At 37.7% G+C, this 61,990-nt stretch overlaps 2 protein-coding genes and 1 long non-coding RNA gene across 4 annotated transcripts; 1 reads left to right on the plus strand and 2 right to left on the minus strand.

Moving 5' to 3' along the window:
- Positions 1–31,634: 31,634 nt before the first annotated feature.
- LOC128541639 (uncharacterized) lies at positions 31,635–37,844 on the minus strand. Its single transcript, XR_008365641.1, has 3 exons — positions 37,768–37,844; positions 32,913–32,961; positions 31,635–31,842 (listed from the first exon to the last, which is right to left on the minus strand). It is a non-coding gene; the product is annotated as an uncharacterized LOC128541639 (long non-coding RNA).
- col1a1b (collagen, type I, alpha 1b) lies at positions 36,358–54,450 on the plus strand. 2 transcript variants are annotated; one of them, XM_053512151.1, is made up of 51 exons: positions 36,358–36,574; positions 37,795–37,983; positions 38,430–38,461; positions 38,679–38,711; positions 39,366–39,458; positions 40,057–40,122; positions 40,324–40,368; positions 40,516–40,569; positions 40,832–40,885; positions 41,136–41,189; positions 41,296–41,349; positions 41,444–41,497; positions 41,617–41,661; positions 41,756–41,809; positions 42,215–42,259; positions 42,495–42,548; positions 43,042–43,140; positions 43,230–43,274; positions 43,687–43,785; positions 43,998–44,051; positions 44,157–44,264; positions 44,776–44,829; positions 45,037–45,135; positions 45,226–45,279; positions 45,472–45,570; positions 45,731–45,784; positions 45,903–45,956; positions 46,034–46,087; positions 46,227–46,280; positions 46,444–46,488; positions 46,610–46,708; positions 46,799–46,906; positions 47,390–47,497; positions 47,660–47,713; positions 48,955–49,008; positions 49,116–49,223; positions 49,312–49,365; positions 49,480–49,533; positions 49,709–49,870; positions 50,111–50,218; positions 50,371–50,478; positions 50,600–50,653; positions 50,824–50,931; positions 51,078–51,131; positions 51,238–51,345; positions 51,514–51,567; positions 51,693–51,800; positions 51,897–52,167; positions 52,339–52,529; positions 52,749–52,991; positions 53,109–54,450. In XM_053512151.1, the coding sequence occupies exons 1-51, from the start codon at positions 36,493–36,495 to the stop codon at positions 53,253–53,255; spliced, it is 4,335 nt and encodes a 1,444-aa protein (XP_053368126.1). In that variant the 5' UTR covers positions 36,358–36,492; the 3' UTR covers positions 53,256–54,450. The 2 variants fall into 2 exon arrangements, with proteins under 2 accessions (XP_053368126.1, XP_053368127.1); XM_053512152.1 differs by having other exon boundaries at positions 43,998–44,049; positions 44,236–44,264.
- Positions 54,451–55,014: 564 nt separating this feature from the next.
- Positions 55,015–60,739, minus strand: sgca (sarcoglycan, alpha; the record flags this gene model as incomplete). The annotated part of the gene is made up of 9 exons (XM_053511614.1): positions 55,015–55,045; positions 56,439–56,624; positions 56,804–56,830; positions 56,944–57,152; positions 58,128–58,290; positions 58,645–58,843; positions 59,866–59,935; positions 60,024–60,178; positions 60,586–60,739. Coding segments are annotated over 9 exons (1,194 nt in total), but the record flags the coding sequence as incomplete, so codon positions are not given.
- Positions 60,740–61,990: the final 1,251 nt, after the last annotated feature.

Here is a 61,990-nt window from a genome sequence, read left to right on the forward strand (position 1 = left end):
TTAATGCACTCTGGTTTTCTCCACAGCCCAAAGACATGTTGTAGGATGGTTTGTGTCCCAAATGCCTTTAGTGTATGGTTTGGGTGTATGAGGGTACAGTATGTAAGTTAACTCTCACAGTACCCTCCCTTGGAGGTAATCTTCAATAAGCTGACACCTCCTTCATCGCGTCCTACACCCCGCACCCTGGCTCCAGGCCACCTCTGACCCCACATTATTAGGGAATTATCATGTAGACTAGAATGGGATGAAAAACGATTTGTTGAATTAAAACAGTTTGAGTCAGAAAAGGAAATAGGATGTAATAACTTTGTGTCAGCTGTACAAATACATTTCATTTTATTGAACCTTATTGAACTAAAACGTTTGAGTGCCAGCTGTTTCCGAAAGACTTTTAAGCAGAGTGGGCAAATTTACTGAGTTAATCAGTCAACAGACGTGATTATGGGTCAAATAAAATTGAATAAAACACAACAAAGCCAATAATACTGATCAAAACAAATGTTCATATTGGCAGCTGCTTCTACACTCACTAAGTATTTATAATACTATGATAGAATTAGTATTAATTATATTAATTTCACTGCATATCATACTGTGTATGGTTGTGTACGTGACAAATAAAATGAAATATAATACAATAAAATTGGAATTAGAATTTAATATTTACTAAATTGCACACTTCACAGTATTACATGATTTTAACACCACTGACAGACATTAAACATACCATTTTTAAATGTTTAACGTTTCATTTACTACTTAGGTGTATGTTATGCTTTATTAGGATATTTATGCATAAATTAATGTCATTATTATATCAATTACAATGCTATACATTAATAAAAAAAAACATCAAAAAGACATCAAACTGATTTTGTTTTGTTTTTTATTTTGTTTTGAAAACCCGCACAAAACTTATAATTAATTAAAGTATTGCTCTAAAATAATTAAGATGGTCTATGCAGACAGCAGAACATTTTATTCCTCTGTACAGTTTGCATTTAAGTGGTTGTGTACACTACAACCAAGTATGAAAATGCAATCTTTATGTATAATAATATTACTTGTGATCACAATCCTCTGTCCTAAATCTGCCCTTGCTTTATGTTTGTGCTCTGTAGACTTTATGCAGCGTTTCATCACCAGAAATCTGCCAGGCAGGATGGAAGCGAGCGCTGCGAACACAGCCAGTCGACTCATAACACTGGAATCCCTCTTGGCAGCTGCTCCACTTTTTTTCGCTTTGAGATGTCAGTAGTGCACAGAGTGTTGGGTTAGAACTGATGTTACATGCACTCCAGAGAAGAAAAAAAAAAAGAAAAGAAAGGGGAGGCCATTTTAGGAGCTTTGTACATGCAGAACAAAGACAGATAGAGGGAAGGAGTAAGATGGAGCAAATCTATCAGAGAGTGAAACCGAAGAAGAGGACATTAAGGAAGAGGAAGACTTCGGTTTATCATGTAGATAAGCTCCGTAGAGTACAATGTACAGTACGCTGGCCAGAATAACATATTTCCCAGACATTTAGTTAAATAGGTCTTTAGTCTGATTAGGAAAGTGATTTAGCTCAGGTCAGAGCAGGTTCAGTTTATACAAGAGTAAATCAGGAAAGTAAGCAGCACAATACGGCTTTAAACAGCTGCAGTTTCAGATCCTTTTTATAGGAATGCTCCCAACTTAGTTGAGAGCAACAGCAGACATTGATTCCAGAGAACTGGATGAACACCAAAGATCCTCTTCCCTTCCTTCCCCTCTCCATCTCCCCCTGTTGTTTACAATGTGCCATAATCAATGAGACGCTACAAACCTGTTCTCGAATTATCTCTCTCGTCTTCTTCAACAAACCTCCAGCCGTCACGTAAATACGTCTGGAACTTATTTCAAGACGGTGAGAATATGTGAATTGTGAATATGGTGATGCTTAGGCTATGTACAGTGTGTTTTGGTGCACATACGCTATATTGCCAAAAGTATTTGCTTTCCTACCTTCACACGCATATGAACTTGAGTAACATCCAAGTCTTAATATATAGGGTTTAATATGATGGTGGCCACGCCCCTTTGCAGCTATAACAGCTTCAACTCTTCTGGAAAGGCTTTCCACAAGGTTTAAGAGTGTGTTTATGGAAAGTTTTGACCATTCTTCCAGAAGCGCATTTGTGAGGTCAGACACTGATGTTGGATGAGAAGGCCTGGCTCGCAGTCTCCGCTCTGTTTTATCCCAACGGTGTTGTATTGGGTTGAGGTTAGGACTCTGGGCAGGCCAGTCAAGAGCTTCCACACCAAACCCACTCATCCATGTCTTTATGGACATTGCTTATGTACTAGTGCGCATTTATGTTGGAACTGGTGTGGGGTTGTTTTTAGGAGTTGGGCTCGGCCCCTTACTTCCAAGGAAAGGAACCCTTAATGCTTTAGGATACCAAGATATTTTGGACAGTTTCATGCTCCCAAATTTGTTGGAACAGTTTGGGGACGGCCCCTTCCTGTTCTAACATGATTGTGCACCAATGCACAAAGCAAGGTCCAAAAAGACATGGATGAGCGCGTTTGGTGTTATAGCTGCAAATGGTGGGCCAACATTATATTAAACCCTACAGATTAAGAATGGGATGTTACTCAAGTTCATATGCATGTGAAGGCATGAAGGTAATATATGTATGCCCTGTTATAGTCAGTGGCGGCCGGTCAATAAGGGGCAGAGAAGAATGCTACTTTAATATGTAATTATTTAACATAATAATTGTTTATTTTAATAATGAAATAAAGGCATTTAGTCACAATATTCCGCTGTATTCCTTAATATAATTTATTTACAATGAAAAAAATCTAAACTGTATTACATTCATTTGTGTTCATGTACGCGAGGCGCCAGACAAACGAGTGTCTATGTAGACACGTAAATGTTTAAAAAGCATGTGAGACTGAGCACGTGAGACTGAGCTCTAATTGGATTTTTTCAAATCATCCTTGGGGCGCAGCACTGTGCGCCCCAAACCCTCTCACTTTTGTGAATTTTTTTGGGAGTGAATCAGTATTGTAGTATTGTTTTTAAATATTTGGGGTCATGTGATTGGACCATTCTTAACGAGTATTATTAATAGTCAGCAGATTGTTATTGAATAGTGATTGTTATGGGAGCCAGATAAATATGAGAGGAAATTCTCATATTATATTTAAAAAAATATAAAAAATCAGCACCAGCCGCCACTGGTCATAGTACAAGCATAGAAAAAACTATTTTAACAGGTTTTTTCTAATCTTTACTGTAAATATAGTTGAAGTCATTTAATGAGACTAGATGTGATGCCTTTACCCCTTGGTTTAAGGTTTTGTTTTTTTTTGTAATGGTGCATCCCTAAGTGTTTTATTTTTCTTATAAATATAATTTATGTATGAAGTAATTTACCAACAACAAACTTTTATTTATCATTAAAAGAATACTATATCATACATATAATCCATTAATTAGTAATTATATTTAATTATACAAAAGTTGTTCCCATTCAAAATATCCCGTCAAATTTTCCCAGATTAGATTTGCTGTAGAAACTTTAAATTCTATTTTCGAAGTACTTACTGTACCTGTATAGAACTTTAATTAGCATTGCTAATAAAATCTTCAAAGTAGTTTATTCCAACTGGTGAGTTTTGGTGTAGTATCAACTAGTAGACTGCTTACCAGCGCAGCTGTAGCATCCGAGCACAGGTCGGCGATACATAACCAAATCTCCCACAGTCTAAAGACATGCAGATTAGGCTAATTGGCGTTTTTAAATTGCCTGTAGGTTGTAAATGAATGTGTTAGTGTGTGTGCCCTGCGATGGACTGGCATCCAGGGTGTACCCCACCTCGTGCCATAAGTCTCCTGGGATAGGCTCCAGGCCCCCGTGACCCTGTATACAGGATAAAGCGTAAAGTGGCGTATACGATGAGAGAATGAGTGAGTGATTAACATTAGTGGTAATGTTAGCTTGCTGTCCTATGATATTATTCATGAAGTTACTTTATTTGTCAAATTTGTCTAAACATTTAGATAACAATCCCATGGACTTTTGCCCACTCAAGAAAAGAAAAATTGCATGACACTTCTTGTTCTAATAGTTGTTAATTCATTCTCTCTGGTATTACCCAAATGAGGATGGGTTCCCTGTTGAGTCGGGTGCATCCCAGGAAGTTTTTCTTTGCTTTCATTGCCCCTGGCTTGCTCATTAGGGATAAACTGGCATGGTGGTGTAGTGGTTAGCACTGTCACCTTACAGCTCCACAGTCTGTGTTCAATTCCCATGTTAAGGGGCTGTGAGCATGGAGTTCACACATGTTCTCACCGTGCTTGGTAAGTTATTGCTTAATTATTACTGTTATAGGTAAGAATGTACAGTATGAAAATTGGTGAGAAAATAATTCATGGGTTCATAATTCTTTGTGCTGCTGATTAGTCAGAAATCCGAGCCCCATTACTGCGGGGTCACTACTGTTGGGCGCTTCAGCAAGGCCTTCAACCCTTAAGGCCCTCAGGACCTTACCTGCTCCACTGTATACCCAGGCCCTAAGATTCTCTACCGCTCCCAACTCAGGAGAAATAAGGTGGGTTGCGACAGGAGGGGCATCTGAGGTAGACCCGTGCCAGATCTCGTGCATCAAATGATCCAGTGTGGCGACCCCTAGGATAAAAGGCACAAAGCCCAAGGAAATAAATGAGTAATAATATTTGTACAATTATAGAATTGTATAAATACAATTCTATAATTGTACAATTCTATAATATTGTACAATATAATTATAAATACAATTATAAGTAATAATGAGTACAATTTCTTTAATTGGCTCAAAACTATTCTGCTTAATTAAGTTTAATTCATTAAGTTCTTTGACCTGTGTGTTTGCTGTTTGTACAAGCAGGTTTTTAATTGATTGTATTCTTTAAATCACTCTAAATAACTGTGTTTGCTAAATGCTGTAAATGTAAACATATGATTTTGTTAAGGTTGTTAATATAAAGTTGTCAATTTACAGTACCTTTTATACTTCTGCTGTATGAAGCTTGTATCTGTCACTATAAACTGAGGGCAAATCAACTGCTGTACATTAAATAATTAAAGCAGTGAAAGTGAAAAGCTGTATAGCTCATAAAACTCAGAGCATATTAACCATTTTTTGTTTTGGTATTTATTTTACTAATAAACATACATATGGCTCAGGATTGTGCACTTTAATTCATTTTAACCAACCATGACTGAGCACAAGATTAAAAAATGGGATAGCACAGTTACACATGATCACATTTTTATTGTTATTATAGGTTGTTTCTATGACTAATCATAATAAAACGCTAATTTTAAGAGTTCTACATCTCCAAAAACCCAGATATACAGTTCGGAGTCTGAAGTTAACACACACCAGCAAGGCCATTCCATTTAAACACAAAATCATCATGATTGGCACCTCAGGAAGAGAAGAGCACTTTCTTTTGCTAAAAAGTAATTTAACTCGTGCAATTTCCAGCACACTACTTAAAACTTACTGCTTCAAAATGTTCGACTTGGAGCCTGGAAAAATCTCCAGACTATCATCTGATATCCTCTTCCTCCTTCTGATTTATCAGTGTCTGTGTTTCTGATTAAATTTATATCACTGGAACATTTATAGTGAAATTGTCATCATGTTGGCAAGTTGTATAAAAACTGAAATGTTCTATAAAGGTTTAATATTAGAATGTATTTATTAACACAATTAGGTGCAAAACACCATTTAAAATATCAGAATGAAGGACAGTTTATTTGTCTAAATAAGATTAAACACAGCTCTGAGATGTCGAATTCTTTATAGGTTTAGGTGTAGTTAACTCTGTGTTTTATTGCACTTTACTGATTCTTACCTACCTAGCAGTCTTTTCTTGCTTTTCTTTTCATGCTAGGTTTGTGTCGTTGTTTTTTTTTTACCAAAAAATTATGGATACTTTTATACCAGTATCATTGTTTTACATTATTGTATATTGTCTGTAGAATTAAAGGTGTTCTGGCATGCATTAGAATAATCAAATAAGCAGGGTGAAGTTTTTAACATTTACATTTACATTTACATTTAGGCATTTGGCAGACGCTCTTATCCAGAGCGACTTACATTTTTTTTTTTTTTTTATCTCATTACACATCTGAGCAGTTGAGGGTTAAGGGCCTTGCTCAAGGCACATGGGCTGTTATATGTGTATGTGAGATTTTAGTAATGGGTGTAAGTAACAATAAGTTCTTGGTACACGTTAAAATAAAATTTAAATCCACTGTAGATTATATTGCATAAATACGTTTCTGTATTTGCTTGTAAATATTTATGGCTATTTAAGAGCTATAGTATTTATAAGGATATGTGTGATGAGATCTGGAAATATACTGAAATTGTTGGTAAAATGAACTTTTTAAGTTTAAGTTTTTTTTGCACATTCATTCAACTGCACATTCATCAGCCAATCATGTGGCAGCAGCACAATACATACAAAGATTTAGATTCAGATCAATTTTTTTTTTTTTTGTTGAGTGACTGCAACATGGATGTCGGTGCCAGATGGACTGATGTATTACTGCGTATTTCAGAAGTCCGTTGATCTCCTGGGAGTTTTACTTAGTCACACAGTCTTTAAAAAAGTAAAAAGCTTGTTAGTGAGAGAGATCAGAGGAGAATAATCAGACTTGTTCATGCTGACTTTCTAATTCCCCTTTGGTGAGAAGAAAAGCAGTTTGGAAAAATTACATATTAAATCTCGATGGTGATGGGTTATAACAGTAAAAGATCACATTATGGCTTCCTGTCTGTCAGCTAAGAACTGGAATCCAAAGCAAGGACTCACCAAAAGTCCAGACTACATCTGGGGATACACTGCATGATTTTAGACAGGATTTAAAACTTAGTATGCAAGTTGAGAGCAGCTGGCAAGGCAAGTTGGCACAGGAATCTGTAAGTGTATAAGGGGTACAGACTCAAATTGACAAGTGTGTGAGTCAGACACTGAGGTGTACTGTACCGCTGTCACTGACCTGAACAGGGAATTTTCACCAACAATAGCTAATAAACACAGTTTGGTGCATTCGTTTACATTTACAGCATTTGGCAGATGGCTTAATTCAGAGCGACTTACATTTGATCTCATTATACAGCGTTTGATAAGAAGGGCCTTGCTCAACGGCCCAAGAGTGGGAAATTATTTTACTTAATTGGTGGCGTTTAAACCAGAGAGCTTTCAATCAGTAGTCCAATGCCTTAACCATTGCCCTGTCCTGTCCCTACCTTTACTCCGACCCCTGCGCTAGGTTGCTCTAAGTTGGAGTGACAAGTCTTGAAGTAAGTCTTTCCGCAACCTTTAGGATTGTGAAATGCATCCCAAAATAAAAACTTTTCCCAATGCAAAAAAAAAAAAAAAACATTCAGAGCTTATTTTAGGAAACTGTATTTCCAAAATAATATTCAATTAATTACAAACCCAATTCCAAAAAAGTTGGGACACTGTACAAATTGTGAATAAAAACATAATGCAATGAAGTGGAAGTTTCAAATTTTTATATTATATTCAGAATAGAATATGAATAACATATCAAGTGTTGAAAGTGAGACATTTTTAAATGTCCTGCCAAATATTGGCTCATTTTGGATTTCATGAGAGCTACACATTCCAAAAAAGTTGGGACAGGTAGCAATAAGAGGCCGGAAAGGTTAAATGTACATATAAGAATCGGCTGGAGGACCAATTTACAACTTATTAGGTCAATTGGCAACATCAACGTGGCAGTGTCTCTCAGAAGTCAAGATGGAGTTAAGTTAAAATCTGTTTTTATCACAATTTGCACCCATAAATTGTGTCCCAACTTTTTTGGAATCGGGTTTGTATATAATGTATGTCATTACCTTGGGTATACTACATCACGTCTCCATTACATTACTACTACATTACTACATTACGTCATGCCAAGTTAAGGTGCATATTGAATTTCATGAACCGACGTACTGTACGTGTCCTACAACACCCTTATTAATCAAGGAGCATCAACGATCCTGAAAGGATATCAAAGGCAACATGCAGTGGAGTGTATTAAATAGTGTGAATTTGCTGTACTTCATAGGAAGGATGAAAAAGCAGGAAACCATTTCTTACATCCCATCAGCAGTGTTATTGTGCGGTAAGCCAGAGATATCCATCACCGCTAGGGTTGCACTACTTTCATAATACTTATTTTGGCAGATCAGAGTCCTAACAGAATATAGCAAAGGGAAAAAAAATCATTCTGGAGTGATGATTATGTGCTGATGGATAATATTAGGTATTATAGGATCCTCTTCTTCGAATAGATGAACACAAACACCGTGTTCGGGCCCAGAATAAACATGTTGGCAGACACACCACAGGGTACAAGTTGTTAGGACAGCAGGCATCTGAAGCATGGCCAGGGAAAACTCTTCACACAGACACACACATGCAAAAACGCATATAAATGCTTCCAAAGCAAGCACTAGACAGAAAAGCATCCCAGACTGAATGCAAGATGACACATACAAACTCCCTGCTGTCAATATAAGACTCAGGAACACTTGATTGACTGTTTTGCTATTTTTCATTGTTACTATTATCTGCAATAATACACCTAAGTACAATCCATTTAAACAAACTAACCCACAACTCTTTCCAAAAACAGTCAACTTTCTTCCAACTTATTTCACTTAAATAGGGGAGGAGCTTCACCGAACTGAATTCTCTTCCCCCTGGGTAACCCTTTCCCAAAGCATAACCTGGGTCAATAATGGCTTCACTGGTCCGTGCATGCCTACATTGCTTGCCTCGTCAATGCTTACAGTGATAACAATATGGTATTCCCTGTCTCCAGCTCCTGGACGATAAGCTGGCAGCAAATAGGCTTTAAGGCTGGATAGGTGTTAGGTGTCTCTGTTTAGGAGGGAGCCGTTCTGAAGTGCTAAGGCTGGTTAAAGGCACATGTAAGGCTGACATGTAAAGGTTAAAACCACACACATAGAGAAAGAGAGAGAGAGAGAGAGAGAGAGAGACGGCATGTAACATGTACAGGTATAATAAAAACATAATTTAACTCGCATAAACCAGCCATTAAACAAAGTATTTAACGTGATTATCTCAAACTCGTCAGGTGGATCTGAACAAGCCTGAACACAGAATCTGTTAACGTAGAGAAGAATCTGATCTACGATCAGTAAGACAGTTCTACTTTCAGTATTTTCTGTTTTAAATCATGTACATATTTCAATTATGTTAAACCATTTGAATTAATTATTTTAATGGGAAAAGGATTAAACAAGTAAGAGAGAGAGAGAGAGAGAGAGAGAGAGAGAAAGAACCATATGCCACAATAATCATTCAGGGGCTTCTGCACTCATTATCCAGCATATGTTTTTCACTCTGTCAACAAGAAGCAACTGATGAGACGTGTTTTTCAAGTTACAAAACAATCCGATTTCCACTACTTAGCCCTACTTCCATAATTCACCCCATGACCGCCATATTAGAACGACAAACAGCATTTAAGGGTTATTTTCTGCTGCACGGTTTGTTACTGAAGTTGCGTCCGTGATGCAAAATAGTCAATTCCAGCTGTTTAAATAATTCCAGATGCCTGAAAGAGAGAACATGTGCGCTCAAGCATTGGAAGGTGGTGTCCTTTATCATGGAGAAAGACAATACAGATCCATCCCCATGTACAGAAAACATCCCAGGCTTAGATTTGTTTTCATTAACAGGTTATTATATCACATGCTGCTAAATTCTTTATTCTGATTGGTGTGGATTCATCTTCCATCAGCAGCTGCTCTGACAGATGCGCAGTATGTTATGGTTTCTATAGTATGAGCTCATTTAAGCCTAATACCAAATGGGTTCAAACTGTAATTATGTTTTTTATTAAATCATTGCATGCGTAGTGTCCAAATTCATAGGCAATTGAGGGTTTATTTAAAAAAATAATAATTTAATGTATTTGTATTTATATAATATAAATATATTCAAAAAATATAAATATATATATTTGTATGTATATTTATATGAAAAAAATAGAAAATATGTTTATTTATTAATTTTATTTAGAAATACAAATATTATTATTATTATTATTATTATTAATATATATAATTAAATAAATATATATTTATATTAATATAAATACAACATATATTTTGTTTTTTATAACTTTTTATGAATCACTTGTGCAATACTATTATATTACCATAAGTTAGCATAAACATCTGTATTTTTTGTCACTATTTGACATTCTCAAGCTTTTTCTTCTTTTTTTTTTACATTTTTTGTCAAATTCTACATTTATATAAAATATATATTTATTTGTATATACAGTATATATAGTATTGTATTTATAAATAAAATAAAAAAATATTTTATTTGTAAATAGAATAAAATGTATATTTTAATAAATATAAAATTTAAATAATAAAAAATATGTTGTGACGCCACTCAATGCCTTAGATAACAATAAATAAAAAAATAAATAAATACTTCATGAATCTACCTACAAGAGGACTAGCCTAGACAGAAGAGCAAAAAAAACAATAGGAAAAAAAAACTAGCAAAGAGAAGGCACACAGATGCAAGCACCCTGACACGTAACCTCCTGCCTACAGCCAGTCTGAATCCCAAAACTGTGAAAGATCCACCATCTCTGCAGCAGTATAAAACTTTTATATCATTGGAAATGACAAATCCAGAGTAATTGAAGCAATTTCTTAGTTTGAATTCCATCCCACCTCAAAAGAAAGCATCAGGATTACTTGGGTATTCATTATGTCCAATACATGTGATTAGTCTCTCTGAATAGGTAAGCCTGTAGCTTGGAAAAAAGCTGCTCCAAAGCTTGAAGCTCACTGTGACAAAAAAACACTGGAAAATGTAAGGCTCTGCTTTCTGCATGAGAAAATGGAAAGAATGAGACATGTCTAGGAGACAAGAAGTTTTTCAAATCACCAGTAAAAATCCCTATACAGTGTTTTATTTTTCATTTGGAAAGCTAATGAGCAACAGGATAGTACAGTAAAGAATGTTAATACTGTATATAGAAAAAGTTGTGATGTCATAAGTATTTGTCTGTCATTTATAAGAATGTGTCAGCTGGCTATGTACAGTATGCTGAACTGCAGGGAGAAGATGATTAGGGATATAAGGGCACCAATATGCAGCTGCAGATCAATCCCTGCTATCCGTCAAGGTTTATTCCTACTGCCATCTCAGTTTTTCCTTCCACTGTCACCATCATCCTTGACTTGCTCATCAGGGACAATCTTATCATTTTGATTCATACACTTTCACATTTCATACAAACACCGACAATGTCAATTGTTAAAAGCGCTATACAAATAAAATTGAATTGAATTGAAATGAACTGAATATACCCAGCTAGATAACAACAAATGTTCAAAACATAGTTGTGATGTAACCAATTACAGCGCGGTGATGAGACTCTTGAACTCTTGTTCCTGTGATGAGCCACAGTAAAACACTTGAACGTTTTAAAGAAGGCTGTATGTCCGTGAATGACGATCTCGGCCGAGGTGGCTCGGAGCCCACTGCAGTAATTATTCACCAAGACCACTTGCACATTACAGAAATCAGGCTGGAGGTTATTGCCACCTACATGATACGTGCCAGCAACATAGCATACTGTAGGTCAGTGGTTATAAAAAAGGGCTTATATTGAAGACTTGCAGGTGTGTGTTAACAGGGAGGCTTCAGACTTCAAGCTGTACATTTGGCTTTTTGGATATGTCATGTAGAACACAAGTGATCATTACTTTTATAAAAAGTACATTTTGCGACAAAGAAAATATGGGAATGGCGTCACAAATATGGCGAACTCTCTCTTTCTTTTTTGGTCATAGAAACAATGGAAAACATCCATGAAACACACAATGATGTGTATATGTTTGCCCTTGTCACACAGTTTTTTTGTTTTGTCTTGTTTAAGTGTTTGGTTAAAATAAACTAAAATTCAAGTCATCGTATTGCCTATTTTTTGCTGAAAAAGGGATATGTCACTCTATACTACACAATCCTTAACTGTATATATGGTTATTAAAAAAAACAGCAAAACAAATAATGGCTTTAAGAGCTTTAAGAGCTAGAAAAACTTATTTGTTTATTTATTTATATATACTCAAATTAAATAACTCTGAGTCGAGATAAATGAGATGAAATAAAAAAAGAGATTAAAACTACTGCAGTGCATGATGGAACAAGTAAACATTAATGCATTTATTTTAATACATTAGAGTTAAAATATGTAGAGTGTATATGTATATAATCATAAGTATAGTAACTGCTTATTCCTAATTTTTTACATGGAAAGAATTGAATTAGATATTTCTAGAAGGAGTCTGGATAGTTTGCTCCCTCACAGTTTCAGGATCGACGCACGCATTTTAAGCGAATTTCCTTCAGGTTCTTCTGTGTCCTCTTAACGTTTACTTCCGTGAACAGGCACATTCATTTCTCTCCATGATCTTGTATTGTGTCTTATGCTCCTTGAATCACTCTTTCACAATTTGAGCCCCACGTATCCTGGGATTGTCATCTTCCAATATGCCCATGCCATCAGGGAAGAAAAATCCATTAATGGAAAAAAATCTGGTCATTCAGTACATTCAGGTCGTCAGCTGACTTAATTTTTTTAGACACACAGACACAACCTCTAGATCCCCACAGGCTTGTACGCTGGGCATGGTGAGTGTGTCACTTCTCTCTTCTTAATCCCTTTTTATTCCAATGCTCTCCAGCCCATTCTTTATGTTGCCTACGGTAGCAAACGGAAGCCTTTTTTTTATCTTATTAGTCCCACTGATAAGGGGTTTTCTCTGTTTAGACCCAGTCCCATGAGTTTTGTTCACATTATGCATGTGGAAATGCTCTTACTTTCACTATTCACCAAACCATAAAGTGATCATGATCATTCAACATTTTTGCAATGATACTTAACCATTATTTTCCCCAGGCTTTAATAATGCATCAGACAGTAGTTGCAGCAATCTCCTTAGTTGTTTTCTTTGCTTGATACAGGCCAATAATTTTAGGTCTCTAAGAATAAAATGTTGCATTTCTCTGTCATTAATTAATCAGTCTATCATAATCAGCTCCTAATTGTTAATATTTGCGCTTCGGTTCTGAATGTGAAACATGCATCTGTGTGTTTATCTGTACATCCTACAAAATCCAGCTCTGGGCTCGACTTCTTTTGGCTTCTTTTATCGCGTGCTTGCTGCTGCCCAATCATAAATCTCTCCCTCTCTCTCTCTCTCTCTCTCTCATAGAGAATGCTGTTCGCACTTTTTTTAACCTCCCACTTATGTTGATGTGGCAGCTCTTGCAAAATGATACTGTTCTGTGTTTGCAAATTTGACAAAAAAAAAAATGAAGGGCCAACCCTTCCACATCCTTCCCCCCATCTCTCTCTCTCTCTCTCTCTCTCTCTCTCTAACAACACAAAGGTCAAGTGCTACATTACATTAGGCTGCTGTAAAACAGCAGTCAATCTTACAGTATAGAGTATAAGTAACTATTTTCAAGTTAAATGTTCGCTATGGGACTGTACGATTTCTCACATGATTAACTATGGAATTACAGCACCTAACAGGAAGTTTTTGGCAAAACCCTTACAAAGATAATGCTTCATGTTTCACATTTTTCTCTCCATCTTCATGACACTTTCTCAAAGCAGCTGAACTGAATGTTTCGAAAGCATCGGTACAAATATTTGCAAACAGCATTTTGGTGTGTTTTTTTCATAATGTGAAGCTAAGAAAGATCTCATCCAGTGTAAAGGGGAAAAAAAAGGGACAGCCTCTAGGATGAGAATTTATCCAACTAAACATGGCCATCTGGCTTCAGCCAATCAGCAGAGAGCATTAGCATAGACTCCAGCCACCATGTAATAACATGCATGAGTTATAACATTGCTCCACCTCTCTTCCTCTCTCTCTCTCTCTCTCTCTCTCTCTCTCTCTCTTCCCTTCCCCCCTATTTCTTTTTCACTCTGGGGTCCATCTTGGAGCTCAGCTTAAAAAAACAACAACATACACAAAAGCAAAAGCTTTAAAACTACAGCATCTTATGAAAAATGAGTCGCGCATGTACAGTAGTGCATCAGTACATAACACAGGTAAAGGATTACTGGTAGTTGTCTGCTTCTGCTTGTAACAACGTGAGATTTATTTATTTTTTTTTCATTCTTAAACACACTCTATGGGTGGTGGTGTAGTGGTTAGCACTGTCGCCTTGCACCTCCAGGGTCCGGGTCCGATTCCCCTAAGCCTCCTGCGATAGGCTCCAGGTCCCCGCGACCCTGAATACAAGATAAAGTGGTATAGAAGCAGAGTGAGAGAGAGTAAACACACCCTCCTGCTTTCTGTTGTTCAAGCTCAACACGTCATCTCTGCAGACTTTTTCTTGGTATTTCCTGCGACCGTACAAAACTTCTGCTTCCCATCTGGACAGACGATGTTCAGGGTGGAGTCGTCCAGCCTAGATCGGTGGATCAGTGAAACATGATGGTGTAGCACTTTATCACCTTTATCGGTCTCACCGGAGATTGATTTTTTTTATTCTTTTTCCTCTGTCTGGTGTTTTGTAGCTTGGCATTGTTTCTTTCTGGCACATGCAACAGACACGGAGCGACAATATCAGTCTATATTTGTCAGGCTTTTTTTTTTTTTAAACTAAGATTATTTTAAGTTTTAAGAATATACTTTTTTAAGATGTAAGCTTTAAGGCTGTAATGTGAGCATAATTCAGAATAAACACGTTGTCAAAGTAGTTACACATACACAACTTTTTGTTATATTTTTATATATTTTAATAACACATTGAACATACAGTATACAGTATATGCAATATATATATATGTTTTTTTTTTCTTTTCACAAAGCATACTGAACACAAGCATTGCATTAACATCAGTAACCCTTTTTATTTCTCTCACAATCTTATGCACACTGTAATGCATACATATACACCAAATCAAGTATGTATCAAATCCAAATCTGTATAAATCCACGTAGCCTTCTTCTTCTTCTTCTTCTTCTTCTTCTTTTTCTTTTTTTCCCAGTCAGTTCTGTCTGCAGATCCCTCTAACCTTTTCCACGAGCATCTGGGCAGGGCTGCGGTTCCAGTTCTGACCGACAGAAGGCATCTTGAAACATGAGGACCTGCTCATTTGACCTATACATGGCTGAAATGTTCTGGCATGTTTTTCTAGTAAAAAGGTCTTTTTTTTTTTTTTTACTGCTTTCTTTTATTTAGCATTTTCAGTGTTTCATTGTCTCTTCACACCAGAGCTTCGGCGTGCGATAAAATCCAGGTCTGATGCAGAGATCATCAGAGAAATAACAAAAATGTAAAAAGTCAACCTAATTGTATTGGAAAATACCTGAAAAAGCTACCACTATTTTTTAGGGGTAACATTTTATACCAGTATTAAAAGATCAAGACAGTTATAAGTTAGAGTTATAAGTTAAAATTGTATTTCAACAGGTTCCATAATGAGGTCTGGTTTAACTGCAGGTCCTCCACAGGACGTCTTACCAGCTGTGAGGTCCTGATTACTCCCCGATTTACGCAGGCATCTTTATAGACTGCTATCTCCAGGGGTTACAGGTAGCCTGGGGGAAATTACCCCTGACACACAGGCGATGTACTGTATACAGTATCTCTGCTTACAATATACTTCTTTTTTACTGTGCTGTAGGACTTTTTTACGACAGCTACTCGATGTGTGTAAATTACAATGTTTAGGCTCCACATGACAAGATCATAATGAGGACATGTCTTTACTTTACTTTCCTAAACATCTTCACATGTTGAGCGGTCCTGGATTACTGACATGTTTGTCGTTTCGTTACAGATAGTTGGCTTAAGTGGTAACCACAAGGACTTTAAGAACGCTGTACGTCCAATGTAATTCTTTAATTCTTTAAATTCTTTACATGCACGCTGCGGGTTTTTTTTTTAACACGCACAGCTTGTCCTTTACTTCCAAATGTTTTTTATTTTAAGCTGCTATGTAATTGTTTTTAGCATTATGGACTCTGTAGCCAATAACGCAAGTAGAAGTCAACTTGTAAAACCAGGAAGAAGGAAATCGTTCACTTCAGATTAACTTGCTAATGAATCAGACTGAGATCTCTTGCACTTGGAGATCTGTGTGTTATAGCAGTTATCCATCCATGTAGTCCAACAAGAGACCATGGAGGCCATTGAATTAGTTCCAATTTTACAACCATGGTAGGACCACCAGTCAGAAGAACATACAAACTCCATACACACAGGCTCACTAAGCCTCCGTGCCGCCTATAACAATCACACTATTCTTAACTATTAATATCCATTTACAGAAGGTTATAACATTATTGTTTTAAAAGTTGTTCAGGTCAAACTTTACCTTGTTTTCTTTATATGATCATTTATTTCTAATCGCATATTATTACTATACAGACAAAAGAGACAACTTTTTTTGTCTATTACCTTTTCACTCTTTAAAAAGCAGCTTATCCATAAAGCTACAACAGCCTTATACAGTACTATGATTAGCTCAATAGCTCAAATTTAATCTGTGTTAACAGTGTTTGACAGTTTTATTCATGCACTGTGCATACAGTACCACCACTTATCCTATGTAGGATCATAAAGGCTCTGGAGCCTATACCAGGGAACTCACGGTGCACCCGGGATGGCGTGAAAATGCGTCTCATGGTACCCAAACTACAGGCGAGAGTCAAACCCCCAACCCTGGAAGTGCAAAGCAACAGCGCTAATCACTAAACCACTGTACTGCCTTCTCTATGTTTCATTTAAAGCCAAAAGCTCCATATGACTATCATATGACAATGTACAGTAGAAGAATTATTCAGAAAAATGTAAAAGAAGTTTTAAAAAAAGGCTGATAACTAGGAATTAAATAGAATTTTTGGCACTGGAACATTTGCATAAAAAAATAGATTAAAAACAATTCATACACCTATTTGCGAGAAACATTATAAAAATTATACAATTATAAATGTAAAAAAAGTAAAAAATTATGTTTGAATTATAAAAAAAATTATAAAGTAAATGGTTAGCACCTTCAGGGTTGTGGGTTCGATTCCCGCCTCTGTGTGAGTGGCGTTTGCATGTTCTCCCCATGCTTGTTGGGTTTCATCCTCTGGGAACTCCGTTTTCCTCCCACAGTCCAAACACATGCAGTGTAGACTAATTGGCGTTCCCAAATTCCCTGTAGTGTGAATGTGTGAGTGTGTCTGCTTGTGCCCTTAGCACCCCGTCCATTGTGCACCCCGCATAGTGCCCAGTTTCCCGGGATAGGCCCCCATCCTCCTGAGACCCTGTATGGGATAAGTGTTATTTTAGATTGAGTGAGTTTGTTATTTGACCTTCTATTATAATTTTCCTAAAACACCAGTAGCAACTTCTACAATGAATGAACATATTTTAGGATCATGACAATAATTCATTACTAAGATGCCTAGTGCAATTGTCATAGACTTCTAAAACAAAACATTTTCCTTTTATGTTAAAACCAGACATAATAACAAAAGTGAATAAATAAATAAATAAAAATTCTATGGTTTCTATGCATGTGTCTACGCTGCCACACGTTTCTTCTACATGCCACCATACTGGTTGAGTTCAAATTTAACTCTCCACAGACAATGTTCTGGCTACCTATTTCATGCTGGAGCATCTGCTTTAGTCACCATGTTTTAACAGCCCCAGGAGATTAGTCAGGGAACACGGCTTGAAGAAAAGTGGCCTGCTAAAGGCATTTGGCAGAAAACACACACGGCTCAGATTTGTCTGACTTTTGTGTTCCTTAGACATGTGTTAGTTTCTGATGCTGATAAGTGAATCCTGGCAAGTGGAATCAACAAGATCTTCAGCTTGCTTTCATTTTAGCTTTAGATTTGAAACTGATATCGAGAATAAAATCTCTTTCTCTGCCTCTCTCTCTCTTTCTTCAATCTCTCTTTCCAAACACCTCCCACTTGCTGTCTGGAAATACAACATGCCACATGACTGCTTTTTTCTCTTTGACAGACAAAACGGAAAAAAAGAAATCCAACAGTTACATTACAATGTCATGACTTTACAAATACTAAAAAAATAGAAGAAGGGTGTGCATTCAAGACAGAAATCACTGCAGTAACATCATTTAAGGCAGCACAGTGGGGGTATTGGTTAGTCATGTGGCCTAGCACCTCCGGGGTGGAGGCTTTGAGTCCAACATTCGGGTCTGTGTGTGTGGAGTTTGCATGTTCTCCACATGCTCACTGGGTTTCCTTTGGGTACTCTGATTTCCTCCCACATTTTAAAGACATGCAGATTAGGCTAATTGGCATTCCCGAATTGGCCGTAGTGTGCGAATGCGTGTGTGAATGTTGACAGGAGGTCCTACCATGGTGGTAAAATGGGAATAAATACAATGGTCACCACTGGCCTACATGGTCCCTAGTTGGACTACAGAGGTTGGATGGATGGATCCATCCTAGATGAATAGAATGTTATAAATAATACAAATGTAATTATATCTGTGTCTCATGGCTTGATTTCAAATTTATTGTTTATTTTTTTTTAATCTAATAACAATTTCAAAACATTTCATGATTTTTTAAACACTTTTTTGTGTATAAAAGACGCATGGACACATTTGTGTGCACACAGGATGGACGGAATTTATTTTTCCCCCACAAGCTGCTTTTCAGCTTCTTTTTTTTTTTTGCCCTGCCTGGTTTTATACTCTTTAATTTCGAATGTTTATTTCAGGACAGTTTATTGTCCCTGTTCCTGTTCTGAATGCCCGGCGAAAAAGACAAGGACTGAGTGGTGATATTTTGGGAGCTCCGTTGTGTCTCATTGACGCTGGGTGTGTATGTACGACAGAGAGAGGGAGTGTGTGTGTGTGTGTGTTGTCTGCTCTACATTTGTGACTCACGTTAGCCATGTCCACTCTGTAATTTTAGCCACAATGGTATTATATTATATGGTATCATGGCATATCATGGCACACTGTATTATAGTGTTTCTGTGCACTCTGAGGTTCCCTTTAGTTTGAGCGGACACGTTCACAAGTGCTGCAGAAGCATCAATTCTGGAAAAGACATGATTCATTTTCTACTTTATGACTTTATGTAGTTCTAAAGGTAGTGTTGGCTGCAAGATAAATCACAGGTTTATAGTAATGCACTCTAATTTGTGCGTTTTTGTGCATCCCAATTTGTTTTATTTTACACATATATACTATAGGCGGCATGGTTGCCTAAAGGTTAGCACTGTCACCTTGCACCTCCACCTTGCTGATGGTTTGAGTCCCGCCTCAGGGTCTTTGTGCATGGAGTTTGCATGTTCTTCCAGTGCTCTGGTTTTCTCCAAAAGTCAAAAGACCTGCAGATAAGGCTAATTGGCATTCCCAATATTGTGTGAATGTATGGCTAAATGCTAACTGGAGGTCCCATTCCAGTTGTTGGCCTCCATGGTTTCTAGTTGGACTACAGAGGTTCCTAGATGGGTGAATGGATATATATACTGTGATTTGATTAATTAAGTTGTACTAAATCAAAAACCCTTATTAATCAATTGTCTTCTGCTGTGTGTTGTTTATTATTATGATGATAATAATAATAATTTTCAGTTGACAAAGATTTTAAATAAAAATTAAAAGTAGCCAGTACGGTATGTCACCATCTGGAAGCTGTTACTGAAATCCGTCTCCATGACGACCAGCATAAATCACCTTCTCTTTCTGTGTGTCTGAGAAGTCTCAGCAAAAGTGAAATAAAGGGCACTGAACAGACGGTGCAAGTCGCCACCTCTAAGAGAGATGGATATCATGGGCACCGTGGTCTCAGCTGATGAGCGGTTTCACATTCCAAAATGCATATATATGACAAGTTGATTGTAGACATAGAAAGCAACTAAAGTCAACTTTGTCTGGACACCACCATCCCCAAACACTTTCATTACAGCAAAACAGTCGGATACAAAAGCACACAAGCAGCTATGCACATTCTCCAAATAACTGACATATATCTTAGGAGAGCAACAGTGTGCCAACAACATCTTTGCTTCCTTTTACAAGGGTGTTTCCCCCCCCCCCCCCCCTTACATGCACGGCATCGTACGTGGCAACACATCCTAGTTGTTCCACCAAGAAAGAAAATGGGATGGAGAAAAAGAAGGAGAGATAGAGAAACTCTAAAAGAGAGCTGTGGTTTGTGTTTTATTCCCTCCTAGTCCATTCTCGGCCATGGGTTGGGAAAGTGAGAGCAAGAGAAGGAGCACATATTGCCTGAGTTTCAGGGTTAGGGAGGGAGAAGAGACCACTGCGCATTCTTTTCCGTTTAAGTCACTGTTTCTGCTCGGTTCTCAAGTGCACTGGGAGGCCAGTGCAGATGCAGGGATTCATCTGAGTCTACAAGATTTAGAAAAACCTCAAACATTGCGTGGAGAAAGATTTCAGGCATAGTTAGGGTCTGCTAAGTTGTGCATAAATGTTGTGTTTGGTGATCTAGGTCCATAAGTAGGACTGAGTGATGCAGATAGAGATTTATAAGGATAAGGAGTGGTTGAACCCATAGAAAATGATTGCAAAATACCGTATGTCACATTTGAATGAACGGTTTTATTAACGAAATGTCAGCTTAATTAAATCAACTTGGAGCCATCAAAACAAAACACATGCATTTAAACATGCAATTGTCAAAAATATTATTTGATCCTTTCAATGGCTTTCATTTGTAAAGGATTATAAAAGGAGAATCAAAATCTACATAAACATTAGTAATGAAATCGTTAAATTTAATAGTACTGTAGTTTTCACCAGTCTCTCTCTCTCTCTCTCTCTCTCTCTCTCTCAAACACACACACGCACACACACACACAAATCATTAAATCACTATTATGGCATTTAAAAAACTATTTTGGACCCTTTTGCACCCAAGCATGTAGGTGAAGCCTCAAAGTCTAATGATAAAACAAAACCTCTTTTTAAATTGAGAAGGAAATTACACAAATTAGGTAAAGTATGCGTCATAATCATTAAAGCTGTCAGTCAGTTAAAAAAAAAAAAAACATCTTAAACTGAATGCTTTATTTCCATCCCGTGCCTGCTAATTGGATTTGTGAGTATATATAGTATCATACCCTTTTTTTGAAATATGTCAAAAGCTGTGCTTAAACTTTTGCTTTCTTGGCCATTGCGATGCAATATTGAATTTTGATACAGTATGTGGAGAGTTTTAATATTCCCTTCTCATGACAAATTTGACATAATACACAGAATTATTGATCTAAAGGGGATGGTGAGGGGGAATGGTGGTTTTACAGAGAGGATGGTTTTTGACATTTTTTTCACTAGGGGGGATGCCATCCCCCCGCATCCCCCCTCAAATCAAGTCCTGATGTTAAGCATAAATGAGACTCAGCAAAGATAACATCATCATGGTGAATAAATAAGAATCTCCTGAAGAAAGGCAGATCTAAGAGCTCACGTGCAGCTGTCTACTATGCAATGCCAGCCACATTAATGCTTTTACTTTACCTACTAACTGTCCTTTTTTTTTTTCTTAACAGTCACGTTAGCTGCTACTGACAGCTTCCTCCCAGTGGTGTAATGAGGGAGCCAATGCAATGTAAAAAAAAACACTATGTGGGAATTTTAAGGGGGTGAAAACCCTACAATCCAAACAGACCTTTTTATTTCTGGCTGGTTGTTAGATTTATTTTTTGTGTAAGAAAGGTGAGAAAGCTGTAGCTGGTTACTTAGTGTGAGAAAAAAATGAGGGGGGAAAATGGTGTTGGCTCCTAGGGTTTTCATCAGGGTTTTCTTTGCTTGCCAGTGCTTGGCTGACTCGTCCGATTAGGGAGAAGAGCAATTGCTAGTTATTTTGTTGCTTTGTGTTAATCTTATAATGAAACATTTCTATCTGACGAGATTGGTCTCTTCCAGGATAGGGCTAAATAAATGAATAAGGATGAAGCCACAGGCCTGAACAAAGGCCCACTGCAGCTGCCGACTGTACGATGCCAGTTACAGCCGTGATTTTACTTTAACTGCTTCCTTTCCTTTTTACTTATCAGTCACGTCGCCTACTACTGACAGTTTCTCTCCCGGGGGTATTAAGGGAGCCAATGCCATGTTGCAATCATTATGTTGGAATCTTAAAGGGGTAAAAAACCTCACAATCTAAACAGACATTTAGGAGAGGGTGTTAGATTTACTGTTGTGTTAAACTTTTGTGTCTTATCTTATTTGGTTTGCCAGTGCTTGGTCTGATCGTCCCACTAGAGAGAAAAAACGACGGCAACGTATTTTGCCTTCTCATTCTATTCTTACGCGGAAACAGTTCTGTTCTGATGGGACTGGGCTCTTCAAGGATAATGCTTAATAGCTTTACGAGGATGAAAGTGATCACCTAAGAACCGAAGCACAACCCACCCACTTAAAATCCATGAGAGGTTTTGAAGTGACAGTTCTTAACCGCCATCAACAAATCCACATTTGAAGGATTAACTTTTCATGGGCAGTTCCAGAGACCATAAAGCCAAGGTGCACTGATGCTGCTGAGGGCATCGTAAAAAGCATTCCAGTTTTGAAGCACTGGTTTTCATAAATAAGAAGTAAGTGCATTGGTACTCTCTGTGTAAGACCGTGTCTACATGCAAAAGATTTTTAAAAAGTGTTTTATTTTGCCAGAAGATACTACACATCTATAAAATATACTTAAATGGACCCCTTTTGCTACCAGCCATTCAATTATCTAAGATCTCCCTGGTTTGCATTGAGTACTACCTAAAATCTGTACTTTCTTTTATTATTCATATTGTCCCAAGTTAGTTTAATGTAATATTTTACCTACCATTTGATTTTTTGGTCCTGAACACACCTTGCATTCCTGCTAGTGATGGATACAGTATGTGCAAAAATCCTCTGTTGTGTTTAAACAGTGTTTGATTGGTATTAAGGGCTGGGCTAGGAAAACCTTCCTCCCACCACCACACCATCACCAACAACAACAACCTTAACTGCTGTAGAAATGCATTCATTCTGTGGATGCCGACTATTTGCAAAATTCATGCTTTTGATGGAAATGAGTATTTAAACTCTAGAAACCGTTGCATGTAAAATTGCCAAGAGAGCACCAGTATCTGAAATACTCCAAGCCTCATCTGGCACTAATAACAACGCGATGTTTAAAGTGACAGCGTTCACATTCTTCTCCTTCCTGATGTTTGACGTGAATGTAAACTGAGGCTCCTAAAAACTATCCTGAGCTGTTGCCCCAGATCATTTTAAATTTGGGAAATTGCCACGGATGAGCAGTTGGACAGGTGTTCCTAACTTTAAAGTGTCTGGTAAGTGTATTTAGGCAAAGTGATTAGTTTTTAAAATACTGAAATACTAGTTTCTCATGTGGATTTAATCTTCTCTTTAAGTGTGTCGACCATGTTGGAGTTTTAGTGTCGACCTGTTCTGAAAATACAATCCTGAAGAATCTCTGTAGATCATGTGGGAGTATCAGCGGGCGGGATGTTTCTGATCTGCCTCAAGTTTTGATTGGCTGTCTGTCAGTGTCCTCACTCAACTAGATTGTGATCTTTGGTTCAGCACCGCCGTCGTGCCGAGCGTCTTTTTGCCAGAGGTTTAGATGAACCTACCTGATGTGCTCAGCAGAACAAACATAAGAATGACAGAGTGAGGGAGTAAAACATGACTTGCTTTTAATGATGTTCTCTGGCAGGGTGTGCATCTAGAGGGAAGGAGTTTCCTCCTCTCAGTTTCAGGCTGTGCGAACAAATGGACAGGATCTGGCTGTTGAGTTCAAGTTTTTCTCTCTGTGTAAAGTATCACTTGAAAAGCTATGGGTGACTCATGCCAAATCGCTTCAGCCTACTAGGTTCTCACTCACTCATCTTCTATACCGCTTTATCCTGTATTCAGGGTCACGGGGACCTGGAGCCTATCCCAGGCGACTTAGGGCATGAGGCAGGGTACACCCTGGACAGGGTGCCAATCCATCGCAGGGCACAAACACAGACACACACTCATTCACACACTCTGGGCACTTAGCCCAACTTGCATATCTTTGGACTGTGGGAGGAAACCGGAGTACCCGGAGCAAACCCAACCAGCACGGGGAGAACATGCAAACTCCATGCACAATCAAACCGTATAATAACTTAAAGAACACAATAATGTTAGAGTCACTAATATATAATGCTACCCTACTGACGACTTGATTCTGTGATTAAATTAAGCGATAAATATGTGGGTCAAAACATCTGGGTTCACACGTGGGTCAAAATATGACGACACTAAATGTTTAAAGAGGCTTCTTTGGTATACTGTACAGTTTTAGACATTTTTGTGCAGAGGTGGACACCCCGGGTTCAGAAAGTAAAAGTCCTGCCATGTACGGTTTCTGTCCATCCCTTATCTATACCAGCTAATTCTAATTAGCTCTTTTGCCAGATATGAATTAGTGACATCACCTGTTATTTGGAAAGTGAGAGCGTTGGTCTACCACTGTGAATTGAATATTCAACTACTGTAGATATCCATCCCTCCATTTAGGAACCTCCGTAAATCAACTAGGGACAAGGGAGACCAGTGGTGACCCATGTATTTATTCCCTTTTTTAACATTCACAGGCTCATTCACACACTTGGGAACGCCAATTAGCCTAATCTGCAAATCTTTGGACTGTTGGACTATACTCCCCTTTTTCTTTCTGGAGAACCCGAAGGAAACCCAGCAAGCACGAGGAGAATAGGCGTGAATCAAACTCGGACCCTGTACATATAGTGTTGGATAATTATTTTAAACCAATTTATCGTTGACAGAAAGTTTGCTTAACAGTCCATCACACAAGCTGCATCAAAAGATTTAATAACAATAAAAATAAAGTGGAGCTTTAATATCTCGTTAACAAGACAGCAAGCAAGGTAGCTATTGTCATCAACTGCTTCTGTACTGTATATTAAAGTAAAAGTTATTTGGTTTCACATAAATGTTTCATGTAATGTATAAATTCCAGGTTTGAATATGTTAAAATGCACTTTTACCTGTTTTTTTTTTTTTTTACATTAATCGCATAATTTTTGGAAAAACTTTTTCACATTATCATATCTGGTGGGGGGATGTTGGGGGGTGTTGGGGGGATGTTGGGGGGTGTTGGGGGGATGTTGGGGGGGTGTTGGGGGGGATGTTGGGGGGATGGTGTAGCTTGCTGGTTAAGGCATTACACTAATGATCAGAAGCTCCCTTACAGTAGATGTTTAGATGCTTAGATGTGTAGAGAGCTAAAAATGTAAGTCGCTCTGGTTAAGGATGTCTGCAAAATTGCCGTAATGTAGAAAAATTAAATGTGTATGTGTGTGTTTTTCCACACTGCTCTCTTAATTTGAGTTTCCTGCAGCTTTGCTATCTGAAGAGTGTCTGAGTCAGACCTAAGCTATTCAGGTCAGCTTTTTTTTTTAAGCTTTGTGAATCCTTTTTTTTTTTTTGGTATATAAGAAAGAAAAGACTCTTATTCCCTTTTAACATCTCTCTCTCTTTATACAATTTCTATCTATATATTATCTACATCCATATTTCAGCCAGTCCATTTTCATACCCACTAATCCCCTGTTCTTAGTCTTTCCTTCTCCTGTGCTCCCCTTTTTCCACCTCTCTCTCTCTCTCTCTTTCTCTCTGCACAGGCCTGCAGGAGTATTTATGAGTGCCTGTGCGGTGGCGTCAGGGGATGACTGATGAGGTTTCCAGACTTCGTTGCTGAGCTAAGTTCCCCCATCATGCTCTCTCTCTCTCTCTCTCTCTCTCTCTCTCTCTTTTACACACACCTCCCATGATGAGTTTACTTTTGACTTTTAACATTTAAAACACATGTCACGTGATCCTAGGAGTTAGGAAGAGTTAATCCTGACATCATTGTACTATTTAACACATTTAAAACACAACAGTTTTAAGATCTATGCCCCTTCTACACTCCATCAATGTTGTAAAGACACCTAGAAAAAAATACAGAGACAGAGAACAAAAATGAAAAAGAAAGAAAGAAAAACAGCACAAAATAAAACAAATGAAGAGAGACCATGCATATAAACAGCAAGAGGAAGAGAAAACAGCGTATTAAACATAGAGTCTAAGAAGAACTTTTTCCAGATGTTTCCTCGGGCAGAGGTTTTGAAATTAAATGTCTGCCAGGCCAGGGTGACTGGAAATTATGTCTAGGTTTAAAAGAGCACCGAACAGCTCTACAAGGCATGAAACAAAGATCCTCTCCCTCATGTGTGTACTATTAATATTGTAACAGAATAGCTTTAATGAATTTTTTATTTTTTTTTAATCAATGATCATGTAGACCCTAGGTATTAGCCACAGCCAATATAAAAATTTTACAAAAAAACAAACAAAAAAAACAAGCATGGATTTTTATTTCAGGGGTGTATTTAAAGTAAAAGAAAAGAATAAACAGGAGAATATTGCAAGGTCAGTGATTTATCCTGTTAGCTGCTTTCACACAAAACACAACTTGAAATCTGAAACACATTTAAGCCACACCCCTTGGAGAACAATTTCACAGTGAGACATATGCGGATAGAAATGAACCAGAAATGTTTCACCTATTTGAACTCTCTCCTGAACCTTAAAACTAGCCTCGGGCAAAACTTGATACTAAAAATTTCTTTTAGGTAGGTCTAAGCAGTCTATCCCGAACAGCCATGCTGCATTTGTGTTCTTTGCTGAAACAGTAATACCACCCACCATATGCACATTATCAGAAGTCTGGGAAGAATTCAGTCATATTTTCCATTCTCTCTCTCTCTCTCTCTCTCACCGTAAGCATGGGTGTCTTGGTAAGGAGGAGGGGAATGGTGCTCGTGGGCGGGAAATAAATAAGGGATAGGGCCATGGAGACACATCTGCACGATGAAGGAAGTGAGGCTGGACTGAGACGAAGGAAGAAAATCCATGTAACACTGTGACCCGAATTGAGCAACTGATGTTCTCAGAGCTTGCTTACCAAAAACATTGTCACTGTTTTAAGGCATTTTAAAACATATCTTTGGTCAAACAAGGCTGTACATTGACAGATGAGGATTTGTATAAATACACTGCTGTACATGTATTTCCAACATTACAACACTGATCACATTTGTGGCACAATTTTTTCTTTTTAATAGTGCATTGTTGAAAAACAAAATCAGACACATCAAGCAATGAAAAGACCTTCCCAGTTTCCCCTTGGAACACTTTCTGAAATGGGTGGAGCCATGTCAAAGGGGAGGTCAATGCTTAACATCTCCTTTTCCTTCAGGCGTCCACATCCCAATGTGTCCACTGGTGACGTGGTATGAGAATAAAGCGTATTAATCTCCTAAAGCGGGGCTTTATCATCAAGTATAGAGATTAGTTAAATTTTTATCTAGCTACAGATGTCTATACATCTTTAATTGTGCAAAAACAGCATATTGTCAGAATCACAATTCGTGAAATCAGTGTGTCTTACTGAGACACTACATAATAATATTGTTAGGGAAAATTATGGGTTTGTTAGGGAGAGTTGGACAATGGCTCTCTCTAAAGACAGAGGCATGATAAGCCATGTCATTACGACTTCAAGGTGCAAGGCTGCCAACTATTCGGAAGCCAGCTCGCCACCCTATAATTGAATCAACCCACCCACCCACGCAAATCCTGGGGGAGGAGTCAGGGCCTTCGCTTGCTTGCAGAATTAGGGTTTGAGAGTTGAAAGTAAGAGTGGTGGTGCAGAAAGGGCATTATTTTTTTTTCTTTTTCCTCATATGATCCCAGGGGGAAAGCTAAAGGTGGAAGATTTGCCCTCAGGTATTTATGCAGAGTCAGTATCCACATCCCAGTGTTTCCCGTTGAATGTGTTAATTCTGCCAAGCTGTTCCTTAGAAATACAAAGACTGCTGAGGTATGAAGGTGTGAGACAGGAAACATAGTGGAGTGCATGGTAGATGCGAGGTAGATTGAGGTCACTCAGGTTCTTTCACCACTGATGTCTCCTGAGGCAGATATGGCATTATGTTTGTTGTAAATTTTATGAGGTTTTCGAAATACCAATAATTAAAAAAGAAATAAAATAATGAAACTCTTAGTAGCAGAAACATAAGCTAGAAAACTATTTAACAGCACAAAAAATTAACACATTAAAACTGATTATCAGTTATATTGTAGACCAGTAAACTGCTGCCAGGATCATGGGCACCCAAGGCTCACCCATGCCCATGGCGACCAAAGGCCAGCCTGTTGAGTCCAATATGTAAAGAACCCAAGTCTGCCGACCAAGCCTCCAAATTCCCATGGTTTGACTGACCACCCATGGGATACACCGGACAAACAAATCCGATCAACAAGGGCCACACCCCGCATCCCACTGCACCCAAAGGTATCAGTCGTGGTGCCAGAAACCAGAGCACACACACAGTGGAGTCAGGGAGGGACCAGAGCTGTCCAGGGGGCACAAAGGGAACCTAGACAATACTGGGCATAATGTAGTGCACTGTAACGTTATGTCTGATTGGTGTATTTCATCATTTTGATCAGCCATGAAGCCATGCTGATAATATTGCATCTATGAGAACATTATTGGAAATGTTTATATCATAATTTTTTAATTAAGGAATAAATGAAGGAATGTATTAAAGAATAAATTAAGGAATCTAGATTATTGCTGAATCTCAACGCATTCCCTGGGTGAGAATGTACTTGCCGCTGGCTTGACTGCCACCAAGGCAACAATATGTGATCACATGCAGAGTAGAGGAGGATAAGTAAAGGATAACAATATGTCCTTTAGCTTGTTGTAGCTAATCCAGAGAGTTTGTGGTGATAGACACAAATAATGAGACATTCAGACTTACGTGTCCATGACTCAGATGGACTCAACTTTTGAAAGCCCATTTCCCATGTGGGGATCTACTTCTTTAGGTGGCAAAACGTATTTAAGTATATGTTTAAACTGCTGCTGCTGCAAGAGCACATGTATGATGTACTTTTAAATAAGAAACATATCTAGCGCAAAATGCTGGAATATCTTCTAGAGTGTTGAGTCAAACATTCATGCAGGAAAAGCTGGAGTGATGTCAGGAAAGCATTAGTCAGGCACAGATTTTTGTGCTTACTTCACCGAGGAACTTTTTCAGACAGACTTCAGAGCTCAAAGTTGAACTGTTGTTTAAGGTGATGATTTTTTTTTTGCAAAAGTCTCAATGTCTCAAAGCTCACATAAAACTTTAAAATGTATGTTTGAACACCTTTAAATCATGATTTGCATTGCAGCAAATCAATAGTGGGCAAAGCAAAATGGCATGTTATGTCCATATCGAAGGGGACTTTCCAAAAGAACAGATACTAGTTTACTGCCTGGAGGTCGATTTGTATTAAGCTCATTTGCAGAACTAAAGGAGCCATATAGTGATTGACAGAATCCCAGGAACAAGGAGGGAAGTAGAGAGGAAGAAGAGAAAAAGGGGGAAGGACAATAGAGAGAGAGAGCTTGGGGGGGTTGGCATGGATTCTGCAGCAACAACTCAAGCGTTCTCTTCTCTGTCTGCAAGTAGGAACACGCGAAAAAGCACCAGATGCTCACGGACTGAGGAATCTTTGCAGCCCTAGTCTCTCTCTACACCATAAACACGAAATGGTCTTCACAACACTTTAATTGATATCTAATAGCACTGAGGGTAAACATAGTGGACCTCTAATGAAATATGTCCGATGCACTAATACTTATAAAGTCAAAACTGGTGTTAGCTGACAACAACATTACATCATCGCTGCTGCCACGTGTAAGTCTAAAAAATCAGAACAAGATCGCGCAACGAGAAGCGAAATTATTTCAGTATGATTTTTTAAAAATAGTTTCTTTAAAATTATTGTTCTGTTCAGACACTTTTAAAAATCATGATCTGCTGCGGCCCTGAATCATATAATTATATCTTATCCAAATATAATGATTTTTTACATTGTAAATGAACTCATATGCCTATTTGAAAAACATTACAGGCAAAAGAAGATTTAAGCACACTAAGAATAAACTAGATCTGCTTAACAGACACACCCAAGAGGTAGAAGCCTAGCTGGGGGGAGTGGGGGGGGGGGCATGCAGAAAGAATGCTACATTTTCAAAGCTTCAGGCCAGCATAATCACTGCACTTAGCGTATCAGGTAGGAAGGGTGTATGCACTACACCCCTCTCCCCGCTCCCCCACCCAGTTCATTCTACAGTTAGTTCATTCCAAGCCAGTTATTTAAATATTGTCAAAGCTGACATTTGCAATAGATCAGCAACAAATACTGAGCTTTTAGACAAAACAGACAAATGCTTCAAAACTCAGTTTGGAAAAACATACATCAGTGTGAATTCATTATAGGGACTTTCCATGTATTGTATTGGACCGTTTCAAAACGTTTTCGCAAATCCTCTAGTACTGACCATGTAAAGTCATAATCACAAACAAAGTTGCTTTCAAAGTTGGTGGAATAAAAATATCCTGAATGACAGAGTATCCTGAACGATGAGATGGAAGCACTTAAAAACCTGTCTGGTCTCAATATTTAATCTGGCTTGTGTCTAGCTTCCAGGTGTGTAATACAGAGCATGGTAGCCTGTACATGCACACTTTGGAATAGTGACACGTTGTTTCCTGGCTAGCGAAATGCCTTGTATGATGGTGTCTCTGATGAAAGTCAACACTTTCTATTTAATTCTACTTTTTACTGGATTGGTTAAAGGAGGAGTTTCAGACTTCTCTAATTGTAGGTACCAGTGCAGCTGGTGGATTTGAAAGGGAGTCTTATTAAAACGGAGCAGGAGCCACATCGAGCCATCTGACCTGCTGGTACTACTGAGATAAAACCAGCATGCTGCTGAGAGACAATACGATTTTATAAGGCAGAGCAAGCACATCTGGTTTCTACCCAGTCCTGAACTTTAGTATTACAAGGATCTAAGTTAAGATTGAAACCAAGATTCCAGATGCTTAATGTTACTGCACATTATGTTCTAATTCAAACAATTAAAATTCATCACTTCTTTATCTTGGTCATGTAAGCGGTGGATCCAGAGCCTCTGCCCTTCCCAATTTTGATCAGATACCAGTCCATGTCATGCCCCCATGCACACACATTAACATGCTCATTCACACGTTGAAAGTTGAGACGAATAACCCTAAGGATAGCCACACCGATGACACGTTAAGACTAAACACACAGACAAAAACTCCACCCCACTAACCCAAGCTCAGAATTGAGCTGTGAGGTGGCAACTTTAACCTCATGCACAGCCATCATTTCAGTGTTTTGCAGTTAAACGATGCAAGGTATTTGTAGATTCTAGAAAAGGTAATTGTGAGGGTTTTGGTGTGCAATATTATTATTATTATTATTTATCTGTTTATTTATTTATTTATTTTTACCACAGTTAAAGTTTATTGTCAGAATTGAAAATTAATATGGTAGCCTCCTGCCTGGTAAAGCTACAGGTGACTGTTTCTGAAAATCTCATAGTGTAATCTCATGTGTAATAAAAAAGAAAACAATAAATAAACAAAATGTATTTAATATACCATATTACCCACAATTCCATTAACATATGAATTGTGCATTTGCATGGCTGAATAATGACATTCAGTGCCGCTGTCCCTCTCACACAGTGTGCTGTCTTTTTTATGGTGTACTGGTCCAACATGTGTCCACCCTAACCGCCAGTCTGAACTCTTCCAGACACCAACCACAAAGCTCCATGTGGCTCCTGCCAGGACAAAAGCACAGAAAATTGCAACTTCTATTTAAACCCAGGCGAGTCTTAGTCTACTGTATGTCCACATTTCCACTTCCTTCAGGGTTATGAAACCCTGTCAGTCATGTAAATGCAAATGCAAATGTAGATGGTGGCACTATACAGTAGTGTGTAAATACTTGATGTGATTAGACATAGGGAAGATGTATTTAACTAAGGAAATCTACCAAGCGACGCCACAATGGCACTGAGTCCTCATAGGTCTCATATGCTTGTCGCTGTCTTGCTCATCAGGCATTTTAAATCTGCATCAAGATTTGAAGGTGGCTCATGCAAGAAGCAACTAAAGCCTAGTGCTAGAGACCATTATAATTGCACTAAAATAAATGAATGTGTTTCCCATCATTCTGTACCCATCATTATGACAATGTATGTTATACAGATTATGGAAAAAGAAAGGTTGGGCTTATGTTCCAAAGCATACCACATCGTTGCTTTCGTCAAACCTGGTGGAGGTAATATTGTGTCAGTGTGCTTTAGTGATGATGTGACTGCTAATAGTCAATTTTGTAGCAAAAAGAGTTATAGTTTCTGTTTGATTTAAAAGAATTCGGCAATACTGATATATATATATAACTTCATAGTAATGATGGATAATGACAGTTATTGATGGTAAAAAAGTTATTGTTCTTAAAGGGCCAAATCAGTCGCCTCCACCCATCTGAGCATGCTTTTCATTTAATTAAGGCAAAACTGAAGGCAGAAAGAGTCATAAATAAGCTGAAAAAAACGGTTTATGCAATGGCCTGGCAAAGCATCTCAAAGGAGTAAACTCAGCTTTTGGTGATGTTCATGGGTTTGTTGGACAAAATGGTCTTCATTATTCAAGGTACTAATTAAAAGCCTGCGCCTTTAAATGAAGCAGGCATAGTGGACAATAACAAGCCAGCATTTCACTTAGATACTGTGAGATGAGACCATGCAGTGCTTTATTGGCAAATTAAAAAGAAAATATACTGGGGGTCAGTGTGGGGTGAATAAAATAAGAGGTTTGTAATTTTTTTTTTTTTAAATGGACTAACCTTTTTCTGAAAGTTCCACATGGTAAAACTTCATAATAGGTCATCCTACCTGTAAGAAAAATAATTAGAAATATTATTAGAACTAGTTTTTCTTTGATTCTGTATACTTTTCTTTCAATCATTCTGGTACAAGTTAATTGAGTACAATAATTGCCCTATCAAGGAATCTTTTGTATAACAAAATTCATGTTTGAATGTTCAAGTCTAGTAGAAACTAATATCAACAAGATTTGACATTAATTAAACAAATGATTGGTAGCAATGAGCAAATGTAAATAATAATAATAATAATAATAATAATAATAATAATAATAATAATAATAACTATCAATATATATAATAACAATTGGACATTATCTTAAAAGAATCTTTAGGAGTCTGTAGTTGTGCATACCACAAAAGCCAACACTCAAGTTATTAGGTTTTATACCACATTTTACAGTTCCACAATCACACCTCACGTAATGCATGACTAAGTGTACTGAGCCTGCAAAAGTATTGATTTAATAAGCAGTCAGAAATAGCAAAATCAGACCAAATAAAGGATATCTTAGATACAAATACTAAATGATAAAGATGTGGGGACCTGAACTGGATGAAAAGGATGTCTAAGGAATCATTTAGGCCAATTGTTTGGATTTGTTGCTTAATATACACATTATATGTAACAGAATTGAGAAACTCTCATTCAAACTAGGGCTGCACGACTTGATAAAAAATTCCCGTTGGGAATGTAACAGCAATATTTTACTATTAAATGTATTATTTTTTATTCACACTTATTTATGCAGGCTAACAGCAAACAATGTGACAAATGATCTTAAAAACATGTTGATGTTATGTTAAAAAAATAAAATAAAAAAATAAAATTATTGACAAACTATAAATCCCCAGTAATGCATACAGTACCTATAATAAATTGCACCCTATTGCTTAATTAATTGATTAATTGGCCAACAGTACACTTGTTACGCTGTCACTGATATTACAGATGTGTAGTGGATGTGCACTCAAAATAAACACCTGTCCCTTGCTAATATGAATGTAGTAAAAGGGTGCTAGTGTATATTTTATGACAGTGTACACATTGTTCGTTTTTTATTTATATGAAATGAAACATGAAATAATTGCTTCTTTAGATGGGAATTTCACATTTATTTTATTTTTAATGTAAATTTATCTTCTTTTAAAATTGCATATACATCATTAATGTAAATAGACTTTATAATAATAATGCTTCAAATATTACTTACAATACTGACCTGGCAACTCTTTAAACTTTAAAAAAAATTTAGTGATTAATTTTTAAAATGTTTGATTTCCACATTAGAAAATATGTTTTTTAAAAGATTTATAATACATTAATAAAATAAAGATGTGAATTCTTTTGGAGTAAATGCATTGATAAAAAATGAGATCTGTTGAAGTGGTGCTGACTCACAGGCCCAAGATTACCAGTGTTGTCTGTTGATGATATTAGATATTATTGAGACTAAAATCTAATATCTTTCATTAGCTGGTCAGTTTACCTATTACTATTTGCTGTCATTCATATAATTTGTGGACAAAGAAAAAAACATTGACTGGACAAAGTGTGCTACTTTTAGTTTCTCCTCCAAATGCATTTCTGTCATAGGCATTTCTATCTATCTATCTATCTATCTATCTATCTATCTATCTATCTATCTATCTATCTATTTTTGGGGAAGAATGATCAACATGAAATTATCTACCTACTTCACATTCATTACATCTGTCAATGTATTTGCACATGCACCTTAAATCACTACTGATGATGTGTTACAGATACCTCTGGAAAATGTGGAGGGGCGTGTCACTTTGTGTAACCACCTAACATTATTGCCTCTGATTGTCTGCATGAATCTACAGTCTGGGCTTGAAAGAAATTAGCCATAGCTTTGCATCTTCATATCCATGTGGTTTTCTTAATTGTGCTGCTGCATGTGGTTCTATGAAAGCTATAAATAGTGTAATTTTAATTTTTGTTATCAGCAAAAAAAAAAAAAAAGTTTAGGAATAAAAAAAGGTCTTATATCTTGCTTATGTTTTTGAAACATTTGCTAGTTAATTTATAGAATCTGTACTTTCATTAAATAGATTTCTTGGTCATATTGAATGAATTGCATGTAGTACACCCTTTATTAGACCCTTTGACAGCACTTTTAACCCATAAACTGATCATCTCTGTGCTGTGCTGTGGTTAAATTAGTCTCTGCAAATGTGAACAGCATTACTCTTTAGTTTGTAAGACTGAGAGTGACTAATCAAAGACAGCACATAAGACTGTATGAAAGCTTCAGATCAAGCTCTGAACTTGCAACGTGTCCATGAGACTATGCATACTTTCAAATTATGCCAAGTCTCTCTCTCTCTCTCTCTCTCTCTCTCTCTCTCACACACACACACACACACACACACACAAACACATACGTATTCTTTCATGTTTCATATTTTAAATAAATACTTACAAATATTTTAACATTTATATCTAATGTTCGAATGTGATTTATTTCATATCATATTAATGTTTTTCTGATCTTAACATAAATATGTATTGTTTAACGCAGTCAATGAAAAATAACAAAATGTAATTATAAAGAGATGGATGATGATCATAAATATATAAAGACGATGATCATACATGGCTTTCTAATTTATACTATTATATATTTATATATATATACACACACACATAAAAGTGGGGTTATATAATGTTTTTCAGGTCAGGTATATTGCAAATATATATAGTGCAAAAGGCAGAGGAGGAAAGTTGGGTGAAAACACTTCGATGGGCATCTGCTATCTGCACCACATATTTTCATGAAAACAGTCATTAGGGACAACAACTGCTTTCAACCAAATAACAGTAGAAAGCTATGGATTAAATGGATCCACCATAAACACAAGAGATCTCTGCTGTAATGACACACACACATATGACACATATGGTTCATTTGAAAATAAGGCAAAAAAAAGAAGGGAGGGGGGGTTGTGAGATGATATGAATTATGAAAGCATTGCTTTTAACGATGCACAGTAAGAAAAAAAAAATCAAAATGTAATATGAAAAAAAAACACAGCCATTGCAATATGTAATAGAGCTCTAATGCAAGTTTGCATCTTTTATAGAAGTCGCACATGAGGATGGACATGTGTTCATCCATCCATCTATCCATCCATGCCATACCATGTTAATCCCATGTAAGAGTCTTCCAGCTCATCAGGGAAAACCACTCAAAACGTCCACGTTGTCCTGCAATTGAGCTCTCTCTCAACATGGTTTTATTCTTTCTTGGCGAAGGAGGGTCTCTCTCTCTCTCTTTCTCTCTCTCTCTCTCTCTCTCTCTCTCTGTTGAACATGCTGAGGATGTTGAGCACCTCCCTACTTACACTGCTGGCAATATAAAAGCCAGGATGAGGTGTGTGTTTGGGCAGTAGGGAGTGTGTGTGTTGGGGTCTGGGTTTGGAGTTATAAAACTCAACGTATATGATCGGCGCCTGAGGGAACTAAAGACACAACACTCTCGCCTCAAAGAGTCTACATGTCTAACATTTAGACATGTTCAGCTTTGTGGATATTCGGTTAGGGCTGTTGCTCGCGGCCGTCGTGCTCGTGGCGAGAGGACAAGGCGAGGATGACAGTGAGTACACCGTGCCGTTGGTTTATTATTGATGTTTCAGTTTTGTTTTTGTTTTTTAAATCATCAAAGCTGGAGATCAAAGCGCCTAGTTGCATGTTTCGTGTTTCGTGTTGCGCGCGAGCTGTTCCAAGTTTGTTACAAACTCAGCAGCTGGCTCAAACTTTAAACCTTGTCCCATTTGAGGAGAAATTAAGGAAAAAGAAACGAAGCTGCGCCCAATTTAGCGGTTTGCACAAAAGGAAATCGTGATGGCAGACAGATGCCATGAGACAGATGTGGAACATCTGGAGAGCGCAGAAGTTTTCGTGTGCGCTCATCAGGTGGAAGACTGAAAAAAAAAATCATATTATATTATATTATATTATATTATATTATAGTAGCATAGTATAATAATTTCCACAATTGATTCTTTTTGTTTTAAGCAATGTCTGATAATGAAAATTAGTGATGCCTGTTCTGTAACGCCAAGAGACAAGTTCAACATGATGTAGTTTGGGCGTTTAAGTTAATTATAAGAAATGTGAGTCAATTGTGCCACCACGTGGCCGGTTTGTGTATTGCATGACAGAGTATAATTTTTTTTTTTGTGGGCTGGGTTTGGAATTAGGACACGCCCACTGAAAATATTTTTGTTTCCCCAGACACTGTTTGTTTCTCCCTGAAGTAGACCTCTGCTGACCTCTGATAAAAGTTTATGCTGTGAATTTTTTCAGAAAAGTTCCTGACATTAAATGTGCTTAGAAGTACAGCTCTGTTTTAGTACGATTGAAATGAACGTAGATAGATAGATAGATAGATAGATAGATAGATAGATAGATAGATAGATAAATAGCATTCAACATCTGAAACATTCCACATTTCTATGTCTGCAAAGTAAGCTTGCATGACATGACATGTCGATATTGAGGGAAAAAAACAATCAGATTTTGTGAAATCATTAAATATGACTAATTAGAAAACTGTACAGTTTATCATATTGAGTTCATAAATTAATAAAGTAACATGATAAGTATCAAAGCCATCCATAATCATGCCTATATTTTACATTAATTATTTTATTGATGCAAATCTATTTATGCATCATGCCCGTCATTAAAACTTGTTCTCCCTTAAACTTGCTTTACGTGGAATAATTTGAGGAATTCAGAATGCCAGGAATCAGTGAGAAACGTAATAAAATGCTCATAACTCACGTGTTCCTCTTGGTCTTTCATTTGTAGGCTTTTTCAATAGCTGCACATTAGAAGGCCAGTCGTACAATGACAAGGACGTATGGAAACCTGAGCCATGCCGGATTTGCGTGTGCGACAGCGGAACTGTCATGTGCGACGAGGTGATCTGCGAGGACATGCAGGACTGCGCCAACCCAGAAATCCCCGATGGCGAATGCTGCCCTATTTGCATCGACGGTATATTTGCCACATCACCACGCAACCACCCACTCGCTCCCAGGCGTGCTAGTTTTAATGTCGCCCTCTAGCAGACTTGTCTCCTTACCTGAGCTTGGAAAGATTAAAACCAAGTGAGGTATCTCTCCTCCGATGGCCGTCCTGCTGGAAAGTTGCACAGTCTGGGAGGGCACTACTGTGGATCGATTTTCACACACTGGATTAAGATTGCTTTTGGGATGAGCGCTATTTGGCAATTATGAAAGCTTGATTTTGTGAAAGCAAACACAGTGGAACACTTTTTTTGTTCATGATCAAAGTTTCTTCCTTAACCTTGGGGCAATCAAAATGAAAATCAAACAAACAAACAAAAAATATAGACAATAATAATGATATACAATACATGTCTGAAACACTTGATTACAGACAGACAAAACACTAATTTTCATTTGTATTTTATTTCCTAGGCACAGAAACACCAACTAATGGTGGCAACGAGGTCAGTAACACTACCACCTTACACTAAATATACTGTATTTCTTGTTATTTATGTTATATATTTTTGTATTTTGTGTTTGTTTATTATCCAGTAATTGAATTGTGTAGAAGTGATATAAAAAAAACTATATTTACTTAAAGGTTTAATATACTATTTATTAAAGGCATATAATTTTATTTTGATGCATAATTATGTAAATGCATATATATATTTTTAGGGTCAGGGAGCCCAGGGCCCCAAGGGTGACCCGGTAAGCATTATTTTACACTTCCTTTTGATGTAGTTGTTTGTTGCCATTTTTAACCTTGTTACTATAATTTGGTTGTATAATTCTATTTTAAAACATTATTTGTGTGGAAAAACATTTAATAAGACACATGTTGCTAATATGTTAATATGTTGCTAATATTTCATGTATGCAACAAAAAACATTGACTCGGTTGTTTATATAAATCAGAAATAAAGCCATGCAGATGAGTAAAGTGATAAGGACTCATTTTGTAACCTTATGACCTTATGACCTGTATAAACTTTGACCTCTGCCAGATAAAAATTTTATGTGGGGGCCTTTATATTTTAACTTAATGCTGTGTCCCAAATTTTAGTGTATTTGCTCCATATGAAGTTTTATTTCTGTTTTTTTTTTTTTAATATACTGTTGGTAATATATAAAAGTAATTAATACTTCAAAATTATACCTTTATAATTTTTAAATATATTGATATATTTGATTTTATAATTTTGTTATTTCCAAATGGGACAATATTTGTATTATTATTATTATTATTATTATTATTTAGTTTCATTATTGTTTCCTATGTTCTGAAATGGCACTTTAAGATGTGGACTTGTTGTTACATTAATATAATTAATAATTAATATAAATTCTGCATTGGATCAACAGGGTCCACGTGGAAATCCTGGTAATGATGGCATGCCTGGAGAGCCTGGACTTCCTGGACCTCCCGGCCCCCCTGGACCCCCTGGTCTTGGTGGAGTGAGTATATCACTTTATACTTTTTCCACAGATAATGATGTGCAAAGCAATTCCATGCAGGGTATCATCGGATCAAACACTATGAGGCTCAAGCACAAAATCCTTTAACTTAAACCTTACTGTAGACTACAGCATCTGGTTATCTGGTAGTGGCAATAAAATGGTAAAATCTCTAAGGCCTCAATTAAAATTAAAAGCAATCTATGGAACGATATGTGTTCTTAGTTTTACACTAAAGCTTGTGCGCCCATGGAAAACCATGTCCTCTCCTTTCTTCCATAATTCTCCTGTAAATCAGCACCACCAAGATGGAGAGCAGTTTTAACACCTTATACTCAGGAGCTCCAAGTGCTTTATACATTCACATGACATGAGCAGCGTGTGTGACACCAGTGGCAATGTGAAGAAACTCCAAGTAGAAAAAAAATGTCTGCATGAAAACTGTGATAAAGAATAATGCTGACACTGTGAAGGATTTAAGTTTAAACACTAATATGTGATCTAAACCAAAATATTGTAATACATAGACATTTGTTAAGTGTGTAATCGACAGATTATTACAGGTTTTAAAATATACATTTTGTGTGTTCTTTTACAGTACAACCTGCCCCAGCTGTCTTACGGTGGTGAGAAATCCAGCGGCCCAGCTGTTCCTGGACCACCAGTATGATCATTTATTAATCTCCCTTCTCTTCAGAAACCATTATTCCCAACATGTTACATGTTAACTGTGATCAAACCTTACAAAACCGTATAATCTTTTATTCTATAGAATTACACATAAACAAGCCCCCCCCCCCCCCAACTTAATCTTACACTGATAAATGCATCATACACTTAACGCCTCTCTGTGTCTCTCCTTCAGGGCCCAATGGGACCCCGTGGATCTCCTGGACCCTCAGGTTCTCCTGTAAGTTTTCTTTTCTCCATTGTCTAAAATGTGCTCAATTATTAAGTTCATTATTAAAAAAAAAAAAAAAAAAAAAAAAATTTACAGCCAGTAGAGCAGTGTTAGTGTCATTTGTTTCACCAAATTTTTCCTCTGACATTTTCTCAGGGACCTCAAGGATTCATTGGACCTGCCGGTGAACCTGGCGAGCCTGGCTCACCTGTGAGTATTTACTTCCTGCAGCGTTCTTTTCTTATGCTGTGACCTCACTTCCATGCTCAGGAGATTTTACTTCCTTTCCACAAACAGTAGAAGATTTCTGTTAGAAACAGATTTGTGTTTATAGATATCAGGAATTTATATCTAAAATATTACTATTATAAATATATAAGACATATTTATTTATTATAAATATACACATACCTGTCTATTTAAATATATTTCATGATTCTTACTTATTTATTTTTTATTCTTTATTTTTTAGGGTCCTATGGGTCCTCGTGGTCCTGCTGGTCCCCCTGGAAAGAACGGAGATGATGTAAGTCCATGATGAATTAAAATTTTATTTAAAATAAGGATAGTTCTTAATATTTTCTAAAACACATGCAACCTTTTTTGCAATAGCTATTTAGATACACTTTCTATTTTAGATTTTTTTAAATATTTATAGACCTGCAGGTTAATTATTATTATTATTATTATAAAATCTTTTTTGGATATACTCAGGGTCCTATCATTTGCTGCATCATTTGTGCAAGTCTTTTCACTTTTCACTTTTACTTTTTTAGGGAGAGGCTGGCAAATCTGGTCGCCCTGGTGAGCGTGGAGCGGCTGGTGCTCAGGTCTGTATAGGAAGAACCTATTGCATTGAATAATAGACAGTTACATTACGCATGTATCATTGGTAATGTAACTAATTAACCAAAATCCTCTCTTTTACTTACACAGGGAGCTCGCGGTTTCCCTGGAACTCCTGGACTTCCCGGCATCAAGGGACACAGAGTAAGTAGGACAAATCACGTGAAGTCAAAGCCCTTTCAATTGACCTGTAAACTCTCCGTGACCTTTTTAAATCTATCCCTTTATCTATATTTAGGGTTTCCCTGGTCTAGATGGAGCTAAGGGAGACAGTGGCCCTGCTGGACCTAAGGTATGATTCCCTCTTTGTAAACGTGCATACAGTATTTGGATTGAACTTTTTTAAGTTATCGTTGGAATTTAGTTGTATTTATTTGTATAGAACTGACTTGGGTTGTATGTTGTTTTCAGGGAGAGTCTGGTTCACCCGGTGAGAATGGTGTTGCTGGTGTTATGGTAAGTCAATTAGCTTTTTTTTCTTTTGTGCGAGACAGAAATATATACCAGTATGATTTAAAAAGCTGAACGTTTTTTCCTCATTATTTTTTAGGGCCCTCGTGGTCTGCCTGGTGAGAGAGGCCGCCCCGGACCTTCTGGACCTGCTGTAAGTGTCTTGAGAATAAACATATTAGACAAAGACCTCATCCTCATCCAACGTGCACTGTTCTACTTAAACTCTTAGGTCACTGTTTTACATAAACTGTAGCATTAACTTGATCAAAGGCGCTAATAATTAAGTAATATACATCATCAAACATAGTCGAAGAAATAGGAGGTAGGGAATTTATTAAACCTAAATATTTACCTAATTTTCTATCAATGCATTCAAGCATGACTGAAGTTTTAATGCACAGTAAGTTCTAGTGTATTTTATGTATTCATTCTATTTGATCAACTAATCTGGGTAGCTAAACTAGTTTAACATATGATTTGTTATATGTTTCCTCCCACATTTCTGTCAGTTAGATTTATTATTTTTTTTAACTGTTGTTTGTATTTGTTTACCTAGGGTGCTCGTGGTAATGATGGCAACTCTGGCCCTGCTGGACCCCCTGTAAGTATTACCTGTTCTTTTGTTAGATACAGCATAATGAATAAAAAATATCAAAATAATAACTATTATCTTTTGATCATAGTGTATAAGTGGCAACTTTGCACTTCCATAAGCTGACCTGAATTACATAGAACATTTTTAAATCTATTGTGCTTTAGCAGACAGTTTTAAAGTTGAATAGGGAAAAAGGCAAAGTAATGCAACTTTTTTCTTGTTGTCTGATTCACGCTTTTAGGGACCCACTGGCCCATCTGGTCCACCTGGATTCCCTGGTGGTGCTGGAGCTAAGGTAGGTTTTAAGCCTCTCCAAAATACACCCACTCCTCCTCATCGTCATCATCACCATCACTATCATTATTATCATCATAATACTCATGCATTATATTTATTCTCCTGTTAGGGTTCCTTAGTATTGATTAAAGCAGGATTACACCTTAAAGCACTTCTCTCTTTAGAGACAGTCTTATCATATCTATATACACAAGTAGATTTAATCATTAATATAGACAAGATATGTTTACATAACCTAAGCTGCATGACAAAATGGCAATTTGCTCTGACTTGTCCTTCAAATCACACACAATAGGAAGGAAAAATTGAATGAATAAGTTCTTTCAGATTTGAATCCAAAATTAGAAATGACTTGAACCATTAAGGGTTTAGTGCCCAACTATGGCAGCTTTCAGATTAGCATTCCGAAGCCTTAATTACTGATCAAGTACTGCAATCCTTGCCTCTTTGTATTACAACAACAATGACATTACCCTCTTACCCGATTACAGGGAGAGACTGGACCCTCTGGAGGCCGTGGCTCAGAGGGACCTGTAGGAGGTCGTGGTGAGCCTGGTAACCAAGGACCCGCCGGACCTGCTGGACCCCCAGTGAGTCAATAAGTTTTTTATTTGCTTGTTTGTATAATTACAGTTAATAGCTTTTAGTCTGAACTTAACTTTACTCCTTCTCTTTTTAGGGCCCTCCTGGTACTGATGGAAGCCCTGGTGGCAAGGGTGCTCCTGTAAGTATTGTCGATTGTACTTTTATACTATTATATTGGCTTTTATACTATTGGTCTTATTATTAGGAAACTTCTTATTATGATAAGCAGTTATAATAGAGCACTGCTTAACCATTATTTTACAAACTTTGCGTTTTGATGATATGGATATATAACATGGACTTTTAAATAAATGAATTATCTTGGTGCAAACTGTAACTTAAAACTGGTTAAAAGTTTTTCAAACCAAATTAACAGTAATAATAGGCTAAAGTCAAGGAAACTGGTTTTCAGAAAGGTTTTAGCAGTTTCTGCTATTGTAGCATTGTTGCTACAGTGCTTTACAACATGTCACTTCATTGTATTTATGTTAATCATATCAGGAATGCTTCATACATCATTCAATAAATATTTATTTTAAATACTTGTATAGGGCCCTGCTGGTATTACTGGTGCTCCTGGTTTCCCTGGTACTCGTGGCCCTGCTGGACCCGCTGGATCTGCTGGTGCTGTTGGACCTAAAGGACTTAATGTATGTACACTTTTGTTCGAACATAGATCTTTTAACGTTACTTCTGCAGTTTTACAAAACTGTCAGTGACTATGATGTTTTAAAACAAGCAAACTTTAAGATGGACCTGATTTTTCATCCTGCAATCATTCATGAGTTGATTAGTATCTTTACATTATTTGCATTAGAGGAGGTAAATAGGTTTTGAAGGTATTTTGTTTTATTGATCACAGGGTGATTCTGGTGCTCCAGGACCCAAAGGAGAGCCTGGTCCTAAGGGAGAGCCTGTAAGTATGCCTAATATGTAACACATGTTGTATATGAAATCTGATGATGACTAGGATTGATGGTCTTATTCTTTTTTTTTCTTTCTTTGCTTTCCTTTTATACAGGGACCTTCTGGACCTCAGGGTCTTGCTGGACCTTCTGGTGATGAGGGAAAGAGAGGAGCTCGTGGTGAGCCTGGTGGTTCTGGACCTGCTGGACCTCCTGGTGCTCGTGTAAGCCGAAAATATAAAATATATTTGTGTTTGTGAAATTTCCTTGATCCTGTTCCTTCCCAAATTTTGACAGATCCCTCAGAAGTGATTAGCATTTATGAAGGAATTAAAAATGGATAGGAAAAAATAGGCCTTTTGTATACAACACAAGACCATACATACATTTGAGTAATACCCAACCTTAAAAAAATTATAGAAAATCCCACAAAGCAAAATTTCTCTTAAAAAAGAAAAAAGCTCAAATGACCTAGACAATTCCCAAGTGTTACAATTAATAATTAGATTTTTTAAAGAATAACTGTATATATCTTATAGAGCTAATAATTGAACTTATAGTCATAAATACATTGATAACCTGAACTTAACTACAATAAAAAATCTTAATGAATAAAAATCAGAACAGAAATAGTGTGTAAAAATATAATTATTGTACATAATTTTATATTATTATTATTATTATTATTATTATTATTATTATTATTTGTTCACCTACATCTTTCTTTTCAAACAGGGTGCCCCTGGCAACCGTGGTTTCCCTGGTGCTGAAGGTGGACCAGGCCCCAAGGTAAGTCTTTCTTTCTCATGAAATCTTTTATCGAAAATTATTGCATTGTTCATTACAATTATAATTTCAGTAAATTTCTTAGACAATTTCGGCTGGGCTGATTCTATAGAGCTGTCCATGGTCCTGGATCAGATTCACTGACTACAAATCGATTCATTGTGTATAAGACAGATATCTATATGTTGTTTGTATTTTCCTGCATTTTAGGGTGCCCCTGGTGAGACTGGATCCAACGGACCTGCTGGACCTCAGGGAGCCACTGGAGAATCTGGCCGACCTGGAGAGCCTGGACTGCCCGGCTCCAAGGCAAGATTCCTGTCTTTTTTACCCATCTTGATGATTATTTCCACATTTTTTGTTTTAGTTTTATCTTACTGTCCCATGTATCTTGTTTAGGGTGTGACTGGTTCCCCTGGTGCCCCTGGACCTGATGGCAAATCTGGACCTTCTGTAAGAGCACACATTAGTATAATATAGTTCAATATGGGAAAATATACTGCATTTGACACTAACTTACTCATGTAACAGAATGTTAACTGGGTGACAGACAGGGCATTGGGTCATATTTTAAAGCTTTGCATACACTTGGGTCTGAGTTGTTTTTAGGGGAATTTAGCATGGTTGTATATTTTTTTTATATAGGGCCCTGCTGGTCAAGACGGTGCTCCTGGACCTCCCGGCTCTGCTGGATCTCGTGGTGCCCCTGGCGTGATGGGATTCCCTGGACCTAAAGGAGCTGATGTATGGCGAGAAAAAACATTTATCACCAAATTATCACCATACTGTTTCTTGTTTAATATTAGCGATAACAATTTGTGCATTTAGACTACTTATATATGAAACTTATATTAATGTATACTTAAAAAACAAAAAAATTAATTGCAATTCCATCCTCTTGTAGGGTGAGGCTGGTAAGCCTGGCGAGAGAGGAGTTGAAGGACCCGTTGGTTCTGTGGTGTGTACTCTTTCCTCTCTTTTCCTCTAAAGAATAAACATGTTTGTATTTAAAGAGTGTCTAACCTTTGTACTTGCGAAATAAAACCTGTGTGATTTTTTAAAAATATTTTTTATAGGGTGCCCCTGGTAAAGATGGTGATGTTGGTGCTCCTGGACCATCTGGACCTGCTGTAGGTTATTCATAATCATAAGAAATAAATATATATGCTTGTATCATATTTTGTTTTCATGAAGTTTTCTATAACAGGGACCTGCTGGAGAGAAAGGAGAACAAGGCGCTGGTGGAGCACCAGGATTCCAGGTAGCCGTTGACCTGTATAGTAAAACAAGCTCTTTTGTGTTAGCTTCAGTAGCAATTTTTTATAATTATTTTAGGCAAATTATTTTTATATTGTGCACCATCAATCACTTTCATGCTTTTTTTTTTTTTACCGTTATAGGGTCTTCCTGGAACTCAGGGTGCTACTGGTGAGACTGGCAAGGCTGGTGAGCAGGTGTGTGCCAGTGCAGTGTAGTGGAAATGTAGTATCCACAGCTTTCTGCTACTTGTGTTTGTATTAAACATAGCCCTAACATAGGGGTTTTGGAAACAAATATGAGGTATATTGCATTCCATGGTCAGTATTAACTGTTGATACGATCTGCTCCTCTGAGTAGGGTCTGCCTGGTGAGGCTGGTGTTCCTGGACCTTCTGGACCCAGAGTAAGTATCGCTGTGGTCAATTTTAACTTCCTAATAACATTATATGCCTCGTCTTAACAAGAATCGCAATTAGTCTACCTATATTTGTGGATGTACACTTAAATCAATTTCCCTTTCTCAGGGTGATAGAGGTCTTCCTGGTGAGCGTGGTGCCACAGGCCCTGCTGGCCCCACTGGTGCTCGTGGCTCTCCCGGAGCTTCTGGTAACGATGGTGCTAGGGTAGGTTTTGCATAGCTCACAGCTTCATGAGAAAGACGAATAAAATCTGCATATGTATTTATGAAGCAATATGGGTCTGTTTATATTTAGGGAGATGCTGGTGCTGCTGGAGCTCCTGGTGGTGTTGGTGGTGCTGGTCCACAGGGAATGCCTGGTGAGCGCGGATCTAGCGGACTTCCTGGCCCAAGAGGAGAAAGAGTAAGTGCTGAACATCACATTTTTGTATTAAATATGTGTCATACATCAAAACGTTTTTAATTACAATGGCCAGCTACATTGGAATATAATCCATAACAATGATAGACTCTGGGTCTCAAATTCCAACCCAGTCAGTTCAGAGTAGTGCATCTTACCAGTTACTAGAAAAATGTTCAGAAAAAAGCATTTAACCCTTATTATAATGTACAGAGGCATATTTAAAACAAGGTTCCATCCAAATTTTCCATAGCATATGAAATTATGTGTGTCTATAAGCCAATTTATACATTGATCAAAGATACTTCTAAAATATTAATTAATTAAGGTTATTATTAGACCACTGAGAAGGAGGAAAATATAATCTGTAAAATATACGAATTCAGTGTTGTGCAAGAAAATAAACTTTAATTAATTACTCTTTCACTTGAATTTGGAGAACCGTGTGTGATGGTGTCTTTACAAGGCCTTTGATGTCTTTGATAGGGTGACCCTGGACCTAAGGGACCTGATGGTGCTCTTGGAAAGGACGGTCTCCGTGGAATGACTGGCGCTATTGGTGCCCCTGGACCATCTGGCACTGGTGGAGAAAAGGTTACCAAAGATGCACTCGTTTTGCTTGGTTGTTTGTTTATTTTTGTTTGTAGTAGAAGCCATGACAAAAAGTATGTGTAAATTTGTAACTATTTGATTGTAATTATGCATGAAATGTATTGACTATTGGAACATTAACTGTCTTTTCCTGTCATGCTAAAGGGAGAACCTGGACCTGTAGGACCTGCTGGATCTACTGGACCTCGTGGTGTGCCTGTGAGTTATTTATTGTTATTTCATCAATGCCACTTAGAGCAGCAGGCTGCTATTAATCTTTACATAACACCACAACAGAATATGACAAATAAAAAGTCAAATACACTGTTACTGTTTGACTTTTAACATGACATTAAAACATGAGATAAAGGGAAAAGCTTAAATAACTGCACAAAGAATCATAACAAGTGGGAATTACAGTAGAAGATGCATTTAAGCAATAGACTTCTAAATTACTGATCAGGATAGGGGTTCAAGCCCCAGCTCCACCAAGCTGCCACTTCTGGGGGTTTGAGCAGGGCCATTAACCATGTCTGCTTTAAAGTTGCTGTATTAAGACTGTCCTTTACCCCAGCTTTTCACCTGTGATAGGCGGAGAAGTAATTTAATTGCACTTTAATGCCTATATATGACAAATTAAGGCTTCTTTGGCAGGGCTAGCTGACCTTGACTATGATCCAAATCCAGAGAGTCAAGTTCATGTCCTTTAATGGGGCTTGGATGGATCAGCTTCTTTCATGAAGACTAGCTTGTGCTCTAAATATCAGTAGAGACAAGTCACTACTTTGACATCTAGCTCCAGTAAATAGGCTTGGAGATGATGGGTCTATTCAGTGCCCCGATTCTAATGTGACCAAAAGTATTCAGACAACCGGTCATCACACCAATATGTGATTGTTAAACAACCCATTCCAGATTAAGTCCCATCTTTGTTTTCATAATAATCTTTATTCTTCTGAGTAGGCGTTCCACTAGTTTTTGGAGTGTGTCTATGGTGGCTTGTGCGCATTTACAAAGAGTATTATGAAGGTCAGACATAGATGGAACGTAAAGAGGCTTGGGTGCAGTCAGGGCATGAGTTCAACTCACAGAGATTCATTAGAGTTAAGGTCAGAGCTCTTTGCAGCTCTTCCAGTCCAAACTTGGTAAACTACTGTATGTCTTCATAACGTTTACTTTGTACCACGGGGCACTGTATACTTAAACTGGTTTGGGTCTTTTTGTTAAGCAAAGCAGAAGAGCTAGGTATGTTAGTGCAAGATCTGACTGTCAGCAATAACAATATAATGTAGATAATATCCTCACACTGCAACCTTTTTCATTTAAAGGCAGTAAAACTCCTTAGGTTGCTTTTCCCAGTCTATAACATATATATCAATATATCTTTACTAGGAATTCTACTAGAACTTGTAATAATTTTTTGGCTAGCTAATGGAGCAATTTCTCTTTAAACTACCTAGGGTGACCGTGGTGAGCCTGGACCTTCTGGACCTGCTGGATTTGCTGGACCTCCTGTGAGTATCCTCTTTTTCTTTATGCTATCAGATATATGGTTATTTTTTAGGCAATATTCAGTACAGAAAGGAAATACTAAAAGCTATTGCCTTTTACACTATAACAGGGTGCAGCTGGTCAGCCTGGAGCCAAGGGTGAGCATGGTGACTCTGGACCTAAAGGTGATGCCGGAGCTCCTGGACCTCCTGGACCTGTTGGTGCTGCTGGACCTCAGGTAATTTACCATAAATTGATATACAGAGTATTTAAATGTATATATAGACAAATGGACATACTTATGTAAATGTTTCTCTTTTCTATAGGGCCCTGCTGGTGCTACTGGAGCCAAAGGTGCTCGTGGTGGTGCTGGACCTCCTGTAAGGACCTGTTATTGACACATATTTGATGCTTCCAAAAAATACTTTATGCTGTATATATGGTAACAAAACTTATGTATAATTAGTCAGGGTATACATCTTTATTTTTTGTAGGGTGCTACTGGTTTCCCTGGTGCTGCTGGTAGAGTTGGACCTCCCGGCCCTGCTGTAAGTTACTTTCTCACAATTACCTCATTCTCTTTCCAATCCAATCCATTCTCTTTCCAATCTCTTTCCAATAAGGCATTATCATCACCCCATAAAGTATCAGCTTTAAAATGGACATTGCGACAATGTCTTACATTAAACTGAAATTACATACTCATATATCTCTACCTTATAGGGATCTGCTGGACCTCCTGGCCCTACCGGCCCAGGTGGTAAAGAAGGACAGCGTGGTGCCCGTGGTGAGAAGGGAGTAGCTGGTCGCCCTGGTGACGTTGGTGCTGCTGGACCCCCAGGACCTCCTGGAGAGAGAGGTTCTCCCGGTTCTGATGGACCTAGCGTATGTTACTACTTTACTTTTTATATCTATTACGTTGTATTAAATTGTATGTTAGATACAAATATTTGTCACAAAGCAACTTCCGGGTATAAAATTTGCACTTAATTTTATTCTTCAAGGTTGAAGTTCCATTAGTAATCAAAATAAAAAATTCTCTCCCACACAGTATTACAAGGGTTACTATTGTAAAAGTATTAATGCCAGAGAAGTCATTGTCTTTTGATTTGTTTTTTTCTCTAGGGTCCTTCTGGCCCCCCTGGACCTCAGGGTTTGAGTGGAACTGGTGGTATTTCTGGTAGCCCTGGACAAAGAGGAGAGAGAGGCATGCCAGGACCCCCTGGAACAAGTGTGAGTCTACCATACACTAAGAGTCTAGCATAGAATTTTAGTCACTTAACGCTTAAAGGTTTTTCTTACTCTCTAATCAAGACATAACACTAGTCTACATCTGTTCAAAAATGGATTTTCGAAAAGCTGATTATGTTTTGTTCCCCACTCAGGGAGAGCCAGGAAAACAGGGACCTAATGGTGCAGTTGGTGAGCGTGGACCTCCTGGCCCAATGGGACCCCCTGGTCTGAGTGGTGGTACTGGTGAGGCTGGACGTGAGGTAAGAAAACCTAGAAAAACTTTCTAGATAGTTTATTAATTTTTAAAAAGCTGATAGATGCTAAAATGTACTGGAGAAAACCTTTCTCTTTTGTTAACTTTCTGTTCTTGTGTCATTGCAGGGTAATCCTGGTCATGATGGTGCCCCTGGTCGTGATGGTGCTCCTGGCCCCAAGGTGATTTATACTGTCTTGGCATTTTTAAGCTTGTATTTATTTATTTTAAACTTTATTTTGGGCAGTGCAGTAATTTAAACAGTATGATGCCCTTCATCTAACAGAACAAACATATCAAAAGAATCAGTATTCCTATTTGTGTGGGTGTAAGTATATGCTGTTTACCTCAGGGTGACCGTGGTGAGGCTGGACATGCTGGTGCCCCAGGTGCTCCTGGACCCCCTGGTCCTCCTGGCACTGTTGGCCCATCTGGCAAACCTGGAGATCGCGGAGAAGCTGTAAGTTCTCAGAGCTTTTTTATTTGTTTTTACTAGAAACAGCTGGATATTTTTAGTTAAAAAATAACTTTGTAATTATTTAAAAATATATATATATAATTATTAATACAGTAAATGGGTTACTCATGTCTTGGTTTTCTCTTTAGGGTCCTGCTGGTCCCGCCGGTATTTCAGGACCTGCTGGTGCACGTGGTGCCGTTGTAAGTGCACCAAAGTCTTTGTCTTTCCAACTTCAAATAACACTTTTTGTCAGGAATACTTAAGTCAATAATTATTTGTTATTTGTTACTTCTATCTATCTTTTAGGGCCCTGCTGGTCCTCGTGGAGACAAGGGTGAGGCTGGAGAGACTGGAGAGAGAGGCATGAAGGGACACCGTGGTTTCAGTGGCATGTCTGGCCTGCCTGGACAGCAGGTAAGTGATCATGCCAAATTTAGATTCAGATTTAGTCCAAACAGTGAGACTAACCAATGATTCAAAGAAATATAATTAGAATTCTGTGCTACTTTGCATTCACAATATTGTACTTTTAGGTTGGTATCTCCAATAAGTTATGTTTATTATCATTTTGTGCACCCTTAGGGCCCCCCTGGTGAGGCAGGACCTGCTGGACCTACTGGGCCTGCTGGACCCCGTGTAAGTCTTTGATACCAAATCTGTAATGTTGTTCAGAAAGTGGTTTTGAATTTTCACATTTTTACACATTATTATTTACCAATTTGCTGCTCATTTTAGAGATGGTACTGTCATTCTTGTTATAGGGACCCGCTGGCTCTTCAGGTGTTCATGGTAAGGATGGCATGAATGGTATTCCTGGACCTGTTGGACCTCCTGGACCTCGTGGTCGCACTGGAGAGATGGGACCTGCTGTAAGTGGCATAATTGTTCATTGATTTATTTCAATCTGTGTATCTAATTTTGCCTTCAAAAGTCTCTGCTGTTCTAAAGCACTTTTCTTTTTGTAGGGTTCTCCTGGTCTTCCCGGACCCCCAGGTCCTCCCGGTCCTGCAGGCATTGGTGAGCCATTCCCCATTTTGCCCCAGCCTGAGAAGGCATCTGACCCATATGGCTACCGGGCAGATGAAGCTAGCTTGCGTGACCGTGATGCTGAGGTTGACACCACCCTCAAGACCATCAGCCAGAAGATCGAGAACATCCGCAGCCCAGAGGGAACCAAGACAAACCCAGCCCGCATGTGCCGTGACCTCAGGATGTGTCATCCTGAGTGGAAGAGCGGTGAGTTTAGAAGAGTCCAGAGAGAGTCAAAGGAATTGATAAGTTCTTTCCTAGACATTTAGGCTTAATTAGTTTGTAACAGCAAGAAACTTATTTCCACCACAATCTGTTTCTAAATGAGAATTCTTCAGTCTCCGACGATTAATTGTAATCTTCTTTTTACTGCTAAAGGTTCCTACTGGGTGGATCCCAACCAGGGATCTCCTCTCGATGCCATCAGTGTCTTCTGCAACATGGAGACTGGTGAGACCTGTGTGAACCCAGTTCGTGACAGCATTCCTCTGAAGAACTGGTACATCAGCAAGAACATCCGTGAGAAGAAGCACGTCTGGTTCGGAGAGTCCATGCCTGATGGCTTCCAGGTATGAAAAAGATGTAATTTCTTTAAATTGATTCTCTTATTGACTGAGCAGTCTTAGTGCTGCCTGCTTTAACTGTTAACTTCTTAATTTTCAATATTCAAGTGGTGCCTTATAATACAGCAAGGCATCAAGGCCATCTGTTTCAAATACATCTTATGTACACTTTCCAGTGCTTTCCAGTGAAATGGATTGAACCTAATTCTTTTTCTCCATCTACAGTTCCAGTATGGCAGCGAGGGCTCAGACTCTGAAGATGTGAGCATCCAGATGACCTTCATGCGCCTGATGTCCAACAAGGCATCCCAGAACATCACATACCACTGCAAGAACAGCATTGCCTACATGGATGAGGCCTCAGGCAACCTGAAGAAGGCTCTGCTCCTGCAGGGATCCAACGATGCCGAGATCAGGGCCGAGGGCAACAGTCGCTCCACGTATACAGTCAGCGAGGATGGCTGCACGGTAAGTGCTCACGTTTCTCTCTGGATGGTATTACTGTTGCCATGTGGCACATCTATTAAGTGTCTCTTGATGTTATGTTTGGACCGATTTACCGATTTCATATTCCTGTCTCCACAGTCACACACTGGCACTTGGGGCAAGACAGTCATCGAATACAAGACAACGAAAACATCTCGTCTTCCCATCATTGACATTGCTCCTATGGACATTGGTGCTCCCAATCAGGAATTCGGCATAGAAGTTGGCCCAGTCTGCTTCCTGTAAAAAAGATAAATCTGGACATTAAAAATGTTGTTGTTTTGTTTCTAGCAATCATCTCCAAATCTTTTTCTATGCATAAAAAAAAAAAAAACCCATTCGGCTGCAATCAGTCCACGTGCTTACACTTTAACATCCTTGAGGACGGTGCTTGTTGTGATCTCGAGAGACGTTCTGCTTTTCTTTTTTTTAAGAAAATAATTTTGAGGACCACTATTGCCAATCAACGTCAACATCATGGACACTTAGCGAGAATGTTTTGAGTCATTTGGCAACAAGAAAGTAATATATACCTGTACTTGTAAAGTGTAAGATCACCCCCCCCCCCAAAGATGCCAAAAATAAGAGCAAACAACCCAAAAGGTCATGAAAATACCCGTGACATTTTTTGCCATTTTTTTTTTTACCACTGCAGAAGGACATTGAAAAAACACAAGTGCTAATGTACAATTTTCTGGTGTTGAATAAATCTGAAAAATGACAATTAAGTGTCTTGTTCTTCTAGCTGAAAGGGAAAAGATGTCAACATCCTATCATCGTGTCACACAGGCTTTAGACTTAAACTTGTAATGGCTACCTCAGGACCAAATCATGTTACCTATGGGTGTTTGGGGGCACTAAGGCAGGTTATTACCACTAAAAAACATACTACCAAACTAAAAACATGAGTAAAATTTGTGAAAAGGTGCTACTTTCCTCTCCAGGTCCTAACTGTGGTGTAAATGTGTTTGACCAAATGTGTTTGTGCTTTTGGGACCTGTTTGGTGCTATTTAGTCTTGTTGTCAATATGATCCATTTGTTCTCTCATTATATTGTTGGCTAAAGAACAATAAAAGCTGAATGTGATGCTTTCTCTAGGTGAGTGAAGTAGGTGGACCGATTGCCAGATTGATTCCCAGGTTCTTTGGGGAAATTTTTTTTCTTTGTGTCTGCACATGGCCCCCCGACTGTCAATTTTTTCATTGTTTTTCTCTTCAAATGCAATGCACACCTTTGATTTTTTTTTTCCTTTTTTGGGAAGTTTTAATTCATTGGATTGTAGTTTTAAAAAAAAAAACAGCGGCACAGAAAGAAAACCACAACCAGACACTTTAATGGTTCCAAACAGAGGATCTGTACTTATTTTGTACATGTATAATATTTCGAGATGTTTTTAATTATTTTGGATGCTGAAATAAAGCATGTTTTAAAGTGGTCAAAGGAATGTTCGGCATGTCATCTTCTTGCCACAGCCTTATTGCCTTTCTATAAAATTACGCTATCTATACTTCAACATAATATTGGATTCACTGGACTGATATGTTTGCACATTTAGGTGGATGCAGAACATGTTTTTATTATGATAAATCTGTCATATTCTACAAAAGTCTATTTATATATTTTCCAAATACATTTTAAACAATTGCTTTATACTTCTAAAAAAGCCGATTATCTGGGGCACTTAACGTCACATGGTACTATAACTTTATCTTTAACAGCAAAACAAAGTGGCACAAACAGTACGCCTGTTAAAAAGCACTGAAACACACAATGCAAAGAAATCATAGTGAGCAGAAAAAACAGCTCTTCCGCAGGTTGTGATAGTTTACTGGGTTTCCAAGAAGCGTGTCCTAAAAAGCAGAAATAGAGTTACATATACACCAGGTTCATTATGAAATATAATAATGAATTGTGCATAATTACTGCATTATAATGTAACTATAAAGCTTTATGATTCAATCAATAAAGCAAATCAATCAAACAAACAAAAAACAGAGATGAGGATTACCTGGGCAGTGTGTCAACATTAGGCTCCCTATGAAGACAAAAAAAAAAAAAAAAGGGAGAGACTTTTAAAAAACCATAAATAGTTATTTATTTCCCCAAATGCAAAACCTGTTTCAGCCACAGGGGGCATTAAAGATGCTTTATTAGTCCAGAATTGATACAGAGAGGTTAAAAGTAAAAGACCTGGACTTTCTCAAATTGTTCTCTGAGCTCTTGTCATGATAGTTTACATGAACAGATAACAAAATGATTCAACATCGTCATGATTTGCTTTAAATTGTTTCAGATGGATTGAAGTTGGTGTCATTACTGCTTCACGACTCCCGGGATCTCAGAGTGTTAAATTGAGCCAGTCTTATTTATTTCGAATTTTTTAAGAAATCAATAAATAAAAAAAGATTATTTAATTTTTAGGATGCTGCATGATTTCTATGTCGCTATTTAATTTATGTTAAAAATTTTGTTTTATTGTGTTAAATGATTGACGGAAAGCCCATCCAAACACGGACTTTTAGAGAAGCTTTCTTTCAAAGGCCACTTGGTAAACCTGTGATATAAACAAATAAATAACATTTTACATTTTGCAATACAGTTTAAAAATAAATATAATATTTATGGTTTAATATTTACATAAAAAAGTCATCAGAAACAATATATTTTTTAAAAATTTAAGAACTTTTTTCGGGTCCTCGAAACATAAAGATATTATTAAAAGAAACAAAGAGTTCTGATCAATGTACACACAAAACCTATATACTATATTTATATAAATATATATTTATATCTGTATCTATATTGATATTTGCTGTATCTCCGACTTTTTAAAATATCAAACAGAATTGTCTATTTATACCTATAAAAAAGTGTAAAGTTTGCATCTGTATATGGAAGATACTGGAAAAAAATTATACATGGAACCATTATAGTAATAGAACACATCAAGATGTTTTGGGGAATTTTTGTCTTTCTGTTTGTCTGTCTGTTTGTGCACACATCACATAAAAACTACTAAACAAATTTTCATGGGGTTTTCACAGGTGTATTTGGCCAAGCTTGAGGTAACATATCGCAATACATCCACAGGCATTGAAGATATGCAAATATAAATTTTAAATGGAAAATGCCCTTATATCATTAAAAAATAGACCTGAAAAAAATCATTAGTTCATCTCAAAATTCAAGTAAAATATTTTACTTGCTAATTTAGCATTGTTTTAGTGTATGCACAAACATTAATAAAATCTTATTATTTTTCCAGTTTAATATTTTTAATGGTAAAGTTTGCATTAAAAAAACAAATAAGCTTTTTTAAGCCTTTGCTGAAACAAGAGTGGGTTATTCATTTCCACCATGTGAGAATATGCCAGTGATTAAAACAGTACAAATACCATGGATAATGTGTGAAAAGAATAATCTCTTACTGCTGAGCCATGATGAGGGGGATGTGGACACTGTCGGAAGGATAATCAGGAGGTGCCCTCTGTCCAGTTCGGGCATTAAACATGGGCAGTGTGGACAGAGGCTGTGGCGCACTACTACGGTTGCCTGCCATGTTCCGCAGCTCATTGCTGTTCCCGTGGATGGTGTGGTGATGGTAAAGTTGGAGCCTGAGCACAACAAATGGAGAGAGGAGAGAAAGAGAAAAAAGAAAGAACAAGAAAAAAGAAACCAGTGATGACTTTTAATATGGACATAAGTCATTATTGGAATTAAGGATTCACTTTCCCCTCCAAAATAAATGTGTTTGTATGAAGAGAATAGTAGGCTAGTAATTTGGCATACGTACGCTGGAGTAATGGCATCACGTTTCTGACTGAAAAAAAAAAACAAAGAAAAATGCAATAAGTCTATTTATATACACTTATACTGTAGGCCTTGTTAGTTTCAATAAATATATTTTTCTGATGTGGAATGAAGTGAACTTACATTCCTTCTCTCCTGCAGCACATGACGTAAGCTAGAATCAGGCAAAGGAGGATGGCGAGAATGAAGGGTACAATTACGGTAATTATGTAGTCAGGGATGAAGTCTCTCTCAGGAGGAGAGGCAGGAGGGAGAAACTCTCCTCCCCATGCCAGAATGCCTGAACCCATGGTTGGTGCTGGAGTAGGAGGCACAGGCCTGGATAAATCAATCTGAGGGAAATAAAGAGGAGACAAATAATAGATTTTTTTTATGACTAACTTGTTTATCTAAAGTGTATGTAACTATTTAAATTATTTTATTTTAATTATCTCAATTATTAAATTATTATAATTTATTTTATTAGCAACCTTGTACATGTTTTGAATTATTCAGATCGTTAGGGCAGTTGTATAAGAATTTCACTGCACATCATGCATGTGTATGAATGTGAATGTGACAAGTAATTTTTTTATTTGAATTCGAATTAGTTCACATTCCTTTAGTTTTCTGTGTATCATTGTGCCTGTGATATTAAAGTAGCCATTGTGTACAGAAGTCTATTATCTTCTATCTTGCTAGAGTTTCTGTATTTCATTTTAAGCTATACCGTTGACATCATTTTTTGTCTGGCATATTTCTTTCATAGATCTTGGGATTGCTGGGTCATAATGTGAAAATACAACCTTGGTGGAACACTAGTCCGCTTCTGTATGTATGTATGTATGCAAAACTTTTACATTAATCTGAGCTCAGGATAGAACCATGGACCCTAGAACTATATAAATAAATACACAAAGCGTTTTTTGTTTAATGTATAAAATAAAATAAAATAAACCTTTGTTTCAACTGTGTACTATTTCACGAGCTGCAGTAGTTTCAGTGCCATGCACAAACCCAACAACAATCTTTTTTTTTTTTGGTTAGATAGTTCATACTTTAACATACTTCATACGATTTTAAACTTAAATGTCAAAAAATTGCAATGTTGGAAGGTCGACGGTTCGAGCGCCAGTTCCCCCAGGTTGCCGATGTTGGGCCCTTGATAATGGCCCTTAACCCTTTCTGCTCCATGTGCGCTGACCCTGCACTCTGACCTCAGCTTCCTAACTGGGATATGCGAAGAAAGCATGTATATGGGACAAATAAAGGCCTAACTTAACTTAACTTCCACTTTTGAAGTTGTGATGTTATATGTGAATGTTTACCAGAGCTGACTTGCACCAGGTCACACAGTTAGCAGGGATGCTGCACACACTGCAGTCTCCACTGATCTTCCCTCCAGCCTCACACTCTCGCAGGTGATCTGCTGTCTGCAGCCTCAGCAGACACTTGGAGTAGGGCTGATCCGACCCCAGCTTCACATACACACTAACACACAAACACACCATTAAAAACCCTTAAATGGATTATTCTTAAAAAAAAAAAAAATAGCACAAGTGACAAATTATAACATTATCTTACGGGACATCCATGATGCACATAAAGCACTGATGTTGAAATCTCCTTCTATAGGTGTTGAATAAATGTCTTCTTTTAAGGATAAAATGTCACCATATTGCACATTTCTTTGTTAAATATGCTATTCTGGTTATTAGTCTCAGATAGGTCCACTATAAAAGTAATGCCTTTGTGAATGAGCTGTTACTAATTAAAATCTGTCTTTCAATAATTCCGCTGATTTTTGTCCTATATTAAAAAAAACATAAAGACACTTTAATTCACCCTTCGTAGTGTCCAGGCAGAGGCAGAGGGACACGTCCACCACGGTCCAAAGCGGAGGTGATGTTGACATAGTCGAGTCTGTCTGTCCCCCAGATCAGCTGAACGTCCTGTTTTATCTCTTCCTGAACCTCGTTCGGTAAGACCTTCTCAACCTCTCTAAGTCCGATGAAGAATTCCGCCTGGTAAGGCATCTGTTTGACTGCGAACAAATAAATGTTGCATGATTGCGGTAGTTCTAACCTAATGTTTTTCTAATTTTATTTAATGGTTGTGTTTACAGGTGCATTATTTTTACCCAGCTTTATTTATATTTATGTGATTATACAATATTTGCTTTTAAAGTCATTTAGAATGAGGTGCACATTTTTTAATCCTTTTATGAGATTCTTATTCTGCCTGTTAACCTCGTACTAATTCCATCAGCGCTACAAAACACTCTTGGTTGGTCTTTCGGCTGCTCCCGGCAAGGGGTCAGCACAGCGGAATACCCAGTCCGCATTACAACGCAACCCTTCCATTTTATCTGGGCTTGGGACCGGCACTGCATCCAGTGGCTAGGGTTTGGGCACCGGCTGGGAATCGAACCCGGGCCTTCCGCATGGCAGGCGAAATACCTACCACTGAGCCACCAGTGCCCTCTAAACACTCTAAACACACAAAACTAACTACCGTGCTGATCATGTAACCAGGGCCTTCTGTGCAAGTGGTTTACCACAAGATACTCACTCTATACACGATTCTATACTGTCACATGTCCATATTTAATGTCTGTAATATACTGCACTTCCAAGCAATATACAAGTGTATAAGACAATTTTCAGTGGTCACATTTAAATTATCTTAATCTTAAATCAGATACGTAGCATTAAAAACACAGTCAGTTTCGGCAAATATCAGATAAAGAAGTTTACATTTATGATATTTGGTGGACACACTTATCCAGAAGCCATTTTTATCTCATTATATATATGAGTACTTGAGGGCCCAACAGGGGCAACTTGTTGGTGAGGTTTTAACCTAGGACCCTCTGATCCATTGGCCGATGCCTTAACCACTTAGCTACCCGTGCCCCTATTGTTCAACCAAGAAGACTAACTCATGACACTAACTCATCACTATGGATGAGGATGTAATGTTTTCCTATAGATTTAGTGGTTGTGAATTAATTGATTAATTGATTGACTGATTGATTGATTAATTGATTGATTGATTGATTATTACCTGCCGGCCCAACGTTTATAACAAGCCGATCCTTGAAAGTCTCGTAACTTCGCTTATTTGTCACAAAAACCTGAATGAAAAAAGTGGGACAACCATCACCAATATAAAATGCCAATTTTACATGACTTCAACATTTACTCCAATCAGATGCCTCGTACCTCTATGATGTTCTTGCCCAAGTCTTGGGGCAGCGGTGTGCCGTACAGGAAGCCGTTGTCATACGGGTGGCGCTGTGTGAAGCGCAGCCAGCGTGGCAGGTCTGGGAACTGCTGCTTGTTGCACTTGAACACCATGGGGTCATTATACACACGTCCTGGTTCCACAAAGAGAGATGGTGTTATAGCGATATAGACAGTGAAACGTGTCAAATGGAAATCTGTTACAGATTTAATATTAATATATAACTATATAGAGTCAGGGGGTGTCCCCACAGTGCTGTAAGTCCTCCCGGAAATCCTAAAAGTCCCACTGAGAGCTAATGGGTGGGATTTGGCTTCGTATGTGACCTAAAATGTGTCATCATACTCCAATTTTAGAAAGAACTCTGGCTTTACACAGATATAACAGGATCAGACAGAGTGACATGACACTTTGGCTCTCCACATAAGGGACAATTAGTTAGAAGAAATTTTTATAAATGATTTCGGCCTTCTGAGTTAACAGAAGAACTTTCTGGTTCTTTATTAAGGATGTTCAGTTTAATATGCAGAGCCAGCTTACCGTAGTGTGTGAGGAATGGCTCGAATTCATTCTGGTAGGTTTCTCTCATTAGCTCGTACACAAACAGCTGACCCGCAGGAGCGTGCGTTATGATGTCAGCTCGGACCAACACCAAGCAGGATATACACACTAAGGAAAGAGGAATGCTGAAATGTATTTGATTTATTCATTTGACAAAGTGCGCGAGGCAATGATAGCATGATGTCAGTCCAGGAAAATACACTTAACCTTTTTTTAATATACTATACTTTTTTTTCATACACACACATTTATGCATAAAATAGGAGACACAGTTATATGGGTTGCATACGGGTCAAGCACTGTTGGCATATTAGAATTATATGTAAGCAGTTTTCTTTACTGGTCGGTTAAAATCTTCTCTATGTATAACATCTGTTCATGAATAAAGCTAAATCAAACATTTCGTCATAAGCAATGTCATTTGGCAGAATCAAGAAAAAAGTCCAAATACTTGCCTGAGAGTGTTAAAACCCAGCTTCCCCTGTCCGCCATCTTGTTTTGAAATTTGACTGACAAGTCCAGCTGAAGGAGACAGTGGCAATCCCATTGAGTTTAAAAGAGAAGCTATTTTTGTATGAGCTGTAAATCCTTGTTAGTGTGTGTGTAGGGATACCACGTCATTCCATGTTGCTTGGTAGAAAAATACATTGCCAAAAACTTACTGTACTGTATGTTCACCAAGGATAAAGTTTTCTTTAGGTCTATGCTGAATCCTAATTACTAATAATCTCTTTTGAGTGATGAACATTTGTTTTACAAAAAAGAATTGCTATTTAATATGTAGCACTGAGTGTTCGCTGCCATATTTATCTCTCTAGAGTTAAAATCGCACACCGTTATCAAAGAAATGTGAATTACAGCACGCACTTAGAACTCATGCTGCTCCATGCTCACAAACAGAGCAGAGGACAAGACAGGTCTGGGGTTGCTAGACATGCCAGGTTAAAAAACTCCACAGCCAGTCAGGATTGTGTTATACAACGCTGCCTGGCTAAAAAAAAGTCGCACATGCTAAGATTTTGTTTGACCACCTTAACCTGGTCATTCAGTACATTCAGGTCACCAATTGACTTCATGTTATAGCCACGGAACATTGAAAAAGAGATCAAATTTGAAGCACTTTTCTATTTTTCCAAATTTTTGTTAGCCAAATTTATTTTTTGTTTACATTTGAAATGTAATTGGGCTGGTACAGTACAGTAAACCTTTTAATAAGAAGAAACAGAGTAGATTGTTTAGCTTCTGGATGCAAATTTACTTTAACGAATTAGGAAATTATTGTTGTTTACAAATGCCCTGTTCATATTCTTAAACACTATATGCAAGGTGATCTTTTTTTTTTGTCTTCATGTATCTTATGGGGAATGGTGTATTATTGTGTAGC

This window comes from Clarias gariepinus, chromosome 14, assembly GCF_024256425.1.
Source record: "Clarias gariepinus isolate MV-2021 ecotype Netherlands chromosome 14, CGAR_prim_01v2, whole genome shotgun sequence".
Taxonomy (NCBI): Eukaryota; Metazoa; Chordata; class Actinopteri; order Siluriformes; family Clariidae; genus Clarias; species Clarias gariepinus.

Bases quoted from the DNA above. Each gene is read 5' to 3' on its own strand.
- col1a1b (XM_053512151.1), top strand. From the start codon at position 36,493: ATGTTCAGCTTTGTGGATATTCGGTTAGGGCTGTTGCTCGCGGCCGTC. The intron at 45,571-45,730 runs GTATGGCGAGAA...ATCCTCTTGTAG, and splicing joins CTGGACCTAAAGGAGCTGAT to GGTGAGGCTGGTAAGCCTGG. The intron at 51,568-51,692 runs GTAAGTCTTTGA...TTCTTGTTATAG, and splicing joins CTGGGCCTGCTGGACCCCGT to GGACCCGCTGGCTCTTCAGG.